The sequence below is a fragment of the Melopsittacus undulatus genome, chromosome Z (assembly GCF_012275295.1).
Source record: "Melopsittacus undulatus isolate bMelUnd1 chromosome Z, bMelUnd1.mat.Z, whole genome shotgun sequence".
NCBI lineage: Eukaryota > Metazoa > Chordata > Aves > Psittaciformes > Psittaculidae > Melopsittacus > Melopsittacus undulatus.
Genome location: NC_047557.1, coordinates 55,813,015 through 55,885,103, shown reverse-complemented (window position 1 = coordinate 55,885,103; position 72,089 = coordinate 55,813,015). Strand labels below are relative to the sequence as shown.

Genomic DNA, 72,089 nt, shown 5'->3' with positions numbered 1-72,089 from the left:
ATTTGTATCACTAAGGCTGGAGTGCCTTGCCTAGCTCTTTTTAAAAGTCAAGGGCTTGCAAAAGGATCTCAAATGAGAAGTAAGAGAGATTAAGTTGGACTGAAATGGAAAAATTACTGGGTCATATAACAAAGTTTAGCCAGTGTGTGCTCTTGACCATTGAACAAGAATGCATCCCACAGTGGCTGGATTCCTGGAAATTTCAGCATCACACTTCAGTGAGCAGTGAGAGCACAAGAGTCGATGTCACCCATGTCAGTAAACGCACATGCAAATTCCTTAAAGCGAGTGCTAGCAAGAAGAGAGGTGCTTAGATAGCAGGGTCACTGAGGAGAGGTTGATCTTGAGGTACTCCAGGCTCTGAAGGTCAAGTTAACTCTCTGAAAACTTGTTCTGATCTCATTGCTTAAGGTATTTACATCAAACACGTCTAACAACCTGCATCAAGTCTTGCTGACTTTTGGAGTATTCAGTCTCACATTTTAAAGCAGATATCTCCTTCCCTCTTATTTCAAGCTTACTTCTGCCCAAGTAAGATCTCCTTCGTTTGTGAGATGGGAGTAATCTTCTGAAGAGAGAGACAGAGGAGATGCAGAGGATAGTGTCTGCTACAGGGCATATGTGGGACAGCACAGCCACGGGTCAAGGGGCAGGAAGGCCCTTCCAGGTCAGATAGGCCTTTCCTCTCACGTTCACATGTGAAAGGATCTATGTTAATGAGAAAGAGAATTAGGAAAGGTGTGTGGCTAGTACAGCACAGAAAAAGAGCAAAGTATTTTGGGAGCACTTACTTTGCTCAGGCACATCCCAGATGTTAAGTGCAAGGAAGCCAACAGTTGAATTCACAGACAGTATCTATATATGGCACAGAAAAGACGTGTGGCATTTGCTGTATCAGTATCTCTTATACTGATATACTATTATAATATAGAGCATCTCATATTACATCACTGCTTAGGGGATATTCTACTCATGATCCTTTGGCACCAGGAATCTGAGCACAGTTCTTGGGTGGGTTTTTTTAAACACTGTTTCTTTTACCGTTCCAGAAGGATACACAGTGCCTCCAAATCTCTGTACATTAGATAGATATGGTGCTTTGTGAGGATGGGAAAGCTGGCTGTTGGACAGACTCCCATTCCATTAAAATGTGTGAATTAGAAAGGCAAGAAAAGTGTAGCAAGCTTTGGAACTAAAGAGGGTGTTCGTGCATCCACTGAACCTGCATTTGCTTTTCATTCAGGAAGAAACTGAAGAACTCAGTAATGTGCCCAGTGCAAATGGACACACAGGTTGCTTTCTTAAGAAGGGCATGATTCAAAATTAAGCCCTAATTTAATGGTGTGTTAGAAAGTTATTTTTTACCTCTAATACAAAAGCAGTTTTATTATGTGTATGTTTTGTATTTTTGAGTACACTGCTATTACTTACATTCTTATTTGGCTTACTCTGGAACTATTATATCAGAACTGATTCAGTTATTGTGCTTAAACGTGTTTTAAGATATGCTCTTGTACTATTTGTTACATTGCTGTAGAGAGACTATGAAATGGATTTTTGATGGCACTTCTCCACTGTATTAAAACTAATTATGCATTAGTTGTAACCTTATTTTCCCTTATTTATCTCCCCCTCTTTGTTTTTTGTCTGTGTAGTAGCATGGTTAAAATCTGACCAGAAGCTCCTTGAAGAACAGTCTGGTCACTTTGCAGTACCACAGAGTATGCAACACACTTAAGAGCAGAATTTAAATGAACTTTATTATAATAAAGACTCTAGAAGATTTTGCATGTAAGTAGCTGTATGAATTATAACATGGATTACATTGCACATTTGAAAATTGTGTTAATTGGAAATGGTAGCCTTGGGAATTACTTTCCTAGCACTCAGAAATGTGCATAAAAACTAGGAACAGTATATGTATGAAAGGCTGTTGGTGTTCATTGTTTTTCAGGAGATAATCTGTTGAGCAAAAGATTCAGTTCCTTAACTACAGGTAAAGTGGGAAAAGATTTAAAACATGGTTTAGTTCAGCATGATCAGATGTGGAACTTCCTATGTTTCAGATGCCACATTGAGACTCATGAGAGCAGAACATGGTTTTGTTCTGTTTCAGTCTTTGCACAAGAAGGTATACTGAGGTTTCTTTAAAACTTCCAAAAAACTCTAGGATAAATAATAAAAATGTCAGTAACACCTTGGACATGCATTATTTTAGTACCAGGTGGAATTTTTTTGTTTGGATGTTGAGCCAGGCTTTAGACTAGTATAGCTGAGCCCTGACTACAGTGGAGTTATGTACTCAATGGTGCACTGCTTCAGTTTAGAATCACCTTTTGGGACACTAATTAAAACAATTGCTGACATGCTGCTTACTCTTTTGCTTTCATTATACTTGGTCATGGACTACTCTATATTTAGTGCATAGTAGGATATATGAACATATAATAGCATCCTACCCACCCCTGAACTGAAGTGTGCTGGCATCTGTCCTTTAAAACAGAGGATAGCAACAGATATGGTAAAACATAGCAGAGTAATTTATTTTGCTTTTCCCAGAATTAGATACATGCTGCAAAAACATTCACACAATAATTTAACATTCCTTAACCAAATGACTTTGATTCTCACACATTTTTTTACACTGCCTTGATATTTTGTCTCCATATTAAGACAGAATACCTGTAGACAACAGATCCAGAAGAATAGCTGGGAGCTGTCACACTGGAGCCTTGATGCCAACACAGCCACAACCTGCCAGGGTCTTAGAGTGTACACTCATATCCATACACTGTGCCAAACCCTGCCTATAGGACACCAGTGTCCTGTCCTCTTACCCCTTACTAATAGGTTCCCCTAAAGATACCCAGGGAGATTGCATTCAGATCCTGTGTGGTGGTCCTGCTCTTTGTTCCCTGGAGATGGAGAGAAACACATCAGTCTATTCATCCTGAGTTCTTAGGCCACACAGTGTAAGTTGCCACGTGAATATCTAAACCAGATCGAGAAGCCTCAGTTTTTCTTCATGCCTTTTGGGAAAAAATGATTACTTCATGCCAAGTACAGCTTTATTGCCCAATGAGAGTTTGTTTACCAGTTCCATTCTCACGAGTAGATAACTGTGAAAAGACTCAGTGACGAATAAGTTCCTGTTGGAAATAATCTCAAGTTTCTTTTGAAGCCACACCTGTTCGTATGATATAAGCCTCTCAGGTGAGCCTCTTGCTCTCTCATGGCATTGAGAAACAGAGTATGTCACACCCCAATGAAAAGCAAGGTAAGGGTGTATTAAGCATACAAATACACATGCAAGAAAACTGATGCCTTTAGACTGCCAAGCAACATTGTCGATTTAGCCATATCTAATGTTTGCACTCACACCCCCAAAATATTTGTTGCCTGAGTAATATTTCTTTTTGCTTAAGAGGGAAAAAGAAAGAGCAAAAGTAAGATTTCCAGGAGAGTGTAAATAAAATGCTTTTGTTTCAACTGTGATGGAGTCAGCTGAAATGAAAATGGCTACTGGTTTCTACAGATGCCCAGGTCCTCAAGGGTGTGATACACAGAAACAGAATATAGTATTTCCATATTCAAACTTAGACAATTACATGCCTAAAAGGAACCCTTGACTGTAATAAAAAGCAGAGGAAGCCACTAAGAAATGGATGAGAAAATACAATTTGTAATAGCCCCTTTCAGAGGATGTAGTAATTTGTAGACACTTGATTCCTACTTATCAAAATTAACTGTCACACCTTACACTGACACCACAGGGTTGGAATACATGAGGCAACACAATGATGACTCATGGTGATGAGTGTGTGGAATGAATCTGTCCCCTGTATTTCAGGTAATCCACCCAGTTATGACTTATTAGTGAAGGATTGAACTTCTTGTCCTTAGGCAAAGGGCACAGCAGCTGTGCCTCCAAGACTCAGTGCCAGTGCTTCCACATCATTTCCAATCTCACCCAAGGGAAGACACATTTAAGAGCAGTTTTGTCTATCACATGGCTTTTTGGCACAGACAGGCAGAAGAATAAAATCAGGTACTAATGCTGTGGGTTTCACTTCCATACTCTTTACTGAGGTCTCAAACTTTAAAGAAAAAAGAGAAAGTAGGGGAAATTGCTCAGTCTATTGTTTTTTCACTTTCTTTACAGTAAATGAAGCAGACCATGCTCCTGAACATGGCAAGATTTTGGTGGATTTTTGGTGTTGCCACTATTTCTTCCTTGATGTCCAGGTTAACTATCACAAACATTGACACAACAGCAAACAGGTGCTTCTACTTCTGCTCCTGCCAAGACTCTGCTGGTACAAATGTAACCACGCTTGATGACTGACACTGATGGTTGCTAAGGCAGTTGATTCCAGAAGCAGGCAAGTATGTATCCCATTTCAGGAGCATAAATTTGGACACCATTCTTCCATACCAAATAACATTCATTCCTGTCCATACATCTCTATGCAATAGTCACTTTCTTGGTCAATGTCAAGAACCGAACTGGGAAAATACCTCCTGAGTAAAACCTGAAGTCACTACATGAAAAGACCATCATGCTAACAGCTCTAATAGTTTCACATCTTTTCTAGCTAGTAGTCCCCAGTATGCACCCAATTCACACCACACCTTAGAACCTAATATTTACAATAAAGAAACAAAACCATGTTATTCTTAGGAAAAGAATATATACATAGAATCTTGTAAATTCTATGTATAAATAGTGATATAAAAATCACTATTTAAAAAGTAGAAGTTTTCATAATTTTCTCAGGGTTGCTTCTGCTTTCATAATGCATCAGAGCTCAGCCTTCCCTGCCACCTGCTGTGTGCTTAATTATAAGAATATTCCATTGCAAAGAAATTCAGAAGAGCATTAAACTGTGGGACTTTTTGAATGAGTTTAAATGGTAACCGAAAGTTATTAATTTCCCCATCAGCTGTCCCCACATTCGTAAAGAGTAACCCATGTCAAGCAAGATATAACAACAGAACCAAGGGTGATATTTCATTTAAGAACCTCAAAATGCCATGGAAATGTTGAACATTTTTAGAAACAGAAACTCAGATAGCATTGGTTATCTAGAGAGAAACTGAAAACTCTGGTTTCAAACTGTGCCTGTCTAGACTCCATGTATATTAATCTTCTGAGCCACTTAAAAGATGCTTCACTTTGGCAATTAAATAACCACAGCAGAAATACAAAGAGCCGCAAAGACATCACAGGAAACCTGGCTGCTCAGATATGTTAGATGACCGTGTTAGTTACCTGCTGTTATTGCATCTGACTGGATGCTTGTCCCTGTGCAAAGCCAGGGCCTGTAACTACTACAGAAAATGGGCATAGCTCAGAACAGATAATCCCTGTGATTTGGGTGAGCATGGTGGGAACATCTGAACTGCTGATCTGAGACTCTCTGTGACAAGGACTCCCCACTGTTTCAGCCAGTCCTGGTTCACCACACTGTGAACTCTGCAGGAATGGCTACCAAGGTCACAAGCTATTATCATTGCCCAGTTCAGCATGTAATTGTGAAAACAGCTGTGCAACTTCAAGCCCATAATGAAAGAGGGTTGTATCCTCCTGGAAAAAGAAAACCACTTATTTTTGAAATATCAGGTCTGAACTACACTGTAAGCACATTTGGGGACAGCAGAGCTTCTTAGGTACACGGGCCTGTTACTTGCAACTCCTTTAACAGGAGACACAGAAATGCAGGTTCTGCTTTTGCAGGATGTGTACCTGTATTTGACATGGTTGATAAGAGGTGCTCCTGAGAAAGAGTAGGTAAAACCTGCTCAAGGTGGTGATGAAATATTATTTACACAGCACTCTTTATCACATTTCTGTGAGCAGAGCTCTGATTTTGAGCTTGGTTTCACAAAATGAGGAAACTGGGATGTCAGAAAGCAAAGTGGTAAGACAGAGAAACAGTAGTAAAAGCTAAGTAAGCCGCTCTGGAATGATTCATACTTGATTGATTGAAATACTGTGTTAATGACTATTTAGAAACAACTGTTTCTAAAATGCTTAAGTAATAGCCACTAAAATGTTTGTTTGCTTTTTTTTTAATCAGTCTGAAAAAGCCAGATGAGTTTTCCTCGAAGAATTTTAGCAGTGTATTTGTATCCTCATTACGCTGTTCTCAGCTTCTTTCAGCAGCACTCAGGAAGAGACAGGAAAAGTCAAGCTATCCCTTTCAATCGCTGCTATGAATACGTAACTCTCTGTGACAAGAATCAAACATACAGGTAAAACAGATGCTTCAGAGAGTTCTGACTACTCATACATAACCTTTCTTTCCATCTTTAGTCTGCACCTCCTCCTAGACTCTGGGAGATTGCATGCAAATACTCACACATATCAGCAAAGAGGGTGCAGATTGATTCCTGAATGCTTGGCAACTGTGCAGCCATTGGGAAAGACACAAATATAGCTTATACCTTTGCAAGTTCTTGGGAAAGAGACATTCCTTAGGGATGCCTCTGACAAAGCTAGTGGTGTATGCTGTAATTCTAGCCCCTGAGAAATTAGTAGGAAACCCTTTGAGATGTCTTGATGATTATATTCAATCACAAGAGTTATCTTGTAATCAATGTGTTAACTGTGGACTTCAGAAATTGCCACGCACTCCTGCTTCAAGGTGGGGCTGAACCTGATTTCTAGGCCAGATATCTTTCTAAAGCACGTATTTCCTCCACTCCCCAAATACTGGGGTGCTTTGATAAGTAAGGACCAAAACATCTTTATGATTTTGCTCACCTACCTGGCCAAGGCAGCTTTGCTTCCAGGCTCTCATGGCTGTATTAGTGAGAAGGGACTGGGGGCTTTCCAGCTGCTCCTGGATCTGCTGCCACTGAACTCAGGAACCACCTCCCACTCTAGCCACCATTTTTGTGCCCAGGAGTGCACAGTTGCTTTCTTAAGGACTAATTCCTTTGTCAGTATAATTATAGCTATCTGTATTCTTGGAGTATCAATTATTTGTTGATGGAAGCAACAAATATTAGTTTTAAATCTAGTGTAATATTTAGTCCTGAAACATCACTATTTAGGTCACTTGTGTGGATGTACTCTGTTCCACCTATCATAGAATCATAGAATGGTTTGGATTGGAAGGGACATTAAAGATCATTTGGTTCCAACCCCCCTGCCATGAGCAGGGACACCTTCCACTCGACCAGGTTGCTCAAAGCTCCGTCCAACCGGGCCTTGAACACTGCCAGGGATGCGGTATTCACAACTTCTCTGGGCAAACTGTGCCAGTACTTCACCACCGTTACAGTAAAGAATTTCATCCTAATATGGCTCCTGCTCTCATCTTAATAAAACTTTTTTTTTGGGGTCCTCTAGCCCAATGAATTCCTCTCAGAGGGTTTAGAATCATAGAATCATAGAATAGTTAGGGTTGGAAAGGACCTTAAGATCATCTAGTTCCAACCCCCCTTGCCATAGGCAGGGACACCTCACACTAAAACATGCCATGCAAGGCTTCGCCCAACCTGGCCTTGGACACTGCCAGGGATGGAGTATTCACAGCTTCCTTGGGCAACCCATTCCAGTGCCTCACCACCCTTGCAGAATTTCTTCCTTATATGCAATCTACACCTCCCCTGTTTAAGTTTTAACCCATTATCCCTTGTCCTGTCACTATAGTCCCTAATGAAGAGTCCCTCACCAGCATCCTTTCAGGCCCCCTTCAGATACTGGAAGGCTGCTATGAGGTCTCCACACAGTCTTCTCTTCTCCAGGCTCAACAGCCCCAACTTTCTCAGCCTGTCTTCATATGGCAGGTGCTCCAGTCCCCTGATCATCCTTGTGGCCCTCCTCTGGACTCGTTCTAACAGTTCCATGTCCTTTTTATGTTGAGGACACCAGAACTGCACACAATACTCCAAGTGAGCTCTCATGAGAGCAGAGTAGAGGGGCAGGATCACTTCCTTCGACCTGCTGGTCATGCTCCTCTTGATGCAGCCCAGGATACGGTTGGCTTTCTGGGCTGTGAGTGCACACTGAAGCTGGCTCATGTTCATTTTCTCATTGACCAACACCCCCAAGTCCTTCTCTGCAGGGCTGCTCTGAATTTCTTCTTTGCTCAACCTGTAGCTCTGCCTGGGACTGCTCCGACCCAGGTGTAGGACCTTGAACTCATCATGGTTAAACTTCATGAGGTTGGCATCAGCCCACCTCACAAGCATGTCAAGGTCCCTCTGAATGGCATTCCTTCCCTCCAGCGTTATCAACTGAACCACACAGCTTGATGTCATTGGCAAACTTGCTGAGGGTGCACTCAATCCCACTGTCCATGTCACTGACAAAGACGTTGAACAAGACCGGTCCAATACCAATCCCTGAGGGACACCACTCGTTACTGGTCTCCATATATTGAACCATTGACCAGAGCTCTTTGCATGCAGCCATCCAGCCAGTTCTTTATCCACTGAGTGGTCCACCTATCAAATTGATGTCTCTCCAATTTAGAGACAAGGATGTCATGTGGGACAGTGTCGAACACTTTGCACAAGTCCAGGTAGATGACATCAGCTGCTCTACGCCTGTCCATCAGTTCCGTCGCCCCATCACAGAAGGCCACCAAATTGGTCAGGCAGGATTTCCCCTTAGTGAATCCATGCTGGCTGTCACCAAGCACCTTGTTGTTTTTCATGTGCCCTAGCATGCCTTCCAGGAAAATCTGCTCCAAGATTTTGCCAGGCACAGAGGTGAGACTGACTGGTCTGTAATTCCCCGGGTCATCCATTTTCCCCTTCTTGAAAATGGGGGTTATATTTCCCTTTTTCCAGTCATCCGGAACTTCACCTGACTGCCATGATTTTTCAAATATGATGGCCAGTGGCTTTGCAACTTCATTTGCCAGCCCCTTCAGGACCTGTGGATGGATTTCGTCAGGTCCCATGGAATTGTGCATGTTCAGGTTTTTAAGAAGATCTCGAACCAGATCCTCTCCTACAGTGGGCCCGAGGTCTTCATTCTCAGTCCCTGCGACTTTAGCTTTAACTTTCCCTCCCTCAGGCCTTCAAATATATATACATATATATTATTCTGTCTCTCAGATATGATCCATGAAGAATTCACATAAAATCCACGGGAAAAACTTCAGATCTGAAAAATATCACATATATTGAGCTGTTTCAACCAGATGCTCTCACACCCAATCACCACCCCTTTTTTCTCAGATCACCGCACAAGAAGCGTCTTGGACATCCTCCTTAGCCTGTGGCTTAGCAGTAACTGAAATACTGTGGACAGATGGTTTTGTTTTCCAGGAGGTAAGGAGAGCATGACATTCTCCAGAAGGAACATGCAATTTGCTTATAGACGTTTTTATTTTTAAAGCAAAAGAAAACACTGGTGTGCAGATACAACAATGTTGTGTCATTTTGCATTTCAGCAAATAATTTCTCTGCACTTTAGAGCAATTATCCTTGTCCTGAAAATCTCACAATAAAAACAGGATATTCAAAATATAATGAAAATTCTAGCAAAAGGAAGACATAAAATGTGGAACCACTGCTGAAGGGGAGGGGGAGGAAGTACCTACTGGCAAAGGACATGCAGAAGACTGGAGGAGGATCAAGTTAGGGAACACTGAGCTGAACTGGATACACATGAAACCACTGGATCTGATAGGATGCACATAAGTGCTGAGGGAGCTGGCCAACATCATCATGAGGCCACTTTTGTCTTTGAAAGGTCAGGGAGAACAGGAAGGTTCCTGAGCACTATGAGAAAGAAAATGTCCCTCCTGTTTTCCAGAAGAGCAAGAAGCCAGAGCCAGGAAACCATAGACTAATAGCCTCACCTCAATCCCTGGGAAGGTAATGGATCAACTAATCCTGAAACAATTTCTAAGTATATGAAGAGCAAAGAGGCAATTGTGAGTAGTCAGCATGGATTTGCTCAGGGGAAACTACACTTAACCTACCTGATAACCTTTATGACCAAATGACTGGTCTGGTGATATCTGTATGTTGTGAATCTGAACTTTGGCAAGGTTTTCAACCCTGTCTCTCATAATGTCCTCATAGACAAACTGACAAGAAATGAACTAGATAAAGGTATGGTGAGGTAGACAGAAAGTTGGCAGAACACTTGGCTGCAAGCCTTGTGATCAGCAGCAAGAAGTCAAACTGGAGTCCAGTCACCATTCAGTGCATCAGGGGTCACTAGTGGGACCAGTGCTGTTTGACACCTCCATTAATGTCAAGGTGCACTCTCAGAAAATTTGCAAACCATACAAAATGGGGAGAAGAGGCTGATAACATTCTGATAACAATGGGTTGCCATTCAGGGGGAATTAATCAGGCTTGAGGAATGGACTGACAGGAACCACATGAAATTCAAGAAAATAAAACTCCAAGTTGTACATCTGAGGGAACAGTCCCAGACACCAGTACACACTGAGGGCCAACCATCTGGAAAGCAGCTTTGCAGAGAAGAATGCAGGGTGCTGGTGAACACAAAGCTGACTAATAAGCAGGAATGTGTCCTTTTTATAAAGAAGGCTAACAGCATCCTGGTTTGCATTGGTATGTGCGTTAAAACTACAGAAGTGGCATGGACATAATGGAGTGGGTCTAGCTAAGAGCCATAAAGATGACAGAGGGAATGGAACATCTGACATAAGAGAAGAGGCTGAGATAGCTGGGATTGTGCAGCCTGGAGTAAAGAAGGCTCAGGGAAATGTTACCTATGTGCACAACTGTATGGCTGGGGAAGGAGTGAAGATGGAGATAAATTCCAAAGGACAAACTGCTCTAGTTAAACCTGCTTGCACAGTAGCTTGGAGCAGGTGATCTCCAGAGGTCTCTTCCAAACTCAACTATTCTGTGACTCTGTGAAATTATTTATGCATATGCATATGCATAACTGCTTTCAGCAGCAAGGGTTAGGGTTAGGGTAAAGGAGATTTAAACAAGAGGAAGCTACAAGACATTTGTATAATAACAAACATGCTGAGCAGTAATACATACATTTCTTTGAATTAATTGGAAGAAAAGGAACAAAAAAGAAATTTTAATAAAAGGTTACTCATACATACCCAACATCCTGCTTGGCCTTGGAGGCAGACTTTTCAGAGTTGAAATTATTAAAACTTAAAACTTTGTTTTGAAGGTCTCAAAGACACACAATTCCTACCAGTGCATATTCCCTTTATAATAAGGTATTTACCAAGCAGTTTCAGAGTGCAGATGCAGGAATGGATCTAATCATTATGAATATGGAAAACTTACACTGTCTGTCCCCTTATTTATGTATTTTCATTAAGAAAATGCACATAGTCAAGAGAAAGCTAATTTGTTCTTGCCTTGTATTTGTCCAGAACCTCAGTGATATTCTGACCAGAGAAAGTAGTAGTAACAGGAACTGTGGGGTGTATGCTTGAAAATACTACTGCCAAAGGCACATGTAAGCTGAGAAATAGCATTTCAGTGGATTTTAAATATATTTTTAACTGTCAACAAATTGCTTTACAATCTGAAGATGGCAAAATAAATCACGGTTTTCTTTCTCCAAAGCTTATGTAAACAATGGTTTTTATCAGAAACTCTGATGGCTTAGGAGGAAACTGAAAAGTCTGTGTAGGGGTTAAAAGTTTCTACAGATATACTAGCAAAAGAAACTTTTGTGGTTTTGGTTTCCACGGTCTTCTTGGAAACAACACTAGTATTACTACAGGTTAATTTACTAATGTTCTTTAGCTAATGATCTAAATATACATATCCCTTTTATCCATTCAAAATTACATTAGGGTGTTCATATTAAATCCTTTTTTGCTGCCAGAACAACTCTCACAACTAGGCCATGTAGGACCCTTAGGAAGCAGATTTCTACTAAATGAATCTTTTTCAGTCTGCAACAAAGCTACACTCAAAACACTGCTAACTCAATACTTTTGAAAAATGATGAATGAACCAAGAACAGTAGCTCTGTAGCACATGGGAGGGTTGTTTGTTTTTAGTTTAAATGCAGTACACACTAGCATAAGTCCAAAAGATTTGATTAAAGCAGCAGGGTGTATCATGCCTCCGAGGCATGACTAGGCATCTTTCAGATTTGCACTGTATGAAGAACACTGCTCTCTGCCAACCACTGCACTTCACACTAACAGAGGGAAGACCAGAAGCATGTCCTCTACCACTACATTGTCACAGCTCCAGATGGCCCATTGTTTCAGGGAACCTTTATTATTTGCTCCCCCACTCAGCTTAATATACTTGCTTAAATGATCCATGTGGCAGGGTTTGACTAGAGAAGTTGCTCAGATCAAAGCCCTTATCCTACCTGACTTTCCTTCACCATGCTCCAAAAGAATCTCTTGCAAGTATATAGGAGCTTCCTCTTCTAAACCAGGCATTGTCTTTGGTGTTGAGTGTTGCAGACTTTTACCTTAAACCCCTCATGAAAGAGAAGTTCTTTCTCCCCATATAACAAAGCCAGGAGGATAGAATGCTGTCCCAGAGAGGACCGCAGGAAGATAGGTCCTTTGCTAAACCAAAGTTATTTACACTACTGTGGCATTTTCCTGTGTAATATTGTTTGACGACTGCTCATGGTTTGTTGAAGTACAGCAGCAAGTTAAATAACCTTTACTCATTTTATTTATGAAGAAGCCTCAGCAAAGTTTGTTTGCATGGAGCCGTTGACCCTAGCTATTGCAAAATATGCAGCATGTCAACATAATCTCCCAGGCAAACACTTTTTAGGACAAAAAAAGCTTTATTTCTTCAGTTCAATACTTCTTCAAAATCAGAAAAAGTTTAATAAACTGTGATTATTTGCTCAACTGACTACTAAGGACAGGCCCCAGTCTTCCTGTATACACTGTGCTGTTATATTTTAATGCAAGATGTTGTTTTCCATAGGGTGTTTCTACCTTGCAAGAGAGATGCTACCCAACAAGGGTTAAATCAGCTATAGCCTAACAATGCATACATATCAGTTAGTAATTCTCTGTCTAGACTAGTCTTGTGGCTGCCAAAATCGAGCATGACAAACAAATAATGGCTAAAAATATATATATAAAGATCCCTGAGAGACCTTAAGTCAATATAAATGCTATTGTTAAGACTGTAACTGCAGGAACAAGTAGAAGAATGAAACACTGACTGCTGCTTTCAGATACAAATGAGAAATGGACACAGTCTGTGATAGGGGAGTTTGAAAATTAAGGTAATTTGCTTTACTTTAAAACTTTGTTTTCATTAAGTTTTATTAAGAAAACACAGAAGCCAGTGTAAAGGTATGTTGCTGGCCACCATTATTTACATGGGAACTAACGTTAAGCAGGAACTAAGACTACACAGGCAGTGTGCTCTAGGATGAACTGATACCTCACCTGTTCTTACCAGACATATCACCAGCTTTTTGCTTTCCATTTTAAATTGTGCTTTATATTTTTATGTAGTCAATTTCCTACCTCATCATGTGAGATCCTACCTTTTATGACAGTAAGCTGCCTTTAAATATCTACCTCCTAACTTCTCTTACACAACTAGCACTACCCTGAAACCAAATTCTTATACAGTTTTAAAGCACTATGGTGACTTCATGAAACCATGACTGAATTCTTAAGCAGAACTTATGAGCACTCCTTCATCTGGGTTAATAGTGAAATTAATGATAGCTATGGGAGAAGAGAAAAATGTGTTGGAGAACACTGCAATGTTCACCATGTGCTACTGGCTCAGAGTCCTAAGGAAAAAGCATACCTTCTCTCATGCAGGTAACCACAATCTCTTATGTGTGGCTATGCTTCTTCCACACTAGAACTAACCAGCACCTGGCAAGCTCAGTTTGCAGGCTCAGGCACTCAGGTAATTATATCTTCCCACAGCATACTCAAGATTAATAAAAGTTAAATTTAAAAAGGTTAATGCAATGTATGTTTGCCTATTACACAATCAGCAGAAGAGATAAACTGACACTTCTGGCCCTGGATCCAAAACACTAGTGTGAACTGTGTAAGCTGAGCAGAGTGCTGGGAAGTTTCTTCACATGAATCCCATCAGAACAGGGGGGCAACATCACATTAGTAGGAATTCCTATAAACACTGTAACAAAAGAAAGGCAAGACTACATGGCTTGAACGATTACCAATGATTAGCAATACTTGTCCATTAGAGTGGGAGCTAACCCAAACTTAGCCAAGGCTGGTAGTCGCCGGGCTGCTTTGCCACTGCACAGGCTAGCTGACGGCTGCTGTCGTGTGACCGCTGGCATCACCCCAGTTCTCTGACGGCGGCTCTGACTCAGTGGGGTCAGCACCATCATCGACTTACAGCTGCACACCTATGCTGCAAATAGCAATCCTTTCCTGCGGCATTCACAATGACAGAGAAAACTTTCCGATTCAAAACAAATGAATAATAAGGGCTACACAGCCCTATCAGCCCATCTGTGCCAGACGAACTCCGCTGCCCGGAGAGCCGCTCCTGCAAATAAATGGCTGCAGTCCTCAGCTGCGGCGAAAAGGCTTTAGCAGGGCAGGGAGCGTTTCTAAAACCCAAGAGCAAAGTTTGAGCATAAGGAGCGAGGGCCCCTCCGCTCCCAGACCATTTCTAGGAGTCCCGCCTGCCGCTACCACGACCTCTCCCTACCACCAAACCGGTACTGCCATCCCGCCGGGGACGCCCGCAAGGTCACGCAGCCGCTGGCGGGGCGGAGCGAGCTGGCCCCCGCCCCACGCGGGAGCGGCCCTGTAACGGGTCTAACGGCCCGCCCCACCGCAGCCCCGTGACCCGCCGCCCCGCCCCGCCCCGCCTCCCCGGGGTAGCCGCGAGCGGGTGGGGCCTGCGCCTGACAGAAAGGCGGGGGCGGGCGGCAGGCCGGGAAGGGGGGGAGTTGGTGTGAGAGCGGCGGGCAGCGTGGGGGCTGGTGCGGCGGGACCACCCCAGACAGCACTGCCTCGAACGCCACCGCCCCGACCAACACCGCTTGCCCGCACCCGGCAGGCCGCCGAGCGACCCTCCCTCACTTCGCTCCCGCTCCGCTGCCAGCTGCCGTTTGGGCCGTCGCGCTGCTGGGATGGCGGTGCTGGCCCTGGCCCTGGAGGGACTCGCCATCTTCGGGCTCATCCTCTTCGTCGTGCTCTGGCTCATGCACTTCATGTCTATTATCTACACGTAAGCTCGGGCCGCGGCAGAGGAAGGGGGGCATAGGGCCGGCGTTGTTCCCTCACCCCCTTCCCCCCACCCGCCCGCTATCGCGCCAAGTGCGGCCCCGCCGCCGAAGACCGCGACAACGGGCCCTGTCCTCCCCCGTCACTGCCGCACCGTGCTCCCTGCGGGCCGACAGTACGTCTTCCCCGCACTCCGCCGCGGGTGTCAGGCTCGGGGAGCCTCTCGCCGCCCTGGCCCGGCGTGGGACTGGAGGGGCACACCTGCGGGCTGGCGTGTGCGGACCGACCGCCGCCTGCAGCTCGCGGCGCGTACGGGGGCCGGGGCGGCTGTGGTGAGGGCACGGCTGGGACCTTGCCATCGGTCTTTGGGTAAAACCCGTTCTTTGTCTGCTTCTGCCACCCGCTTTTGCACTGCGATCTTTGTTCCTTTGCCTTTAGCGCTGCTCGGGAAGGCTGAGGGTTTGCTGTTTTCTGGTACACCTGTAAAGTGAGGTTACTCTGCCGATGGTGGGAGAGTAATATGCACAGCAGTAATAAAATGTGTGCTTTTTTTTACTGTGCAGGGGAGCCACAGCAGAACAACAGAAGTAGCACAGTACTCTCTGCTGACCAGAGAGAATTTTAGCGAAGTACACTTTTTTTTTTCCTGAGAAATAATAGTTCTACGAGTAAAAAGTATATACAGTGCATTCAGTTCCTTCTTGGATAACTCCAAGGAAAAATGCTTCAAGAGTTTGTGTTTTGGTGACTGACAAACCAGGCAGATTCTCACTTGAGTGTGGCAGAGGAATTGGCTGGGGGTATGTGGAGAAAGGATGAAGAATTTGCCTCTCTTGTGGTAGAAGACCATTTACTCCCTTAAATAAAAGGCTACTGTTGCATCACCGCAAGGATTAGAAAATATCTGAATTTCTGTTTGCTTTGCTTGTGCTTATCTCTTCTCCTTTCTTGCTGTCCCACATACATTTGATAGGTATCTGTGATAAACCCCTGTCGTTGTTGAAGGCAGAGCTTCTCTTGAATTCATGGATGCTAGAGATTTGCTTCTGTTGCCTTTTGCCATAGATGCCTTGGTCTTCCTTTTTTTTTAAGTGAAATCACTTACAAACTCTAGTAACTTTTCTGTACTAGTTCTGGTGCCTTTAAATTCATAATTAACTTGAATAATTAACTTAATTCTTGACAATGAGGTTGTCTTGAGCACAAATGTCAGGATTTCAGTACTGAGGAGCTGCAAGGGTGCCTGGTGGGGAAAGAGACCATGGGCTGCTGTGCGCACAGATGATTCTGGGCTGCTTTGAAGCTGATGAAAACAGCCCATTGCATGCTAAAACCTCCACCTATCAAATGAGCATGTGTGGTGCTGCTGCTCATAAATCTTTAAGAAAGAGTGGCAGCTGTGAGGGGCAGGAGATGCAAGTGGAGATATGGGAGAAGACATGTGAGAATAGAAACAGGAGGAAAAAGGATGAGGTACACCAAGATAGGAGAGGAAAGAACAGAAGATAACCAGAGGAAGGAAATATTGCTGGACAGTCCATGTCTCAGGAGCTATACCTTCAAAGCGGCTGCCAGCTGTGGAAGCTGCACACAAGACCTATGACACTCCTGAATTGACTGTGGGCTGCAGGTAAGCCCTGACAGAGCAAATATAGATGCCCCTGTAGGGACTGTACTTGTGAGGAACTCATGCTGGGTTGGAGACATCCTGAGGAACTCCAGCCTGCACTGACCCTACCCTGAGGAGGCTGCAGCCTGTGGTAGACCCAAACTGGGACAGAGACCTTGGCAAAGGGAACGCAATCTGTAGGTAAGTCATTCCAGAGCAGGTACACGTACTACAGCAGAGCAAGAGTTAAGAAGCAACCAGCAGAGGGGGAAAATGAGTAAGAAGCAAGATGTGGCAGAATAACTGTAAAGCACTAACCTGCCTCCTGTTGAAGAACTTGGGAGGGATTGAATGTAGGGAGCAGTGAAAATAAGAACAGTTCAGATTGAAAGGTGGCTGGGGGAAAGCTACCTGATGCTGCGCCTGTTGTCTTTTTTTCTTAATAACCAAATCCACTATTAACTGATTGTTACTTGGCAATAATTTAAGTAGAATTGCTGGAGTTGAGACTGTTTTGCCTTTGGCAGTCATTGGTGGGGAATGCAGGCAGCAGTTAGCTGGACCTGGTGTGGCCTGGGGCCAGAATATTTGTTGAGGTGTGAAAAGTGGAAGGAGTTGTGGTTTTTTTTTTTGTTTTGTTTTTTTTTTTTTACTGGGAACTTTTGTTACAACTGTAAGTATTGTGTATGGGAAGTTAATGCAACAGTGTGTTCACATTTGGACTTGCCAGCTGTGAAGAGGATGGGTAAGAATTGAGATGATCTTGTCCCAGCCTGAGACCCCTGGAGAGAAGTGTGCTTCTTGAGTTACCATCTCAGCAGGTCCAGAGGCAGGAGCTGCCTTTCATTGTCAGACTAATGAGCTGGTGGTAACAGGGGTATTTGTTGTTCAGTGTGAAAAGGTGGCCGTTGAGTGAAGGTGAGCAGCTGGTAGTAGCACTGAAGTGACCGAATTTCAAGCTGTGCTGAGTTTCCAGGCTGTTGTGGAGGAGCTGCCCAGTTATAATGATTTGGCAGGTGCAAGCAGTCTGGAGGGGGACTTTTTACAGGGACATACAGTGACAGGACAAAGGGGAATGGCTTTAAACTGAAGGAGAGTAGACTTAGATATTAGGAAACAATTCTTCACTGTGAGGATGGTAAGGCACTGCAACAGGTTACCCAGAAAAGCTGTGGATGTCTCATCCCTGGATGTATTCAAGACCAAGTTGGACTGGGCTTTTAGCAGCCGGTCTAGTGGAAGGTGCCCCTGCCCGTGGCAGGGGGGGTTGGATCTTTAAGGTCCCTTCCAACCAAACCGTTCTATGATCTGTAGAAACAGGATAGCCGCTCCACATAGTGTGACCACACACCTGCCCTTTGCTTGTAGTGAAACTGAAGAAGTGCTGGACACTTACAGCAGCCATCCAGGGCAGTGTTCTTTCAGTGGCAGTGGTGGAGCTATGGGATATGGCTGATGGCTAGAGATCACTGATCTGGTGAGTTCGAAGACTACACCACTAGTAAAACCTGCCCTGTGTGGTTGTCTGATGGAATGGCATGGTCTTTTAAGCAAGATACCCCAGTGGAGGGAATTAGCAGGAGGTAATCAAGTGTTTGCTTTGACTGTTGGAGTGTGTTTGCAGAGAAGGAAGCCCAGATGGATGATGATTATTAATGCCATCGCCTGAAAATGGGGGTGGACACTGTTAGTGCTCCTTTTCCTATAGAAGCTATCCTATCCTCGACAGTGGGCATAGCATACTGCACGCTTTTCCTAGACTGCTGAGGTATAAGGGGGTCTTCACTTATAGAGAAACTCCTTTTATGTCAGTGAGACGATGTATTAGAGCAGAATTATGTACTACTTTTCCTGCACTGGAAAATATTTATACTGTTCCTGTTATAGGAAGTAGAGAAGAAACATTAAATTAGTTAGCCTTCCCATTTTCTCTTTATGGACAGTATTGTTGGTTTAACATTTTTAAAGTCATTGTGGTAGGGGCTGTTTCTCCTCAATCTGCACTGCGTCTTGTAGTGCTGAACTGGTGAGTTGGAAGGGCTGATTTGTGCCACTGAAGTACTTGGGTAATGATGAAACATGTCAGCAAAGCTGTTGTGGCCTAGGCAGTTATCCTTCTGTGGTTTTCTGTTAGTACTTTAGATGTTTGATTTAGCGAAATACTTAGAACATGTGTGAACTAAGTAGATAGATGACATTATGCAAAAATGTAAGCTTTTTTTTGCTTCAGGTGCTGTCAGCAGGTGTCAAGCTTAAGGATAGCATTTCAGCTATGTTGGTTTGTGCTGTAATTGCTTTAAAAGATGTAGATTTTTGGGTACCTAAAGAACTGTGTAAGGTTTCGGTTGAGGAAGGATGTCTTGTCTTCCATACTGCATTTGCAAAACTGGTTGGTTTCTTTTTTTTTTGCCACCTCTTTTCTCTGCCACTCTTTCTCACTTTGAATGGTTTTGATTTATAAATAAGTATAGTAGGATGGATTGATTTCATACTCCTTTAAAAGAAGCAGGTGGCCTGAAGTAATGAAAAGCAAATAGCCACACTGTTAAGTCAAAAGGTCAAACTTTACAAATTGTCTAATGTATGTGATTATGAAATGGGCCTTGGTTTGGTGCTCTCTCAGTAATACTGAGTCAGTGAAGCAAATGCAATAAACATGGGCCAAATAGCAGGTTTTTATAGCTAGTAATTGGATAAAGTGCTGTTTGCATGTATTAGCCTACATAATAGGCTGTGATATTTGACCTGTTTAGTTTGCTATCCTTTATACCCAACCTGGGACCTTAGCTAATACCCTTACTTGTTTGTATATAGGCTTTTATGTTGGAATTGAGCCACCAGCTGATCTGGTGGGAAGGGATCTGATAGTATGGGCTCTGAAAGCATCTGAATTACCTAGTTGTATGGATGAACAAAATGAACTTTCAGAACTAAACCCAAATGCATATCTGAAATGGAAGACCATGTGCATGTTATGCTAATAAGGAAAAAAGATTTATAGTATTGGCTAAAGTGTTGTTCAGTTAACTGAGGAGTAAATTTTAATATTTTAGCAGCCTGTTAGAATGGTTACCTGAAGATTCTTAGTAACTTCCATTCTAATGACATGCAGAAAGTGGAACAGAAGTCTTGTGAAGTCAGTGAAAAAGTACACTCCCCCAGCCTCCCCCAAAAGAACCCAAACTAAAAAACAAATCAACTAAACAGACAAAAAACCAACCAATAACTTCCAAACAAACAAACCCCCAAAACCAAAACAACACCTAAAGCTGTTTTCTTGGGATTTAAGGCACTCTAACACATCTTGTAATTCTGAATCACTGGCTAGCAAGATTTGTGATGATGGATATGCTAGTTTAGCTGTATTTCAAAATAGATGTTTCTAGTTCAGTAATTATGGGAGCTTTCTGAACATGGTGTTCCTCTTTCTAAAATACAGGTGGCAAACGAAGCCTTCAAAACCTAGATAATGTTCTATTTAAGCATAATCTGATCTTGATTATACCTCTCCAAAGAGGTAGTCTCTTTGGACTTGAGTCTAGAAATGAGTGAAAAGTTTTATGCTTTTTCTCTGAATAACTTTTTCTCATTTTGTTGTTGATCATTTCAACTTGAACACTAAGTAGAAGTGTGTTTTGTAAAGTTTTATTCTGGGATTGATGATATGTTTTAGAAAGACTTTTAAGGAAGAAAAATTCATTCTTTCCTGACTTGCACTCAGCATTGCCTCTGGCACAGAGTTCCTAGAAATGTTTGGTAAATCTCTTAAGCTGTTTATATGTTGTTGCTTTGTTTGTCTTATCCACAAAACTGAACTCGTCGAGTCCCTCCTCTTCTGGTTTTGAATTTTCATTGTTCTTGTAATGGTTGTCAGTGGCAATTTTAATTATAGCACTTGATGTAAATCACCTTTTTTTTTAAGGCATCCACAGTCAGTTGTTTATTGTCTTGGTTCCCAGGTCTAAGTGGGAAGAGCAGTGCATGTCATTTAATTGGTAAATATATTGCTGGTTTAGCTTTTTAAAGTAATTTAATTGACTATAAGTTACAGTAGTCAATGAAGAAATAACGAAATCTGCATTCGTGTGGCATTTGGATGTAACTGGGCCCGTTGTGCTTTGTCAGCTGACTGAAACCCAAGACTTTCAGAAATATATAAAACACCTGAATGTAACTGAAGTAATTAATAGCCTTAGTGTAATGTATATGCACACAAGGAGGAAATTCAGTTTGCACAGATGAATAGAACTCAACTTCTCTGAAATATTTTTTCAATATTGAAGAGCTTTCTAACCATACTTCCAAACTTAAACAAACCTCCCTCATAGCCAATGTATGTAAAGTAATTATGGTATTTTGGTTAATAATCTATTACAGTATAATAATTGTGACCTTTCGGTCTTAAGAAAATAACAGTTCTCTTTATCTTGGCCCTATTTGATTGTCTTGTGTGCCTATTTTCTTTTTGTTCCTCCCTTGCTGCTCAGTCCATTATTTTTGTCCAGGCTTACCCAGCTCTGCTCTCTGACCTCTCTGCTTGTCTTCTTTCATCTCCTTTTGACCTTTTTGCTTGTTGGTGAGACTATCTCTTCCTTTGGTCTGCCTTGTATTTTCCACTGTCAGTGTCTGGCCATAGACTGGCTAAAGCAGCTGTTAAGAGCAGTAGTAGTTATTCACTTTGCCATCATAGGATTGCATTTGCTTTGGTTTGTGGAAGTGCTTTGCAGGCAGTCTTGTCACAATAGGAGCCAAGACGGGGATGTAGTCTAGATCTAATTTAAAAAGTGATCTTTAGAAAACTTGCCTGTTACTATCAGGTGTTACTGGGCATGAGTGAAGTAACATTCTGATAGACTTTGATGGAGATAAAACAAGTACTGTTTTCTGAGATTAGAGATACTCTTCCCTCTTGCTGATAATCAAAGCCAAACAGAAAACTGAAGTGTGATTGTACTGAGCTTCTCCAGGAAGTGGATGGAGGATGTCTAGCACATGCAGAATGATGGGTCTGTTCTTCATTTTGTCTTCCTTCAGTAGCTGAATCTTTATTGAACTTGAACCACTTATATTGAAATTTTCTGTGCAGGTTGTCTGCATCAGGGTGAATTGATTTTCCAGTTATGTAGCCGATGGCAAGCTTGATGTAAGATGTTGGTAGCTTATACAAGATCTATAACATAAACAACAATCTATTGTTAATGTGGAACAGGAAGTGGAGGAAGCTTATGATCTGTATATCAATCTCTTTCTGCAAAAAATTCTTAGAGAGTTAAAAGTAAGCAAAAAAGAACTTAGATGTACCTTAAGGTACTTATTGAGAGTGTTGGGTCCATGCAGCTTGATGACTTGCACTTACTTTTACTCAGCAAGTGAATGACAGCATTGCAGCAGAGGTAAATCTGAAGGATAGCAATGCAAAGTTTTGAAGTCAAGTTATTAGGGAGGATCAGAGGAAAATGACAGGGTATGGGAATGCACACAGAGGTGAGAGCCAGTTTTCAGCAGTGTGAAAAGAATTGGAGTGCTTCAGGCTGCAAATACCTGTTTAGATTCTGTTCCAATCATTCCCTGCTCAAAGCTGGACCAGATTTCAGTAGCCTGCTCTGTGTACAATACATGGATAGGATAGTAAGAGCTTATGATAAAAGATGGAAACCGCTGGGCCCTGTAGTGTTTGACATCTTCATTAATGGCCTGGAGAATGGGATTTAAGCAAGTTTTCTGACAACATGAAATTGTGAGGAGTGGCTGATATGCCACTGATACGAGGTAGGTTTGCTGCCATTCTGAAGGACCTGCACAGGCTGGAGAAATGGTCCGACAGGAACCTCATGAAACCAACTCTGGCACACAGCAGCAGCACAGGCTGGGGGCTGACTGGCTAGAAAACAGCTTGGCAGAAAAGAACCTGTGTGAGTGCTGGTGAATGCCCATTTGACTGTGAACAGCTACGTGCGTGTGGTGGTAAAGAAGGCCAACAGCATCCTGCACTGCATTGCTGGCAGATCGAGGAAAGTGATCCTTTGCCCCTGTGTAGCTCCAGTAAGACTGGAGAGCAGTGCACAGTTTGAGGCTCCCCAGTATGAGAAATGTAGATACACTGGAGCAAGTCTGGTTTGGGCTACAGAGATGGTGGTGGGACTGCAGTATCTGACATACAAGAGGGTCTGAGAGCTGGGACTATTCATCCTGGGGGCACCCCATCAATTTGTGTAAATACCTGATTTCTTGGGGGGATTGGCAGGTGTAAGGAAGGTAGGGCAACACTCTCTCAGTGGTGCCCAGTGACAGGATAAGAGGCAACAAGCACAGATTCAAATGGAAGACTCTCTTTTTGAACAAAAGAAGACTTTCATGATTGAATGTTGGAATGGTCTTTCCAGAGGGATTGTGGAGGCTCCATCCTTGAAGACAAGAAAGGCTGACTGGATGTTGCTGGGATGACTGGATGGGTTCTAGTGAACCCCACTTTGAGCTCAAAGGTTGGAGTTGCTGATCTCCAGATGTGCCTTCCAACCTCTGTTCTGTGATTTTGTGAAAGATGACAGGCAGACTGCTGACTAGACTATTACGGAGCAATAGACTGAGAAGGAGATTGTGTGGAGGATGTGAGTTTTGTATGTTGGTTATTTTAAACAATTTGAAATTTATTGGACACTGTGTAGTTGCAAGACTTGCCTGTAGGTAATTTTTAGAGGAAGACAAATCTGGAGAAAGAAGGAGTTAATTTTTTAGTTATAAAAAGATTATGGTTGAATGAGAGTTTCTGTATTACAAGATTAGTAATTAGGGAGGGCAAAACGGTGCAGAACCAGAAATCTGAGGGTGATAATGTGGGAGAAACCCCATAATTTTGGAGGCAGTTAGGGAAGGCCATTTTTTTAAGTGTAATTCAGGAGGATAAGACACAAACTATAAACTTTGAGGTGACAGAGTAGTAGCAAAACTGAACATGAATGGTTCAGTCTATGGAACCAAAGCCTAGGTTAAAGACTGTCTAGTGAAATTTAGGGAGAGAAATTGTAACAGACTGGATGGTGGGAAGATGGTGCAATAGATGGGACAGGTGGGCTTTAAAACCAAGCCACATCTGTTTGTGTGGACAGGGAAGATAGAAGACTAAAATTTAGAGTGTAAGACAGAAATGAAATGGGTTGGGTGAGTGAAGCACGTGGAACTTTCGGTGGGCAAAAAAGCACCCAGCCTTGTATGTCAGCTGGAGTGGAAGAAGCTGAACAATGGGATGAGAAAGAATAAAATCTTTCTGCCAGCTTTTGTCAGGACATGAAGATTTCAAAGGTTAAAGAAGCTGAGGCTTTACATGAATCATGTTTCCATGAAGATGCAAATTTTTTTTTCTTTGTTAAGCTGGGTGGGTGAAGTGGTAGATAAGTGACTTTAATTTGTGAAATTTCTATCAGAACTGCTCTGTGGCATGCAAAGTATGTAACTAGTTTCACTGGTTTACTAGAGCACCCACCAGTATTTGTGTCCATCACTTCCTGGGAATTGCATAATGTCAGCTGTTGGTGTCAGAGCTCACTGGGATTTTTAAAATTTATTATAACTGAAATGAAGTTCTGTGGTTTTGACACAATACTGGTTTTGCATTTTACTGAAGACTAAGGTATGAAAGAAATTACTTTATTGTGAGATATTTTGCTGTAGAGCAAAAAAATAAAAACTTTTCTTTTTGCAAATTGCAAGGTGATCAGTCTTCCATTTTCTTAAGTATGTTACTTCTAAGAATAATTGATGATGACCTAGGCGAGACTATACCTTCTTGTAACTGGCCTGGGTGAATTCATACCTTGAGTTAAATTATTGAATTTTAGTATGTATAAAGGAAGCCTTACACTGTCCTTTGGACAGGTAAGGTAAAAATATGTATAAAAGTGTTGGCAAAGATAAAAAGTCAAGCATTGTACCAAGTGAAAAATTAGGATAGTCTTGGCAATGCTACTTCTGAATTTTGCTTTGGAATTGTATTTCTTAAAACAGATTTTGAACACTTGATAGGTGCTTCTACTGGACCAATCTTTTTTTCATTAAAACGGTAGGATAACTAATAATGTATCTTTGTTGTCAGTTTGTGCTAGTAGTTGGTTTGGTCTGCTTAGACCCAGTGAATTATTGTCTTTCTCTTCAGAAACACCTCTTTGTAACAAAAGACTTATTTGGTCCCTAGTTCTGTGTCCCTCTTCACCCCTTGGTAGGGCTTACTTCAGATTTGTCAACAGTACAGTGCATGAGAACAAACCTGTAAATGAAGTTAAACATTCATTTTTGTTATTTGCAAATGTCCTAGTTTTTATGTGCTTTGTCTTGAGGTCTTGATTCAATATGCCTGTGTAGTAATGATTTTCCAGGTGACTGCTCCTTTGGTTTCATAATGAGCAGTGCACTACTCTTTATTATGAAGTAGAAAAAATACTTCTCTAGTCATATGCAAACTTTGTTAGAATAATCAAGCTGCTGAAAATCGAATTTTAGTTAATGCACTAAACTGTTACTGAGGAGATACCCTAAGCACTTTCTCTGAAATACCACTTTAGCTTAAATCATAGAATAAGAGTGGTTAGGGTTGGAAGAGACCTTAAAGATCATCAAATTCCACTCCCCCGCAATGGGAAGGGACACCTTCTGCTAGGCCAGGTTTCTCCAAGCCCTTTCCAACCTGGCCTTGGACACTTCCATGGATGGGACATCCACAGTTCCTTTAGGGCAACCTTTGTCAGTGTCTCACCACCCTCACGGAAAAGAGCTTCTTCCTAATACCTGGTATAAATCTGTCCTCTTTCAGTTTAAAACCATTAAACTTTGTTGGGGGCCTCAGAGCTGAATGCAGTATGCAGGTGGGATCTCCTGAGAGTGAAGTAGAGGGGGAGAATTACCTTCCTTGACCTGCTGGCCTTGCCAGCCTTGCTAAAGTAAGATTCTGGGTTCAAAAGTGGTAGAAGACTTTCAGACAACCTAGATTTTTGAACTGTTGTTTGTTAATAATAACAGGAGGCGCAACTAGAAAATGAGAAATTCTTCCTTACTTCATTGTCAAGATCTCGATGGTGGGTTAGGGGAGAGGGAGAGCAGACATGAGATATTTCAAAATTAAGATACTGCACACTTCCTTTTAACCATTTTTAAGAGATTATACATATGTTCAAATTTGTATTTCCAAGGAGATTGTTTTAGGCAGATTTTGTAGTGGTGAAGGAGGTAAATGGGTTTTTTTGAACCAAGTATTGTGTGTTGTGGTTTCAGTTGTTTTTTTTTTTTCTCTTTTAGCAAAACTTACCAAGTTAGTTTTGTTTGTATCTGTTGGAAACACACACACAAAAGAGCCCTTCTGAAATGCTGTCACATGGTTTTGATTATAGAAGTGTTACTTTAACTGAACATTTTCTTTCAAAGGTTTTTTTTGTTTGTTTTCTGGTTGTTCTTTTTTAATATAATTCTGTCTTTAATTTCTGATGTTCCTTATAGGAAGTTTATCCAAGCTGTTAAAGGCATTTGCAACATGAGGGGAGTGATACCATCTCACTGACAACTCTGAGGTCCAGACAAGGCTTACAGCTTTTTTTTTCTGCCTCAGCTGGGAGTAATAGGCGTTGAGACTGTGTGTTCAAATTTGCGTGCTTGAGCAAGGTTTCTGCTTCAGTGGTATGCTGTTTTGTGCTCTGGAAACACTTGGTTTGTTAATAAAAAGTAGCCTGCCATCTACTGAAAATTAAGAAAAATATATTGGTGTGGTATCTGCTTTATGATAATTTAGATTCTCTTCAGTTGTTAACATAGTTCTTTTATTGGCAGTTAAATGTTTTGGAGGCTTTTAAAGAGAAGAAACTGAAAAAATGTTGATGAGTGTCAGGAGATCTCTGGCCCAAAGGGAACAGTAAGCAGCAACTTGGAATCTGTAGGAAGCACATTATCTAATGTTTAACAAATTATGTCATTTAAACTTGTGCCTTGTGAAATTAATAGGACTAAGCTATTTTGATCCTATGGATTTGCAAAGTGTCAGAAAAACAAATTGAATAGTCCTTCAGTACAAGTGTTCTAAAGCTTTGTGTTTTAAAAGATCCCATACTTAGCATTGTGGGCTTGGCATTGTATTAAAAGCCATCTGCAGTGGTTGGTTTATCTGGTCCAGAGTTACTGCTACCCTAGAGATGCTTTTGTGTTGGACACAGTTCTCTGAAGCTGCATAATGTTTGTTGCAAGGAGTCTGTTCAAAAAGCCTCAGTGGCTCTTGTTTTGATAGTCAAAAGGATAATCCAAATCCTCTCCTACTGCTACACCTTTCTAAATATTTCTGCTGTTCTGATCTGCCTTTAGCAAGCATGTGGCTACGTGGTGACTCAGATCAGCTAGCTGACTTTTTCTGTGGGATAGTTCTGTGTTTGATCAGCAGGCTGAGCAATTTATCTTATGGCGCTGACTACTTTATAGCCACCAGTAAGCTGAGGGTGTGGGAAAGCAGAAATGGGCATCAAATTGCTATTTTGATAGCAGCTTGCAGATAGACTGCAAGGAAAAACTGTGTTTATTTGAATGCTTAGTACAATCCAGTAATGGCTGTGTTTTGGGTAACTTGCAGTGTTTTTGTTGAGCATATTTCATTTAAGCCTGCTCAATTGTAAACTGTCTAGGATTTGGACAGTAACAGAATTCCCATTATTTCAGCTTTAACTAGAATCTATTATATGGGACCCTGTTTGTTTCTGTTTTGTCATGCAGGTTTGTCACAGGGAAGGGGAATAGGAGAGAAATTTCATAGGTTAAAAAAAAGGGAGTATTTTCTGGTTTTAAGTTAATTTCTCTTGTTTTGCTTTTTCCTCATGAAAGATGAGGGTTCTTTTTCTACTTAAAACTCCAAAACATGTTTGAAAAGTTTAACACACAACACCTTTTAGGAAAGGGCTGTATCAAATTATAGATTACGACTACTGAATGTGACTTTTGTGACAATTTTTGGAAAGTGCTGCTTAAATTCCTGCTGTCTTGAAGATTTTGAATTCAAAATGTTAACTAGCACTAGATAAGATGTCTCTGTTCTGCGTTGCATGATTTTATCTGTCTTTATTACTAGCCACTGATTGACCTACTACTTCCAAAACTGGAAGATCAAATTGATATTTGTTTTTTGAGAACATTCATCATTTGAAAAATAACAATGACCATAACCTAGGTTCTTTCTTGATCAAGTCCATCTCAAGACCTTTAATTTAACTTCTTTTTTTTTTAGAAAAGATTTTACTTTTACTTTTATGAAGGATTTTTTTTTAAATATAAGATTTTAATTTAAATCGTCCCTTTCCTCTCAGCTACCCATTGTGATTTCAGTGCGTTACATCCTGAGTTTTTCTGTGTTTTGGTGGTTTTTTTAGCTTACATTTGTTTAGTCTGCCTTCTGCTGTCAGCTGGCATGTGATGAAGCTGTAACCAATTGGAGCATGCTTTTCAGTATAAGCTTCTAGTATCCAGACAGTAGGATTGCTTAGTAGAGGAACATTTTTGTTTTAATTTTTTTGTAGGCATGCACAAACCTGTGCCTGTTTCTCTGTGGGCAGACAGCCATAAGAAGTCTGTATTGCAAAGTGAGCACCTCAATCTTACCTACCATTTCCTTCTTTGAGACTTACCTACTTCCCTTGATCATTTTATCAAGGCCAAGTAACATGTTGTTTTTTAATTACAGGTGCTGTCATACCACAAGTACATTAGGGCTTCCTCTTATGTTTTGTCCACTTGTCCCCTGCTGTGCATGTCTGCTCTTCCCTGGTTTTGGATCTGACACAGTTGTTAGGTTAGTGGGTGGGTGGATTGACTTGCTGTATGTCCTTATAGCTGTTAAAATGGATGTAAGCAAATGATAAGAGTGAAGAATGGGGAAAGCTGCCTGCCTGAAAACACTCTGGTTGGGTGGTGGGGTGGCCTGTTCTGGGCCAGCAGCCAAACAAGAGTGTCCTGAACTGGGACCAGCACATTTCTGTGGGGTGAAATTTTCCCTTCTTCCAAGAGGCTGAAGGGTGACATGCTTGAAGTATTACTTCAAGAGTCACTTGTGAATGTCGGCAGTGTTTTCTAATAGTAATTAATTCTAGTTAGCTGTTTCTTGCAGACAAATAAGGGTAGGGAGCAAGCTATAAGGGAATGAATGCTGTCAAGGAAAACTGTCATGCAGAGTTGGTTGTGGGAGAGTTTTTCCAGGGGCTTGACACTAATCCTTGTGTATGTTTCAAGAGGAGGGTGTTGTGCCCCTGATACCTTCTTTGTGCTGACACTGGTCCTCCTCCACTGTAGGGGAAAAAAAGGTTGAAAACAAGATCAAGGTGTTCAGTTTTTGCTTTAAGAACATTCTGTCCATTTCTAGGAGGTGTGTGGCCCTAAGTGATAGTGGTTTCTGTGTGATCCGTTTTGCAGTTTTCAAATCTGTCCGAACTCCAGGGTTCCCTACTTGGTGGGGTGGACTTGTACTGTACCTGCAAAGCCAAATGCTGTATTGAATTAATGACTCTGATATATAATATCTTATTGCATCTATCATAAAGTCATATAATTACTTAGGTTGGAAAAGACCTTTGATATTGAGTCCAACTGTTAGCTTAACATTGCCAAGTCCACTCTTAAGCCATATCCATAAGTGCCACATCTCCACATCTTTTAAATACCTCCAGGGGTAGTAACTCTACCATTTCCCTGAGCAGCCTGTTCTGATGCCTGATCACTGTCTCTGTGAAGAATAGTTTCCTAATATCCAGTTTAAACCTTCCCTAGTGCAGCTTGAGGCTGCTGCCTCTTGTCCTATCTTCCCTCTCTTACACCATGTGTAGGCTTTTTTCATTATTGCGTTCGATCACCGGCATAATCCTATGTGTCAGCATGGTTTATAATGTGATGCCTCGAAAAATTCTGCAGTTTTATCACTTGATGCTTATTCTTTATCACAGTCCTGCCTCAAGTCTGTCTTCACCCTTTCTCTCCTTACTTCTTTCCATTTATTGTGCCACTCTTCCTGTTCATCAAAGCTTTTGCCTCTGTACAAAGCTATGTGCATTGCTACTGACTGCTTTAAAAGCAGTACTTCTGGTTTCCCCCTCCCCCCCCCCACATGCATTATCTACCTTTTGTTTCCTCCTGGTCAAAGTTACATTCTTGAGACTCTCTCTTCTTATTGGTGTAATGTTTGTAATTTTTTGTAAAATGCTGTGTGAAAGTTTTTAAGTTAAGAATGGATACCATTAGATATATGTTGCAATAAAATATTCTTTCAGTCTGACTACTAGGCATGTTAGAAAACTACAGTATGAAGTATACACATTGATTTGCAAATTTTAAGCTTTAGCAAATACTTCCTCTCCAATTACTTAATCAAATTTTCATCAAGTAAATATATATATAATTGTATACTGGCATGTTAAGCCTTCAGAATTTAATTTCACATTAGTTCACACAGAAGTATAGGATTAAACATTCATGTTAGTGAGTTGTGACATTATCATCAATTTTTGTATATTTATGGGTGTTTGGAATTTTTCTCTGTATGTCTGTGTTTCTGACCTAGCCTGATGTCCACTTCCTAGATTTTTTTTTTTTTACACTATGGTTGATTGATCCTTGTTCTTTCCTTGGAGGTGTTGGTTAACAAATGGATCAGAAGGATCAACTCTTTCCTCTGTTCTTTCAGCTTGCTCTTTGTTTTGCTTAATTTAACCCAGGAAAAAGCATCTGGTTTTTTTTTTTTTTTAAGTAGATTACTTTTTCTGATTATCCATATGAGTTTTAATGCTATGGAGTAAGGCAGAAAAATTTTGTCTCCTGTGTAGCTTGAAAAAGTTGCACTCTTATTGTTTAAAATGCATAGTGCAAAAATGCATTAATCTGAAATGTCCTTCTGAAGAGTCAAATAAGATTAGTTTAACCTACATAAAATGCTAAGGCTTTTATAGGCAACTGTCAGATATAAAAATAGGTATTGCTTTTACAAACAAAAGTATTTTTGTGACAGTTTTAACTCACAAGCTGTCTTAGTTCTGACTGTATTTTTGGATGGAATTCTCTAGCGTATTTTTTTTATTTGGTGATATGTTATTTCTCCTTACAGACGCCTTCACCTCAATAAGAAAACCACAGACAAACAGCCATATAGCAAGCTTCCTGGTGTTTCACTTCTAAAGCCGTTGAAAGGTGTGGATCCTAACCTGATCAGCAACTTAGAAACCTTCTTTGAACTGGATTATCCAAAAGTATGTATACAACCTAGTGTCTTTTGGTTTTTCCTCCCATGCCTCCAAAAGTCATGAGTATCTTGGGCTGGAACTATGTAACTTGATTATGCCTTGGGTGGTTCTTCCTTCCACAACAAGTGCATTGTTGCACATTTTATGTGTTACAAACAAAACTTACTACATTTTAAAGAGCTGTTTATAAAGGAATATGACCAAGGCTTGGGGACAAAACATACTTCATGCTTTGTCAAGATTTATTTGATCATTATTTCCGTATTGTGTTTATAGCAGTATGAAACCCTTCAATTATGAAAGATTGTTTGAGAGGCCAGACACCCTTCCCAACTACTTCTCTGTAGCAGAGCCTCTAAAGAGAACACTTAAATGATAGCTTGAAACTTTCTAGTAGTTCTCACTGATGGCTCATCTAACAAAGCATTGGTCAGTGATGAGGTGGTGTACCTCACCAGTTTTTGGTAGGAAAGATAGTCTCCAAGTCACTTACTGGTACTGGGAAACAAATGGTTAATAAAAACGTGTATTTATTGTTGTACTCTGAGCTTTTAATATAAATGATAAGTAATATAAGTAAGTGTGTCAAGTGCTGTCATTGCTCCAAGGATCTTACAACTTAAAGGATAAATCTGCAATGCTTGTGGTATTGTTCGCAAATTGGTATATGCTCCTGTGAATGGAAAAAGGACTACATTTTGTACTGCATGTCTCCTGAATTCTAAAACTTGTAATTTAATAAAACCTTAATTCTTCTCAAGACTGTCAGTTGTAGAAGGTCAAAGGTGTGTGTAGGCTGTAACAGTAAGTTTCCTTTGTGTATTCTGAGAGCTTTAAACTTGCTCTGAAGTAGGAAGGGTAAAACAAACTCCACCATTAGTAACTTACAGAAAAAAATACACAACTTCTAGTAATGAAATTTAGAGCATTTTGAAAAGCATTGGGCATGAACATTTGATTCTTTTCAACTCAAAAGTGCAGTGAAGGTCAAGTGTGGCCCAAGGTAGGTTTAAAGCATGCTTGAGGCACACTGTGTATGTGAACATTGCAAAAAGTGCAAAGAAACTGCAACAGTATCTTAAGCTATTTTATGACTATGATGAGTCTCAAAATGTTAAGCAACTGAAATGTTTGACTATCAATACAATTTGAGAATTCAGAAAAACAGTTATGTTAGATTTTGCTTTGTAAGAAATAGTCTTAACCTTTACTCCTGATAACTTACATGTTTTGGTGGCAGTTGTAAAATATTACTGCTACTCATAAATCTGAATTTCAGGTAACAATAGAGAGAATCCTGGTTTTCCCAGAGAGAGTGAAAATGGAAGTGTGAATGCTGGGGCACAAGTTAATACAAGCAACATTCCCAAACTCTTTGAAAGCTCTTCTATACAATAACTACAAAATCACTTCATTTAAGAAACTAACATTACACCACAAAAATTAGTCCAACAATATTACCTGGTACTCAAAAGTTCATCTGTTTGGAGGAAAATTATTCTGAAAGAATAATCTTAAATTTGTTCAAGGGAAGCTAAGTTCAACCTGCAGTGATATGGATTCTCTCCTGTGATATCCCATGTGTGAAATAATCTTTTCTTCCATAGAAGCCAGTTACACAGCTTCTAATCTGCAGGACTTACCCATAATATTTTTATCAGTGAACACCTTTTACCTACTGTGCATATTGTAATTTTGGCAGAAATTTTTCTGTTGTGTTATGTCCATATGAACTTATTTTTGTAGATAAACATCTTTGTATTTCCTCTGCTTTAGTCATGCATTTTGTTGCTCTTTACTTTTCTACTGCAATACTGTGAAATATTCTGTTTCCAGATATTGGAATGTCAAAGTTGTTTTATTCTGGTAAATTTCTTTGGGAATACAGATTTAGAAGTGTCATTGCAACTGTGGACTGAAGATTATTAACATGCTAGCAAAAATAGCTTTTACATATTTAATAGGATGAGCAATAAAGAACCAATTTCTTCAGCTGGTAATTTCTGTGGTGGTTATGCTGTCAGGATTGTTCTCTTGTGGTTGGAAGAACCTGTCTGCTTAAGCAGATAGGTCTTTACCTTTTAAATGCAATTTTTCCATGCTAGTAAAATGATAGGGATCAAATACTGCTTGTTCTTTAGGCAAATTGGCTTTGAGTTTGCATTCTAAGAGGTAGAGATGTGTGTGTCTGATCGTTTGTAGTGCTAGGCCAAGTCTTAGCAACTCCCATGCAGTTGTTAATGATTTTAAGTTTCTACAATATTTTGAATGCAGTTAGTGGTTGGGGATTTGTGTTATCAATGCAGTTTTTTTCTTGCCAGAATGTATTTATTTAATGTCTTGTCTTATATTAAATACTTCTTAGTGAACAAGAACATCAGAAATTGTCATCATTGAGCCCACAGGCAGCTTTTGAAGGTTCAGATTACATTTTTACTGAAAATAAAATTGAAGTAAGGAAGAATAAGAAACATTTTGATCAGTATTTGGGACTCTTATTTATACCTGCTCTATCAAATGAGGTCCAAAAATATTGGTTTTAATTTGATTTTTTTTTTTAATCTTGGATTGTAAAAATAGCTTCTAAATATCTTGATAAGAAGTTTGCATTTTCTGAATTTTACTCTTTGGATTGGAGCTCTAAAAATTTGTAATAGTTCAGGAATTTTAAAAGGGAGAGAAGAAGGTTATATCAAGTCAGGAGTATTCAAGGAATTTGCTGTTAATGCAGAAACAGAAATATCTCCATCAAGGCTTGCAAAGCTGTGTCACAATGATGAGTTATCCTTAAAATGCTATTATCTCGCCCACTCTCTGTAGCTCATGTGTAACAAGCATGTAGATTGATTGCTGAAACAGCTAGTTATCCCTTACCTCTTGTTGACTTCTTTAACCATTATTCCATTAATGGAAAACAGATGTACATAGCATATTCCTGTTCTTGAGCTTACCTTTATTGTACAATTAAGTGTACTAATACTGTTCTTTGTGAGTTGTCTTCCAACTCCGTTCTGCATATACATCTACAAAGTATAGGGAAGGAAGGTGTAGTTCAGAGAGCTATGTGGTTAAGTGTATCATAATGTCATATGTTTACTATTTTGTATGCTGCAATTTCGTTGAATATGATTGATTCAAGGCTCATATGTGAACAAAAATTGAAGTGGAAATAAAGAATTTACCTTGTATACTAAGGTGTGCTTCATGCCTGATAGAAACCCTTCCAATAACAGGAAGACTGCTGCTCCTCAGTACAAGATTTGCTGGGATACAGCAAATTTGCTTTTTCCACTAGTACTTGGCTTAAATAAGTGTGAAAGTCTTATTTAGCTGTAAAACAACCTCTCTAATTCTAGTTTTAATTTCTGTAACACTGCTCTATACTTTTTCTTTTTGGTACACTGTTCAACTTTATTCCCTAGACTATATTGATATCAAATATATGTGCATAAACGTGTGTGTACATTTTTGTTTTTACTAGTATGAAGTACTACTCTGTGTACAAGATCATGATGATCCAGCTATTGATGTGTGCAAAAAGCTCCTTGGCAAATACCCAAATGTTGATGCTAGGCTGTTCATAGGTAAGCAGAGCAACTCAAAGGTGTGACTGTTACTTGTAAAATGTTTTTAGGTTTTCAACTCCATATGCAGTATTCTGAAATAAATAGTCATTTGGTTCAGCCCATGTTGGTTCTGTAGTTTAATCATCCTTTTGGAGTGAAGAAGTAAGTTTGTAGTCACAATTTCTGATATCGGGCCAAAAGCTCTGGGAGGAGTGACTTCTGCAACCCCTGTAACTTTTTCCTTCTATGGCTGAAATAGCAGTTTAAATCCTGTCTTTGCACTAAAATAAATGTACAGAAAGTGGCTTGGAGTTGAGGCTGAGTTTGCACTTGAGACCCTGCAACAGCCCTTTTTGATCAGCTTAGACTGTAGGGCTCTTTCTTCACTTTATATTTAAATTACAGGAGGCAAGGGATATTAGAGCTAGGTGGTAGTGTCAGTCTTTTTCTCTGACATGAAGCAAAATGGACCATGTCTGTCAGTTGGAAGCAGAAGACTTTTGTTTCACTTTTTTCTGCTCCTTTTTAATTTTTCTGCTAAAGTTACTGTGGAGTTTAATGGTCATAATCAATAGTCTTAAGAAATAAGAGGCAGAGAGTATTTCCAGAATGTACTAGTAAGATTTATAATTCTACTGCCCTTTTAATTACATTAACCTTGTTACCCTGCCATTTTGAGAAAGCATTTGAGTATTTTCTTTATTTTTTAGATCCCTGTATAATTGTAGGAAGATCTGAAATATAGAAGTGAAGGAATACTTAAAATTTAAATCTTTTTCATAAAAGTGTGCTTTAAGAATTTATTCACTGTTCTTCAGTTATTACATTTAAATATTCTGGGTATTGATTCCGAATTCTAAAAACCACCCATATATTATTTGTGTATGATGTTTGTATTTTTTAGGTGGCAAGAAAGTTGGCATCAATCCCAAGATTAACAACTTAATGCCTGGCTATGAAGTTGCCAAATATGATCTTGTATGGATCTGTGATAGCGGAATCAGAGGTAGGTGTGTCTTGTAATGTACTAACTGTTCTATTGCTGTTACTCGCTGTAGGCAAGCAGTTGTTGGAGATGATTTTGACTGAGAATATAAGCAGAAATGAAAAATGTCGAAAAAATAATGACAGAATGGCTTAATGAACTGTCCGTTTTTCATTTGTCACTTAGTAACGCCAGACACGCTGACCGATATGGCCAGTCAAATGACTGAAAAAGTAGGCTTGGTCCATGGGCTTCCATATGTTGCAGACAGACAGGGTTTTGCTGCTACCCTTGAACAGGTAAGTGCCATGTTGGTTTGGTTTTATCTTTATCTTATTTTATTTTATTTATTATTTGTTTCATTTATAATGACTAAAAGTTCTATAGTGCCTCTTACATATTTTGAGTGAAGAAATGTTTATTTTCACCCACTGTCACACTTCAGACTATCCAGAAGAACTTTTTAAATGCTCCAAAATTTTACTGTGCTGTTCTGAACATTCTTTCAGCATTTAAGTTTATAATACAAACAATAAACGTTACGGGATGAAAACTATGGATCTTATTTAAAAATTTATTAAAACTAAGGAACTCTTTCTAGGGCTTAGTCAGAAAGGGACTTGGCAGGGGGTTGGAACATGATGATCTTGAGGTCCTTTCCAGTCCAAACTGTTACATGATTCAATGTTTTAATTCTATTTTTATGTCTGAAAAGAAACAAAGAAATGGCCATGACAAGTCAGAGCAAAGTCCAGCTCACACAGTATCTTATTTCCAGCACTGGTTAAGTAGAGCTTTTAAGGGCAGTAGAACACAAGCATGACTTACATCCTGTTTTCCTGTAATACTGTCTCAACTTTGCAATTTTCATCTGAGCAGCTTCCTGAGCAAGAAGTAAACTTGTGTATTTGCTAATCCTCAATATATGGTATTGAGAATATTATAAGAACAGATTTCTTACGTGAACTTTTCTTTGAGTCCACATAGATAGTGAACACCTATAGCTGTCTACCAGGAAGTTCTGTAGATCTGCTTTCTGTTACAGGAACCACCTCCTTGTTCAGTCTGACCCTTGTTCTTCTGTAATGTTATTTCATGTCCTACATTGTTTTTGAAGGCAAAGTGAACAGTTGGTTTCTATCCACCATCTTCATATCATTAATTCTGTTCTGTTCTCCCCTCTGTTCTTTCTCAGTAGATTTTCTTGTAGAATAGAAGGGCTGAGTTTTCTTGTTTGTTTCTTATGTCTCAAGACATGTAATTTAATAACTGTTTTTCATTCTAAGCTGGCATGTATAAGGCATTTTATCCCCAAAGCTAGTTAATGTGTGTCAAAGGCAGAAATGTGAAGCATGAGAGTGCAGTGAAATTTGGTACTCCTTCATTGCATGAGAGGGCAGCTCATGTGATTTTTATTTTTTTTTATTGTTTTGTGATGTGGGGTCTGAATTTCCTTTTGCAAGAGAAGAGCAAGGAGATATAGCACAAATCTTTTTGTACTACTACATAAATACATACAAAGTTTTAAAAGCCGTACCTGTTTTTTGCAGGTTTATTTCGGAACTTCTCATCCAAGGTCATATATTTCAGCCAACTTAACTGGCTTTAAGTGTGTAACAGGAATGTCATGCTTGATGAGAAAGGATGTCTTGGACCAAGCTGGAGGACTCATAGCTTTTGCACAGTATATTGCTGAAGATTACTTTATGGCCAAAGCTATAGCTGACAGGTAAGATGACTCTGAATTAAGCTTATTATATTAAATGTATTTCAAGCCTTGTGGGTTTGTTTGTTTTTTGTTGTTGTTTTTTTTAAACACATGGTACATATTCTAAGTGTAGGTGTTCAGGTCAGCCTGACCTCTGTACACCAAAAATGCTTATGATGTGCTTTGTTCTGTAGTCTTTAGTCTTTTACAAATAATTAAGCCATATCATTGTCAATTCCTTTAGAAATAAGTTTTATAAAAAACTGTAAGCATTATTCAAATGGTATTTGCTCTTTTCCACTGAAAAGACTTGATGTTATACACTTAAGTTTTTCGTATGCCTGCTTTAATAATACGGCACATATGCCAGTGGAAATTTCCAAGATGAATAAAATTCTTGGTATGTGTTACCTAATTCTTTTTTTTTTTTTTTCATCTCTTCATGCTATTTGTAATAATAAATATATTTTTCAGGGGCTGGAAATTTGCAATGGCCACACAAGTTGCAATGCAAAACTCTGGTTCATATTCTATTTCTCAGTTTCAGTCCAGAATGATCAGGTAAAAATTTTACTCTTTACTTCCTCTCCTACCATGTCACCTGTTTCTCATTTGGATAACTGATAATGAGAAGGAATACATCTTCCAAGCTAATTTGATTTTATGTACAGAATGCTGAAGTTCCAACACATAGCTTAATGCATGCTTCTTGTTAATGTTGGGAGGGAAACACTGACTTTCCACACAAGTATGACTAAATATTGAAAGCTCCCTAAACTGCCCCCACCCCACAAAAAAACCCAAACCAACAACCACCTTAATACCTTTTAAAAACTATGTGCAGTATCTTTGAAAGGGAGAAATTTTGCAGGGTTTTATTTTTTGGAGGTGTAAATTAAATAACACTGTCAGAAAACACTGTGATGTCCTATCATTTGATGATGTGGGGGACAAAGACCCAAAGAATAATGCATAGTCAGAACTGATTTGTTGTCCTTTCTAGGTGGGCCAAACTGCGCATTAATATGTTGCCTGCCACAATAATCTGTGAACCGATCTCAGAATGCTTTGTTGCCAGTCTAGTTATTGGATGGGCAGCTCATCATGTATTTAGATGGGATATAATGGTTTTTTTCATGTGTCACTGCTTGGCATGGTTTATAGTTGACTACATTCAACTAAAAGGTGTTCAGGTATGTACCATGATTTTCTTCTGAGTTTCTAGTGCCATTTACGTCAGCAAAAAGCTAAACCTAATTCGCTTGACATCAAGGTCAAATCCTGTTACTTCTCAGTCTTCCGACTTAGTTATAGTAGCATGAATAGAAGTGTGGTTGGTTGTAATTCTGTTTTCTTATATGCATCTGCCTCTACTTATGCTCTGAAAATTTGCATATCTGTCCCCTTCATCTTCACATTTTCAGTCTGCTTTACCTAGGCATATCCTAAACTTTTTTAACAACACAAGTACAGCAGCTTTGTGGGATTCTGTGGGTTGTTGGTTTTTTTTTATTTAAGTTGCACTTTGTCTTGTATTTATTGAGGTGAATATGTACTTCTAACTACATTTTTCACTCTATTTATAGTGGACTTACAGGACAGCTGTAGCCTACATCTGAAAATAAAATCTTTCCATCACTAGAAGTAAGAGTTCTAGTTACTAGAAGTGAGGCCTAAAAAAACTTTTTAATATTGAAAGATGTCACAAATCAGAACAGTGTTTGTTCTTCTGATGTTGGAACTATTTAGACTACAGTCTGCTGTGACCATATTACATCTAAATCTGATTCATAATTGTGTATTCAAACTTAAATAGTCCTTATCATAGTGAAAAATATTCTGTTTGTAGTCTTGTACTCTTATAGTCTTAGCACATACTGGAAATAAGGAGGAAAAAAAAAAGGCCTTGTATTGGTTCTGTAGGACTCTGGAAGGTCAGTTCCAACAGTCACCTTTCTGATTATTCTTCTCATACTCACAGCATTTAAAAGAGTTTTGTGCTTACTGTCCCTCTTCTGAAGCCTTTCTGTTCTCCAGCTCTCCATGTAGCTCAAAAAAAAGAAGAGAGGCTATAAGTTTGTGGGTTTTTTCATCCTACTTTTCCTATGCAATAGGCCAAAGGCTTAGTTATTTGAATTTCAGTCCTCTGGGAATGTGCAGGAGTGTTCTGTCGAAATGCTTTTGGGAACTGTGCAAACCCCTAGTGTGTGCTTGAACACAGGTTTACAAAGCCTCAAAAAGGAAGTGGGGTTGTGCCTTTTGCTCTACATACAAGTCTTTTCAAACCTTCTGGATCATTCTGGCCCTCATGTAATATGGGCAACCAAATAATGAACAGTAAAATGTTGTTATTGGTATGTAAATCTATGCAATAAGCTTTAGAATATATTTACCTGTACCAATGTTTTAAACTACTTTAAAACTCCTTTTGAATAATCGGTATGTTTAAGTACTTGTTTTTTATATTTCTAGGGTGGTGCACTGTGTTTCTCAAAACTTGATTATGCAGTAGCTTGGTTCATCAGAGAATCCATGACAATTTATATTTTCCTATCTGCTTTGTGGGACCCCACTATTAGCTGGAGGACAGGACGCTACAGATTACGTTGTGGAGGCACTGCAGAAGAAATTCTTGATGTATAGCCACAGCTTTGTAACTTTGAATGTCAGAAAGAGAAGGGGGAAAGAAAAGTATTATAAATCATTTATATAAATACTTTTAAGAAAATTTACCTTCAGTAGTTTTGTTACTTGTATGTTTTGGTATCTGTTCTTTAATTTATTTTTGCATGGCACTTGCATCTGTGAAAATACATCTGTAGTCTTGGCCAAATGGTACCTTGCTCCTATGTACAAATAGAAATGGAGAGAATTGGTCCTGATGTCTTATTTCCTGTAGGAATGCTCTGCAGTAAACTCTTTTATTGTTTTCTTGGGTTTTGTTTTTTTTAATTTTGGTTTTTGGTTTGTTTGATTTTTTTGGGTTTTTTTTGGTTTTTTGTTTTTATTTTTAAAGTAAAGTATCCTCTTGGATATGAGCAGCTTCTTACTCCATGGTGTGCTAGCTTGGCAAATCCAGGGTTCACATAGCTATTTTCCAGCTGGGTTGTACAAAGCTGTATCTAGTAAAGTCACAGAAGTACAGCCAAATTCTTTTTTTAATCTCACTAAATTGAGCTAGTAACAGGACCTTGGGAAAGAAGCTCTTAAATGCTTTATGCCTACCTCTTGTAGTTGCTGCAGAACAAAATGAATGGAAAGGTAAAAATGCTTTGCAAAAACAAACTAAAGCTGGAGTCTTGTGTTTATATGTATACATAAAATACTTTAGTCATTGCAATGAACCAAAAGTGGACTGAGTTTGGTAAAATGAGGAATCGAAGGAATACTGGTCAGGTGTGTGTTGTGGGCATCTTTTGGCCAACTCTCATCTGGTTCTGTCTTGAACCTTGTTAAGTACTGTGCTGTAATTAGCCAAGCTGGTCCCCTTCAATATTTCCATCCTTTTTTAAGGGGTGTTTGTTTTTCCCTGTGAATGAATGCTTTGGTGGAGGTGTGTGTGTGTGTGTGTGTGTGTGAGGCATAGTATGGGGTAGAAGGGAAGAGAAACACATTTCACAAACATTTTACACATGAACTATTTTCTTATGCAATGTCTTAAGAATGTAATTTCACGATAGGTATTTAATATCTTTTTAAAGTGAAAATACATACATATACTAGTCTTAATTAAGTATTCAGATGAAATAGATATTGTGAATATGTTAAAAGGGCCGGGTGAGTTTGCTGTTACTGGTTAAAATGGTAATCTAATTTAAATATCAAACTAAGTCTACTCTTGGCTTTTTGCCTTCTACTGTTTGTCTAGCCTTTAAATTGGACTTTTGTATTCCATTGGTATGACTAAAAGGACTAGATTGTAATGCATGCTGTGTTTTTTTTTTCCCCCCTCTCTGCTCTCTGTAACTTGGTTTCCAACCTCATTGTAAGACTTCCTAATTTGTGGTGAACTGGACTTGTTTTCTTTGAAGACTGTTTAATAAAAAAAAACAAAAACAAAAAACAAAAACAAAAAACCACAAAGCAATGAAAACCACAGCAAAGCTAGAGAGGGATGTTGCATAAGCCTTTTGTTTTCATAATTGTATTTATGCCGCTTTACTCTTCATGTGAAAGCATATTGTCACCATAAATGTGAGCTGCTAATTACAAGGCTAATACCAACAAAGCAGCTTTAAAAGTTGGATGATAATGTGTAGCATATTAGCAATAATGACATGTATTTATAAAAATGGATATTTTTACCTTACTGAGCCAGTATCTTATCTGTCATGCTACACGACTGTAACATGTATATGTGTGACGTAAAACATACTCTGGGCAAAAATGCTTTATCCACCTTAATATCTCTTTTGCCTTATGATGCCATGGAACTCGTTTAATAGGCATTTCTGTATTAACAAAGGCTTTTGATGCATGCTTCATTCTTTTCATATGAATCAGGAAGAAGCACTTTTCCTGAGGAAAGTTGCACACTGAAAGCTAGTCTAGTTGTGACCCACAGAAACCAAAATATTTTGGTTTTATATTGTTTTTTCCATAATTGAATTTTGCTGGTAATGTGTTTTTGTGAGGTTTTTTGTGTTGTGGGTTTTTTTTTATTTGTTTCATGAAGTTTTATGCCATTCATTGCACTGCTAAAGTGAAGCTTAGCTTGCAACTTAGCTTTATGCTGATTTCTATGCAGGCAATGAACAGAACCAAAAAAAGGCTGAACAGACTTCATTTTAAACACATTTGGTGGGGATAACTGTTTAACAGGTGCTTTTGTATTAGTAGAGCCATCTTTGGTCATGAAACTAAAGCTTCACTTAAGCAAATAGTTTTGTTTTGGTATTGTTTGGTTGATTATGGGTGGAAACAAACACTGTCTAATGTTGTAGAAGATGCTGCAACAGAACTTCTAAAAGTTAAAAGTTGCTAATGTAAAGTTGTGTGGATCTAGAGATGTGCAGAATATGCCATGTTTATTTAAAATCATTGTCTTGTTTTTTTTTCTTTATTTAAAAATAAATTTGGAATACAATATGTTTGGAATACATGGATGTTTTTCTTTGTTCAATGATGCTGTAACATGACAGCTTTATTTATGGTACTTTTGGTAGATTTGAGTTCTAATCTTCAGAGCAACAAATGGATGTGCCTTTCTTCTGAAGCTTTTTACACCCAGACCATCTGGTTTGGGTTTTATATTTTGCTGAAATTAACTCATGTGTGCTTAAATCTCTTCCGGAACTATCCTTAATTTTTTAGAATAATTTGAGCATATAAATCCTTCACAGCAGAACAGATAGTTCTCTAACTAATCATCCTTGAATCAGATTTTAGGGTTTGGGTATCTTTGTCACAAAATACGTTGGAAATGTAGGGGTAGTGTTGATACTTTGCTTTGAGGTACTCGACCAAGAAAGCATGTGGTGCTTGCTCTGTCATTTGACTTGGCTTTTTCTGATCTGATGTGAAAATTCATTGAGATTTTCACATGAAACAAGTGAAAAACTCTGTGTATAACAGTTGTTGGGAAGCATGGCAGAAACCAACTGCCCTGGAATCACTTGAAAACTAGTTACAGAAACTTAAATGTATGTATTTTGTGCTCAATACATTTGTAGCCACACAGCACAAAACCTAAATCCCCTCACTGAGTCATTATTTCCCTGCTTACTGTTCAATGATGTCTTGATTTTATTCTGGGTTTTCAAATTAAATAGTTCTCACTTGAATTCCTTTCAATACCACTCTTCTGCCTTCTGGTACTGACTGCTGACTACCTGCATTTCCTCTGTTTTGTTTATCTCTTAACCACTCATTCATCTTGAGGCGTTCTTTTAATCCTCAAGCCTAATTTCTGTTTTAAGGTGGGTCTGAGCTTCAGCCATTCTTGGGTTGAACATTCTTGGTTCCCCAGCAGCTGTCACACTAATTCTGGCTCTTTAGGGTAAGGAAACCTAAAATTTTGTATGGCAATAGATAACAAATTTGGTTAGACACAGTGACTTCAGCTTAAATACTGCCTAGGCTTGTCTAAATAGCACTTGAAAGAGAGGATGGCAGCATGCTGAATAGCAGTAATTTCAACCTTAATCCAGTTTTTGGGTCTGAGCATGTATAAACTGTTCTAACTAATTGCCAGGTTATAATGTATGGGTGGGTCTACTACTTAGATGTTCAGAGTGAATGCACAAGTTCAAATAGAGGTGTTTTCTAGCTCTTCAAATAAACTAAATTCTGTCACAAAACTGCCCTGTAACAGTAAGAGCTACATATCTGGGCAGATGAGAAGTTCCCCCAGGAAAGTTATATCCATCTTCATGTTGACTTTGGGGAAGGCATGTATGGTTGGTACCTTAGTGTAGAACTGCACTGTACTTGGTGATCTGGGAAGTGCTTTTAACAAAGAACAAAACATTTCAAACAAAAAAACCCTACAGAACCAAACCCCACTGGCTTTGTGTATCATGTCAGACTGCTTTAAAGCTTGTTACCTTTCCTAGATTGCACAAACAAACTTCCATTGCTAGCTATGAGACAATTGATAATAAGTAATAATTCTTAGGGCTAACTTCCTCACATTCTACTCTCACTGCTTACTTGTCTGGTCCTCAGAGTTTGAACTTTTCAGTAGGGTAGTAAAGTTTAATGAAGTGCTTTGTGTCAGTTTAGCCACTAGCATGTTTGTGTTAAAGAGTATGACTGTTTCGTGTAGAAAGTTGATGTTGGCTATGTTGCAAATCTTTACTGAGAATGTTTTTGGCTTCTTTTTTGCTAGCAGTTTCTACTGACAGATGGCTGTATTTTCAAGTCATAAGTCCTACATTCAGATCACTGCCCAGTTCTCCCTTCAAATACATCTTGTCCAACTACAAGGCAACCAGCCAGTCTTGTAGATCCTAAGGATCTGTCTATGTTCACCTCATCCAGTGTGTTTCCTTTTCAAAAGCCCTTCTAGGTTAGTGTCTTGTAAATATTCCTCTAACCATGCTGAATCCCTGCAGTCTGTAAGTGGAAGGAAGTGTGTCTGATTGGCCTTTTGGGTGAAAGATGTTTATCTTCCTATTTTGCTCAGTTACTAATCAGTTACTAATCAGCTTATTCTTGTAAAATAAGAGACTTAAAAAACAACAACAATAATAAAAAAGTCCCAGAACACCCACAAAAAAAAATGCCACAGCTTTTGGAATGCTTTATTTCTTAAATTTTCATCTGATCAAGATTCAGCTGCTACTTATGTTTTGTTCATGCTTCTGGGGAAAATACGCTTCTGCTACTTGATCTTAACCAGCTGTAACTACTTATACCTAAATGTTGTCATGACCGTAAATGATTAGCTAAGAGATGCAAACGGCTCACAATGGAAGTTTGTGGATTGCTGCTGCTTGTGTCTCATTCCTCCACACATCCCCCCAGTGCTTTCTCCCTGTTACTGACAGAAAGGAAGGGCCTCCGCCAAACCCATGTGCCAGCTGGAATTAATGGCCATTTTATATGCGGCCAACTTGTGAGTGAATGGGAGAGGTCAGGCTCGTTTGCCTGTGCAGGAAGACAGTAAGCTCACTGGGAGCATGAAACAAGAGCTGTCAAAAGAAATTCTTCACTGGGCTTTGACATGAAATGAGTTATTGTTCCTGACTTGGGCATTGCATCCTCTGGGCCTGTGTTAAACTTAGATCTGCGCACAGGGTTGAATCTAAAGCTCTGTTAGTCTCCCCCCTGCTCTTACTGTATGATGAGTAGCTTTTCCTCTTTCAAGGCTTGCCTCTTGCCTGGAAGAGCGTATTTTTACACATTCAACAGTCACATATTCCTGGTGGTAATGGCTTCTTCCTTGATACCGAAATCACACTGGGGGAACTGATACCAATTCTCACACTGGAGAAGGTGTGAGACAACAGAAGACTTGTACAGTGTACATGTAAAACGCAGTAATGCATTCAAAAGTGACGCCCTAAACCTGTGGAAATGTGAAAGTATGCAAATACTATGAAGACCTTGGAGTATTCTGTCAATATATATAATTAAATTTATTTTTCTAATTTCACATAAATGAATTTATATGTAAAAATTTACATGTGCATACATTTTTCCATATGAAATTCTATATATCATTATATATGTACTAATACCAAAATAAAGCCTTGCAAGAAGCCCTGAATTTAACAAGATTGTTCTTTTGTGGAAGGTGAACCAAACAGGTAGAATAATGTTTTTCTAATATAAAAAGCTATCATCTCAAAGTTAAATAAATCATGAGCCGCTGGGGCTGGTATCCAGTTTCATTTCATCTCTCAGTAAATAGAGGAAAGCTCAAAAAACCCTGTGTTTTCATTTTCTGGACTCAGGAGCTTGAACAATGTTTTATTTGTCTACCATTTTCAGTCACCTCAGTAACTCCTCACTGAGGGAGAATTCAGAGACTCTTTTGCTTTAGCTGGCAGTCCCCCAAAATCCAAGCAACACAAGGCACAGATTTTTGTCCCTTGCCTCCTTTCTGCTCTGCTTCACTGGATTCTGCTCTTCCCTCTTGGAACAACTGTTTTGACTCTGGCTGTTTTATAAAAGGAGTTTTCCTGTTGGATGGAAACATGCAGAAAGGAGAAAGAACAGAAAGAGGGAGAGAACTGCAGTAAATGCAGTGTTAAATTTGTCTGTGACTAAGGGCAGATCTGGGTGCTTTTGCAACATGTTGGGTAGTATGGAAGAATAAGAGGTAAAACATTTTTAAGGATTCTTGCTCAGAGAGAGGCTGAGACTGCTAAGATGTTCAAGGGTAGCTCTCTAGAATAAGCCATTTCCCTTGAATTATATTTGGGGGTCTGCACAAGATCTGGTTTAGGGTTACTTCATGCAGCTGGCAGAGGAGCAAAGCAAGACAGCATGGCCTGCTGCCCACCCTATAGCTGAGTAACAAGGCGTCACAATTTGCAGCTGTTGTGTACTGGTTACAGACCACTTGGAGACCTTATCATTTTGGCTCCTCATTCCTAGAGCATTCAGTTGTGTGAGAATTCCTGCAAATAACCTGTAGGATGAGGATGGCTTGTCACTGCTGGGCTGTTGGCTGAGCAGGGTGGGAGTTCCAGCTGCAGCAGACAGATCTGGACCTCCCCCAAGTCTGGGAGTGTCTGCAGCCATCAGAAAAATAAAGATCTGAGATGACAGTGTTTACTCTTGAAGTTGCTGCTGCTGGGTTTCCCTGTGTTGGAGGGTCCTTGTCAGTGCTGTGGGACCTGGGGAATCTGTTTGTCTAAACAGACCATATCAGGGAGAGAGAATGGAGCTGACAGATGCTGGGAGGAGCATTGTCCTGTGAGTGCAACCTGTCTAATTCTGGTCTAGGAACCCTCTTATGTTCCAAGCTCTGTATTAGAAGAGTACAGACTTAAAATGGTGTATTTCAAGCATCTTCCTGCAATTATGTTGACAGTTAAGAAGAGTTGTGTAGCACATGGTCAGTGATGGCTGCATGTGAATATAAAGCTTATCTTGTTTGTATCAAGACTGACACAAGCAGTGATCTCATCATAATGGGTCAGCAATCTGCTGACTCTGCTGGGAGTGAGCAGTCCTATTCGACATTCAGTGGTACTTTCATGAAGACAGTCTTTGCGCAGTCAGAATACAACTGCGTAATATTTTTGTGCTCTGCCTATCAGATTGCTTTTGTACACAGCATGAAGAGATTATTTCATTTCACTTAAAACCATAGCTGAAATGACCACAAGAATTGAAATTTGGCTTTTCCGTCCCTCTGTTCTATGATTAACAGAGAAACTGGCCCATTTCTACTTCAGGTACTCTGTTGCTGTAGAACAGTGGGCCTGTTCTTTATTGACATATTAAGTAATAAAACCAAGTCCATAAAGCAGGGAAGACTGCAATTGTGCATAGGGCCTGCCTCAAGCCTAGTTTTGCAGAGCTCAGCTGCAGAGTTATATACAGAAGCCACACATTCGTAGAGCTGTTCAAGATGAAATTGCTACAGGTATCCCAAGGAAAATTGCCCTTTAGACAGCTATCATGCATGGTGATAGTTGTTTTACAGAGCAACAGGGCTACTTTGCTGGCCACAGAATTATGCTATCTTGCACTGCATGAATAGCATTTCTTGCTGTTGCTTTAAGTCTAAACATCCTAAGAAAAGGAATCCTAAAGGAAAGTATCTTACAGACTAAAAGACTTCCCCTGCCTTAAAAAAACATTGTGAAATTAGTCAGTATATTACTCCCCAAATTACATTATTGTTTTTACTCCCTCTTGGCTTGGAATTGTTTTGAGCTCCTCACTCAGCAGGAAGTTGATAGTGTTGTCATCAATAAGATGGATGCATTTTTCTTCCTTATTCTGGGCTCATGGAGGTCACAAGCATCTGAAGGGTCTGAAGCTCTACCACTTCATCACTCTGCACCAAGCTTTGCTGCTGCATGTCTCACCAGGTTTCCACTGCAGCCACTTCTGATATCTGCTGCACTTGTGACAGCTCTTTTGCTCCCATTGCATCACTGCAATCAGTGGATTACTGTGCTTCACCTAAGCAAAGGAAAATTGCTCCTTCTTCCCTGCTGTTAGCAATGGATGAAAATCAGAGGGCACTAAAGGGCACACTCAAGTCCTATTTGGTGAATGTTATTTCCATGTACCACAGTGTGCAACAGTGTAAGTCTGACATAGCTGAAGGTTGGCAGTCCGTTGCTGGAACAGGTTCCTGACAAGGTGGCAATAGGAAAAATAAAAAAGGTAAACCTTTGCTTAGCATTTATTCAGAGACAAATGAATGGTTTGGAGAGTTTCACTGCAGTATTCCTGTGAAAGACAGTCCTTGCTACCTATCTCCCTTGCGATATTTCAGGTTGCTGAACTTCATACTTAGCTGAAACATTTGGTTTGGGGTGGGGTGGGAGGTGGGAGGAGAAAGGTACCTCACTACCCACTGAGTTTGATCAGATTGACTAAACCACAGCTATCCTTTTTCCTCTGTTTGTCCAATTGATGGATTCTTAAACTTTTTTGCCTGAATGGCTTGTTGAAATTTTCTGTGACAGGCTTACTTTGCTCAGTTACTTTCTGCACATCCTTTAGAAGTATTCTATTCTAAGAGTCCATGGGAAATGAATCAGAAGACAATAATCTAAGTACAATTTGTGTGATAAAGATATTTCTACTCCGCACCAGAGAGGGTCTGTGCTGCCTTAAGGATCCACTTGGTAAAATTGAGAATTGGCTTCTTCGGTAGAATATAGATAATCACTGCTGCTGAAAACAGCACCAAATAGCCCACTGTAAGCAGCATGGCAGGACAAGATGTTCTTTCTCCCTTGTGCATCCTAAAGTAGATGTATGTGCTGCTGTCAGGGGGCTACAGTGCAATTCTGCCCAGTGAGAACTAGGCATAAGTCTTGGACTCACAGAGCAACTGGGATTGGACCTCTGATTCCATCAGATTTTAAAAACAAAACAAAACCCCCAGAAGAAGACCAAGTCTGGACTTCACACACTCAGTTTCATGCTACTGTGCACTGTCTGAAAGCCTGACTGGACTTGAGCTTTTAGAAACTTTTAACTTCTGTTGATAAGAACTGGAACTGAAAGTATTCTAACCATCACTTGGCCATCCTAATAATGCTCTCCTGAGTACACCTAGGCTTCAGTAAAGAATACATTAGTTTCAGGAGTGTAATGCAGGTCGTCAGGACTGCCAGATCTTCATGTCTGCATTATGTGTTAATAAACAAATAGATGCATTTGGCCATGGAGGAGCATTCAAGCCTCTCTGTAAGCACTGAGGTTATGAATCAGAAATTATTTTACTTCAGTATAAATAGGGAAAGAAGCATTCTGTTTCTCTGAACCAAAAGCAAATTATCTCCTTCTCAATCTGAAACAGAAATAATACAAATGGATTCCTGATTGTAATCATTGGCTGTGAGTGCTAGCTCCATCACTCATTCCTGAAATAACTGGGTGTAAAAAGAAAATAAATGGGTTTTGTATATCTCTGATGTGTGGATCTGGACACAGATTTTGAGTGCATTAATTGCCTTTTGGATAAGAGTCATCTTCTCTGGGTGAGGTAATCAACAAACTGTCCTTCACACCAAGCATTCTCTTTGTTCCAGTGGCTCCTGCCTCTCTGCTAGGCCTCCCTCTTCCCCTGCCCATTCTTCCCACTGCCACCGTCTTACCTCTGTGTTTTACTCTCTCCCCTTTTGATTCCCATTTCTTTTCTCCCAGCCAAGTACAGATAGTAGTAGGCTGCTGCTTCCTGCACAACAGCATGTCTATGGGAATGAGTTATGTACCCTCTGCCTGGTGCAGGGACTGACATTGCTTTCTCCTTTTGCTCTTCTCCTCTGTTTCCAGTGGCAAGTGCTAAAGAAAAGTAACCAAGACAAGCATTTGTCTCCCTGAACTACTTTTTCATATTTTGGATCTACTTTATGCTTAAAATATGATTTCACAGTGTCAGTTTAATGAAAATACTTCAGTTTGGGCCAATTACAACTGATGTGGTGTTTGGTAATTACAAACAGCATGAGCTGACGGTCTCCTGGCCTGGCTTTCAGAAGATGGTCCTTGCATGTGTCCAGCATGGTCTGAGAGTTATTGATTTGTCTGCAGAAACATTCTAGAAGTGCTCAGAAATGCAACAGGGCTTCAGATCACTCACTGCTGCCACCTGCTACTGAGAGCTCGGCCCTGGCTGGAGAGATACATGCTGGTTTCTGCCAGGAGCTGCCTACTGTTGTGATGGGTTTATTCTTCAGCTCTGTAGTGGGGCTTCCAGCAGAATCTCCCCACCATCCCGCAGCTCAGGTACTGTAACTATCGGGGAGAGGGAAGGAAATGAGAGTTGAAAACTGATTCTGGTTTCCTTAGAGTACCTCAAACAGCTCCCATGCCTTTATTTGGACACATCACTGAGCACTGATTTCCACCTCCTTTATCTTCACTCCACTCTTCCTTTTTCCATTCTCCTTGATCTTTGCAGATGTGTTTCTTCTTCCACAGGCACAGGATCAGTTCAGAAATTATTTGTTCCCTGTAAAAGACATGGCACCAAAGGAGAGGGGGATCTTTATTTATTTTGTGCTTGTGCTACCCATGTTATGGAGATCACCATGCTAGTTCAGATAGGTGGGGCTTATGGTGGCTGGCAAGCTCCCAGTTTCCCTTCACTGATACAGAAGCTTCAGCTTCCCACTTGCTCTATGAATACTGGTCCTAATCTCCTTCTTCAAGACTTCCCTTTGCCTTGTTTCACAGCATCTCCCCTGCCCCATGGTCTATGTGAGGTGCTGAGGTACACCCTTATCTGCTTACCTTGTTCCAGAGGGTCTGATATGTCCTCAGGGCATGGAGTTAGCAGGCCAGTTAATCCTTGCACAGTCCCATTCTAGTATGACTTGACTCCCATAGCCTGGTGGGCAGGCAGTGGCATGGCCAGTATCTGAGATCATGCAGCATGGATATATTGCATGAACATGTCATTTCCAGCAATGTGGCCCCTTTCAGGATCAAGTCTGTATTGGCAGCCCATATACCTGTGTTTTATCAAGGTATAAGAGAGCATTTGGAAAAGTGAGTATCAATCCCTTTCATACACTCCATTTGTCAAACCAGTAGCCCATCCTCTCAGTGAAGAAGTTTGCTATGTATAGACAATGTTGCATGACTGTCCAGGGACCTGAGCTTTAGGACTCAGACCTGAGCTAAGGACCCACTCCTTAATGAGTGTTCATACAGAATGGCTGAGGTTGGAAGGCTCCTTTGGGGGTTGCATGGCCCAGCACCCTCTGCTCAAGCAGGGCCACCTAGAACCCATTACTGAGGACCATGCCCAGATGTTTTTGAATGTTTCCAAGTATGGAGATACCACTGGGCAACCTGTGACAGTGCTCAGTCACTCTCCCAGTGAAAAGGTGTTTCCTGATGTTCAGGCTGGTCCTGTCATCAGGCACTGCTGGAAAGGGCCAGGCTCCATCCTCTGCATTCTCCTGCAGGTATTTGTACACAATAAGATCCCCTCAGTCTATTTTTCTCCAGGATGAATAGTCTCTGCTCTCAGCCTTTCCTTAAGGATGAGATGCTCCAGGCCCTGCATCATCTTGCTGGACTGTCTCCAATACATCCATGTCTCTCTTGTGCTGGAAGCCCAGAAAGGAAAGGTAAAGAAACCTGCATAGGAAACTAGCAAAAGCATGAATCCTCTGAGAGAGCAGCGTGAGATTTTGATTTCAACCTGACTCTCTGGTGAGCTCATTTCAACCTTGCATGCTTGGAGAGTTTTTAGTTTCAGTGCACTTTCACCATGCCATTTGCCAGTAATTTCAGGTTGTGGTTTCTTTGCCACTCTACACTGAGCTGGTGAGTTTTCAGCCTGCTAGGCTAGCAGAAAATAAATTAGTGGAAGAAACCTATTGCTAAAGGTTTTCACTTGCTCAACATAGGTCACTGCCTCTGTCAGAAAACCTGGAACCTTTGGAAAGGGAAAACAAATTGAAAAACACTACTGTAAGGTTGGTATGGTTGTTCTAAATCAATGTAACACTGCCAGATCCAAGAGTCAGCACTCAACTCTGTGCTCACAGCTGGGGCAGACCTGTGCCTTGGTCTTTTTTCCTTAGTGATGGGAATAAGACTGAAGAAGAGATGTAAAAATGTATGGTGTGTTTGGTTGTCTGACATCCTGAAACACATCTGAAATGTAGAAGGTTTGGAGGATGGAAGAAGTTGTGGCTTATTATGTGAAAGTAGCTTGACACACAGAAGGGAACCCTATTTGTGGACCTGGCCTTTGAGTGTTTGGCATAGAGCAAACCCAACGATCCACAAAAGAGTGTCTGAAGCAAAACACAGGCATTTTCTTCCATCTGCACAGTCTGCAGGTGCTGCTTTAATGCAGCCCATTGCTTTTGAGAAGCTCCTGTAAAATACTGCAGCTGAAGCAAACATTATTTTTACAAGTAGCTGATGCAGCTGCATTGATACAGCTACCAGCCTGGATGCAGGTATATGCCACTTGTGAAGGTTATCATAGCTATATGGCTTATACAGAAGGGACACCCTGTGCAGGTCTAGCCAGCTTTGTACTTTAAGGGATTGGTTTCAATTCATTTTATTGCAGCCAGTTATTCCTTTCAAAGTGTCACCTGTCCTCCAGAACAGGGATGACAGGAGCAATAAGGCTGGCTGTCACTGCAGCAGCTGACCTAACTTACTGAGATGCACACTAAATATCCTCCTGTCAAAAACTAAATCCCATGCTTTCAGGCTTGGACATGGTCTGATCAAGGTAGTTCTAACGTACTTGATAGTGGTTAATAAGCTGAATGCTCTGAATTCTGTGTAAACCAAGGTTTCAGCTCATTCTGATTCTGTGGGTTTAAGGAAGCTTTGTGTCTGTTTCAGAATGCCAGTTTGGGAGCTTTGCACTGATTTAATTATGTGATTTTTAAATCACACCTATGTTTTAATTTGCAGTGACTGGGAATAAAAGAAGCACTTGGACATTTTGTGATGAGAAGACAAAGAGTAAACTGAAAATGTCATGTCTGATATCTGGAAACATAGAACACACAGGGCTGTAGACAGTGCAATCTCCTTGGTATAAAAAAACCTCAGGAAAATCTCTCTTTTGCAGCTGATGTTGCAGTTTGCAGTTCTGTCTCTGGGCACAGTGTTTAACATGTGCTTCACAAAATTCATGGGGTGGCAGCTAATTTGCTTATTTTGTGACCACAGATGCCATTTTCTTCATTTCAGTAAAGTGCCCGCCCTCAGTACCTTGCATTTTGCCTTTAAAGGGTCAGGAATGTATTTGCAGGCTGCTGTAACAATGGTTCAAATGACTGTCCTTTGTCTGACTCAAGAACAATTGTTTTGTCTAAGCAGAATTTACACATTTTCATTATGTTCCTTTACAACTGGTCACATTTGTGCTGGACCAGCTTTCACCAGAAAAAAATAAAGAGGCTGACAATGAAAGCGGCTCAGGCTGCATGCTGAATTGCATGTTGATTTTCTAAACGCACTTGCTGGAGGCTGATGGGCTGCCTTGTCTGCTTTAGAGTGGCAATGCTCTAGTACCATTTACATCAGGGTAATCCATGATAGCTGTTTCAAACTTCAGGATAAAAACAACGTCATTCAGCACTTGACACATCACATTAAACACCCTGAAATATTAATAATCTTAGGTCTTAGACCTTCGCCAGCACGGAGAGGCATACATGCATACCTATATGTATGTATATTCTCACATAGATGTGTATTTGAGTTCAGTGAGCAAAGTAATTCCCTGAATTCCTCCTTTGGATCTGAGGATGCTTTACTTGAGTCTTGGCCAGAGAAAGGCAAAAGCATTCAACCTTCTCTTCAGTTTCATGATGGGAGAGAAAATGAGCACGAAGAACAGGAAAATGAGCGCTTTCTTAGAAGAGAGTAAAGGGAGATCTGATTTTTGTTTCATTTACTCCAGTTTATTCTGACACTTTCATATGATTCTATAGTATGGGTTTAGCCTGTTGTATTTAACACCAATGATTTAGCCCACTGATATGCTGCATGGCTGTGAGCTTATAGGTCAATGTTTTGTTTACCTTTATTTTTTTTCTATGCTTGCGAGTTTCAAGGTATGTATCCTGTAGTTGCAAGGAAACACGTGACAACTTGGTCTGATACTACTCAGGGAATTAGCACTGGAGAGTAAGCTGAAGGGAATTGCAAAGTGGATCTAAAAGAGAAAGGTAGAGGCAAGCAGGTATGTAATGGGGGAAAATGGAAAAAGCTTGAAAATAGATGGACTGGGGTGGAAGGTTCAATGGTAAAGATAAAGCAACCAAAAACTGTGATGTGATGGTTGTCAGTGTAGCTGAACTTCATTGGCTGAGTAGCCAGGGAATTTGAGGGAAGGAGAGAGGGGTTTTGTACAAGAAGAACTTATCTGAGGGATAACTCCACTCTAGATGCATTGGCTTGGTGACCTTAAGACTCAAACAGGGTGTTGTACTCATTATGTTCTTGGGGCTGGAAAGATGATAAGAATGTTGTATCACGTTGGCACAGGCTGCAGCTTCCCTTATTATCACAGCTAGCTTGCAGAATTATTCAGATTCATGCATTTTGCAGTTTCATTAAGCTTCGTCTTCAACTTTAAGGTCATGTGCCCTGATGTGATTGAGCAGTGACAGCAGTTGCCCTGAAGCAGTTTTTATTCCCAGAGCTGCCTTCTCAAACCTTTGACATGACCCAAGTAGTGATGGTAAGCAGAGGCTTTTGCAGCATGGTGGGTGCTCATATCATTGCAAGCTCTCCTTCTGTGATGGCCAGGACTTTTGTCTCCCCTGTGCTATGATCTCACTGGCATTCCTACACTCCCTTACTCTCTCCTTGCTCTGTTTTTACTATGGAACCCTCCAAAATAGCACCTGTAGGTGCTCATTTTTCCTGCTGCTCATCTGAGGACCTAGCTTCAGACAGTCACTGGCTTGGTGACCATAAGACTCAAACTAGGTGTTGTATTCATGACAGACATCTTGTATTTTCTGTTGAAAGCCATTTCTGTTTCAACAAGACACTTTCAACATTAGTCAGTCAGTTTATTTTTTTCCTGTGAGTGATAATAACATTGACTCATATTGCTGTTGTGTGTGCAGTTCCCTTCTGTACAGCTGGTGAAGGCTAATGTTGTTCACACAAAGCTGCAAGGCTTAGGACTTTACCCTATCTGGTTAGGTGTTGCTACAGTTCAGAAGAGAATTGCAGGGGTTTTAGCTGACAATCAACGGAAACTTCCACCAAGTAATCTGTCTCTTTCCGTAATTAGTCACCACTTAATTCACAGACTTTTGAACCCTCATCATGGTCCTGTACTGATTTTTCTGCAATGACTGATAAGTTACTGTCAATAAATAGAAATCTGGATGTGCTGGTCAGGCTTACTGGGGAAATTAAGCCCCTGGCTTTCTGGGCAGGGGATACTTCAGCATGTTGCAGTGGGTGCAGGAGGCAAGTGTGTGACAAAACAGAAGAAGGAGGAGCTGAGGCAAGCACAGAGTGAGCTTCTGGGCTAATTCCATTGTTGGAGAGGAGTTGCCCAGATGGAGCTGCTTTACCAGTTTTAACAGCATGTGTAAAAGAGGTGGGACTCTCAGGGATGAAGCCATGGGGTTTGGCTTTGCAATTTGCCTTACCCCACCTGTTTCTTTCAGGAACTTCTGCCTGTGGCATGTTGGCAGCCTTAAAAGGCTAACCTTGCTGCATGTCACAGCTCTGACTGCATCCTCCAGAGGACAGCTACCCACATACAAGCATCAGTGAGAACACTCATGCATGGAGACTGGTGATGGACATGCAGCTGTCAGTGTGAACTGCAGGATCCCTCCCCACGTGGTTGTGACTTTGCTGTCATTGATGAAGCAATTGATCAACCCTGCCATCACATCTTTATAAATATCCCTTTCAGCACCTGCCCTGCAGCACTTGCCATCTTCCCTGGTCAGGATGAACGATCAACACCTTATGTGTGACCTTTAACAACTGTGCTCTGCAACTGTTTTTCAGGCAAGGTATTGTAAGCTACAGGTACATTTTTTCTTCTCCGTTTACTGGGAGCTGAGATAGCTTTCATCCTCTCACACCTTGCCAGCTGCAAGAGCACTTTCTCCTGCTCCCATGGCCCACTTGCATGGAGGCTGCCAGGAGCATGGAAAAGTAAGGTGATGCTTCCATGAAGAGGCTTCTACAGCCACAAGAACGATCCCTGCCCCTACAGAAACAGGTACCTGTATTTATTATTTACCTAACACTGGCCTTGGAAATGAAATGGTCCCAGCAGCCCAGGTGGCATAGTGTTTCTTTGGGTGTTTCTCTGACCCAGCAAGCAGGGATTATGGTCTGCACACAGAGGAACAGAAGTGTCCAGTTACAGCTAACAGGCAAAACCATTGGAGCACACCTGAAGCAATGCAGGTGTGATAAATACTGCATGAACGTATTTGCTCTCTGCCCATGACCCTCTCATTCTCAGAAGGGAGTGCCTTTTAGTTGAGGGCAAAATGCAAAGCAAAAAAATTCATGTGTATCTGAAGCAAATAAGGGTCAAATGAATCCAAACTCCATAAAGCTGAAGAAATGTCTTCTGAGGTGAAGTGATACAAAAATAGCTGATATCTATAAAACTCTCAGGGATAAATCATTGATGGAAATTATAAGAGACCATTATCAGCCTGAACAAGGCAGAATTTTACCTCATTATGACATCAAACAAGCACAAAGGGAAATTATTGCCATATCAGAACAACAACATCCTCAGAACATTTTCTGCACCTGGAAAAACATAGTCCCTCTTTTGGACTAGCCTGAGTCTTGTTCCAAACCCACATTTACTGAGTGTTTTTGCATAGCTCTTCTACATCTTAACCTCCAACCAGGGCAGTCCCTGAGACGAGCTTGCCCCATCTGCTGGCTGCTATTACAAAATCTCAAATACTAGATGGGAGCCATTGGGAAAATGCATCCATGGCTGCAGGTGTAGTAGCTCTGGACCAGACCTATAAAAGAGACAAAGACTCAGATTGCTGCAATGGCTGTGTATGATGTAAAGCTTTTTTTGTGAGGATACTCTGACTGCTGGGATCTCCTACAGGTTTTGTTTGTGCAGTTTCCCTGTGCAAGAACACCTGTTTTTCTAGGATGCCCTGTGACTTCATGGAAACTCTAGCTGGATAGACCTTACTGTATTAGCAGCATGCATAACCTTGCATTACTCTGGAGAAACAGTTGTTTTCTTTTCTGCCTCTCTAGCCCCTTGTGCCTGTTGCTTTATTTTTCCCACCTCTGGACAAACAGAAGCATACTTTATTCTGCTGTTCTTCTCTTCTACTATTGTATTTCCATTCCATCTTTTTAGCCTGATGTATTTGGAGGTAGAGTGCACCTACTACTTCATGTCTATATCACTGGTGGAATACTTCAGAGCATTTGGTTCTTAATTTAATGTTATTTTACTTAACAACATAATACTTTTATTAATGAAAGAACAGCCATACCAGGAGCCTAAATGGCATGAGCCTGGACCCTGCACAAGTCACGAACAGATGATGAAGCCCTCTTGCTGTTCTTGAGATTGAACACAAGAATGAAAGATGTTAACTGCCAGCATTCATATGAAATTGCTGAGCATAAGCCAAGCTGCTGTGAATGTCAGAGAACACACTCTGCTTGTGATAAGAACAGCATTGTGTAATATCCTTTTATTACAGGCCAAGCTAATAACAGACTATCTTGCATTTCCATCAACTAAGTGCTTGCACACAGACTTCTACTGCACTGCAGCATGATTCTATCTGACCTTCAGTCTAAACAACTGCTCTCTAGAGACAGAGAGCAGCATTTACAGAACCTCTACCTGATTTTGCTTGGACTTAGAGCAGGAAGTATCAAACATACTGTGCTCTCCTGGCAATACTGCAATTACTTACAAGCAGTTTAATGGACTTTGAAATCTGGAGTATTCCTAGTACAACATTAGAAATGGTTTCAGATCAGCTTCTCTTTCATTTTGCCTAGCAGACAGGAGAACCAGTCAACAGAGTATTTTACAGCATTAATTCTCTGCTCTTTAATTTCTTATATTTGCTTTAGTGGCCTAACATTTCACCATGCCAGGGTGTGTGAGGGTCTGGGAGAAGATATCAGCCTGAAGAAATGTGGATAAAAATCTCTTTTTCATTTCCAACACTGTCTTCTTTCACAGCCAGACATCTCTGTCTTCCATGGAGGAAGGCTTCTCAGCCCAAACTGCCTCTGACCTAACGATCAAAGAAACTGCTGGTGTAACAAACACAAGCACTTGCCCAGGGAAGTAAGGTGTGGGTTATTTATTTAATCTCTGGAGCAATCTGACTCTCTTTTTTCTTTCCTCTCTGAGAAAAGTCCAAAGGTAAATTAAGACAAACCTGGTTATTCCTTATTTTTAATCAGGGAGTTACTGCAATTGTCAGTCCCCTTTGCTTCTGACACATTGAATGCTGTGAATGAATTTTGGAGCATACAAGCCTGGTTTATATGCCTATCTCCACCATTTTTACAGCATAAGAAGGTGGCAAATTGTGCATGTATATGATGAATATCTAGAAAAAGATGTATGTGCTGACAAAATGTATTCAAGTATCCTTAATGCAAATAAGAATTGGGCTCATGGCATTCCGGAGTTATTCACAGCTCATGATGCTTGCCAGCAGAAATGATGATAAATCTCAGCAATTCTGAAACTCATCAGTTATTCCCCTTCTCACTCTGGGTACTTCTTTGCACAAGGAGCTCTTTGGAGCTAAGGAAAAGGGACCACTGGGTACATAAGTATGAGGTATTCCTACTGTTTCCTTTTTCAGCATACAGAAAAAATTTGAGGACTTCTGAAGTGGGGGGGGGGGGAGGGGGGAGGTTGTCTCTTTTTTTTGTGTGTTTGTGGGGTTATTTTTTTTTTAATTAACAAAAAAACTTCCTTCTAAATGGTAAGTCGGTGGAAATGAACAGTGGAAATAAAACAGGAGGGAAGACAGATCCCTAGGTCTGTTTGTCACTAAAGCATGCACTTCAGCTCAGCTGCTGAAGTATCTATCTGCCTGCAGCTCAGTGAAGGAGGAGCACCCCAGGCTGGTGGCATTCAGGGAAGTGATGCAGGAGGATACAGCCCTGACAGAAGCAAGAAAGGTATTGCCACCCATTTTCAGTCCTCAGTGTGTCTGGTGGCCAGGAAGGACTCTGCTTTGATTCAAGCACTGTCTTATCAAGGGAAGACTGACAGCTTGAAGGTATTTCCAGAAACAGCAGCAAAAATTAGTCCTTTTTGATCTCCTGAGGTAGTCCTGGTATTGTGCATGTCTCCAGCTGGGTCCTGCTGTATCAAATAGAAGGGGGAGGCTGGAGGTCAACAGTCTCTTTTAGCACCAAGAAATCAGGACTGTTACAGGAGGCACAGCTCACCAATCTGCAACAGCCAACAGTAATGCAGAGATCCCAAGTTGCCTTCATTGCAGCTCTTGTGCCAGACCACTAGTGCTCAGCAGATTTCCTTTGGTTATTGGACTGCAGGAGGCTAAGCAGCAGGAAACATCCACACCAAATTTTGGCTGCATGATGCATTAGTTCTTTCCTCCCTGACCCCAGATGTCAGCAACCATTTTTACTGTGTCAGGGTTTTGAGCCCTGTGCACAAACAGGTTTTCCCAACTGACCTGCTTTAATAGTCTTAATATCTATTGGAAAACGTTGAAACTCATATAGTGGATTTTTATATTTTTTGAGATTTTGGTGAGGTTTTCTTGGTTAGAATTTTCCTTATATGGGTTTGCGTTTATGCACTGAAGGTTTCAGAGAAATGTGGTGCAGGACAAAAGCATCTGGAAGTGGTTTTAAGTAGTAAGGCAGGAATTTCCTGGTGTTACAGCATTCTCACTGGCTCTAGACATACTGCTGTGGGTTATCTGCAGCTTCTCCCTTACCATCCTGTTGTTGGTGTTCTGGGGCCAGGCAGGGCTCTGTGAGCCAGAAGTGCAGTGGCTTTTTGGTGGTGTGCCTTCAGGAGCGCAAGTCAGAGCAACCATGGGACTGCTCCAGCCTGTGCTTCGTGTGGCCCTTATGGTCTGCAAAAGGATGAAAGATGCAGAAACAGTTATGTCAGGCTAGTAGCTACAGCCCTCATGATTCAGATCAGCTCAGAGGCAGCAGCTGAAATCACAGTAGCTCTGCTGAAGTAGGAAGATCATATGATGGTGGAGAGGAAAAAAAAGAGATCCTTTGTAGGAAAAAGGGGTAATTTTGTAGATGGCATAAGAAAGAGTAATTGCACTGACACTCTTGTCCAAGCAAGGGAGTTTTCCTGGTTGTCTCTGCCACATCTTTGCCTATATTTCCTCTGGCACTGGCTGAACAAACATGGCTCTTTTGTCCCTTTCATAAAGTGAGCTTAAGTGATTTTCCAGCAAAGCCACTAGCAGTAGTATGGTGTGCTTACCATGTAGTCCATTTTTCCCAAGTCATCTTCCTTATTGGCAGATGTTTTGAAGCAGTTTTCTATAGCGATGATATACCACAACAAAGGTGTCTCTTTCCAAGTAATCCTGAAAAATCAGCACCCTGGCAGGTAGATAGCATCATGTCAGAGTAGAGAAATAACCACTATGCTGGGATGGCAAGAGGAAAGTGCTGCCATTTCGTCACTAACATGGACATTTCTGTCTTAGTAAGAAAACACTGACCTGTCCCCTTACTACTGTGAAGTCCAGCCTCCAAACATGTGCTCAGCTGATAATAGGGTTGGGAAGAATTTGGGCTCAGGGCTCATTCATTCTCTGTATATTAATGGAGAGTGGTAAACAGATCAGCTCTGAAAACCAAGGCAGAGGTTTGGTCCTGGCTCCCATTAGTCAGGTCCCAAGTGTTGCCCATCTTTCCCAAGAGAGATCCTGGGGGGTTTGAATGAGTGGGTAGGCCTTGCTCTGATACAGCTAATCCTAGAACAGGAGGTACACTGCTCCCCACACCCCTGTGCATCCTCTAACACCACTGCACTGTTGCTAACACCAGGGCCTCAAGGTGTGCTGAAGCAGGCAGTTCTCATTTTGCTGGAGATTTCTTGAGCTGGAAGGGCCCATCCCAACCTGGCTTCTGATCTTCCCCTTTGTGGATGCTTCTTCTGTTAATCCTTTGAGGATATTTTTCACTTCCTTTGTGCCTGCAGTGGCAGTGAGGGAGACCAAGAGAAGTTTCTCTGTTCAGATCTTGGTTTTTTTTTTTCACCTATCAGGAAGGAGAGCAAGGCAGAGGAAGGAAAAAGCTTAATAATCTTTGTCATGCTTAAAACCTGAGAACTATAGCATTGTATCATCCTCCTTCTCTTATGTCAGTAGTAAGCTGAGTTTTAAATTCAGGCATGGGGTGTTTACTGACAGCTTACTGCAAATATGGTTATTTAGAGAATCCTTATATGGTGTGTTCAGAAAACAATATGTTTCAAAGCTATTTTTTTTTTAAGTACACAAACACACAAGCACAGGCCGTGTCAAAAGGACAGTTGAAGTCTAAGAGAAACATCAGGGTCTTCAATAAACAGCTTGGGGTCTGCCCCATAAATCTTCCTTGGCATTTCAGAGAAACACCATCTTTTAGCTGCTTCTCTGAAGCACTGGGATTTTGCAGAGCTGCTTCCTGAATGGACACAATAGATATGAAGATATTTAAAATTCATCTTAAAGAAGCAGTTAAAGTAAAAACAGATGCCCAGATGCTGAAATAGCAAGACTTGCCGTCATGGCACAACAGCGTGCAGCACTTGTGTGGCTGGCAGTTTCACAGTGTAAGCTATGTTGAACTTGAGACTCATGACATTTGTCCTCACATGTTCACTGGTTCTGACAAAGAGGGACATGGGAGCTCAGTTGCCCTTCTTCCCCCTCTGCCACCTGTAGTGGTTTCTGGAGTGGGCTGAAATATGATGAATTCATATGTATGAAAAATTGTGCCCCTCCATGCTCATATTTATCAGTAACTTTAAGAGAAAAGGTATCAAAATGGGCACAAGTGTCTTCCCCTGGCAAACTGTTTTCAGCAGTGATTTCAGTGAATGTGTGTTCAGAATTGTGGAAAAGAAATTCAAATCAGAACAGCTGATGCAGAGTAGGTGAGCACTTTCCTGCCAGACAAGTTCTGCTGTTGGCCGCATGGCCCAGGGTAACATGTTTGAGATGCATGGGCAGATCTCTGTAGGGAAGGCTCTATCATGCACCAGGGCAGAACTGACCCTGAGGATGTAATCCCAAGAGGATGGAAACATTCAGTGGAAGAGAGGAAGGATGAACCTTTGCCAGGGACAAAACCACTTGACATGGACATTGTGATGGGTCCAGGATAAAAATGGAGGTGCACAGCAAAACTGACAGTAAGCGGTTGCATATGTGCAAGAGTGTATGCATGGCTCTGCACCTGGTCCTCCCCTGATGCTCCACACCAAGAGCACAGACCTGGGACCCAGCACCCTATGTTTGCAGTGCCCAGCTGGGTGCACAAGTGACATTCACCATTTCCAGATGCCAGTATCCTAAGGCATGTGTGTCCCTTCCTATGCTGTTTGCATCCACTTACCAAAGGGAGGCATGGGCCTTATCTACCAGATTGTTGCTGAAGAATTGTTTCAACCACTATCCATCAGCCAGCTAGATTGTTTGGGGGTCACCAAGCTGTCCATGCCTTTGCTGAAAAGCATCCAAGGATGGGGAGAAAAAAAAATGCATTAATAGTCAGTAATCAATTCTATTTATATAAAATGACAAATGTTATGAAATGGAACTATTTGACTTTCAAACACAGGAGGAGGCTTGCGTAAATCATGCTGACGTGGTATGTAAACAGTGCACCAGGCAGCATGAGGAAATTAGCTGCGTTCTCCTGTGCAGAGATCTGAAGGGGTTGAACCTGCAGGGAGCTTATCGGACAGCTTTTGCCAGCACTGGGCAGCAGGGCAGCAGTTTCACCCGTGCAAAGGGGCAGCACCACATCCCCACAAGGGTTATGAGTGTGCCTGCCAGTTAAGCATCTGAGCTGCAGGGAGGACTGTGGCTGGAGCTGTGAACAGCAGACACTGGAAGGGCAACATCTGGGGGTTTGGAGTTGAGGAGCAATGAGTGCTGTATGAGCTGGGCAAAGTAACAGTGGAACCAAACAGCTCTGGTGCATCTACAGGGATTCTAAATCACCCTGCTAGCTTAGTCTTAGGAGAACAGACCCTGTTCCTTGGCTGTGCTGGTGGCTGTGCTGCATCGGTAGCCCTTCTTGGTTATTTATTTTTATTGTGATTCACAGGCAGGTAAATGGTTCCCTGTGAGTTGTGGGCATGACTCAAAGGAAACATAGATGCTGACAAACAGATTGAGAGGTTTATAACCTTAGCAACAGTGACATTTTGCACAGTTATGCGGTCAGGGTCTAGCTTGCATCAGGTTTCTGATCTCACCAGAAACCATTTGGGGTAATGAACGTCCTCTCATTCTTTGAAGCACAAGAGTTGTATCACAACCAGTCTAAGTATTTAGACTATTCCAAGTTATGCCCTGGACTGGCAAGTAAACCTTTCTGCCTGTAATATTTCTGATCTTCCTACCTATATGTTTTTCCTCAGTATTGTTATGTGTACCGTTTTATCTTCCTGTTTATAAGGCACACACTACAAAACAGATTTTAGGCCAAAGAGTTTATTAGTCCAGGAGATGTGAATTACTGTGTTAACACAAAAAACCTGATCTTTCTAAAATGGCTTACTGTTTTTTCAAGGGCTCTTTTCTTGATTAAGCCCCAACTACATTATTATGATGAGATTTTTCTAATTCTAAGGGACAGAAAAATAAATAAGAAAGGTACTATGAGGGGAGCGAGAGGAAACAGCTTACGACACATTTCCTGCCTTCTCCTTTTGTACTTATTTGCTTTCCTTGTCTCCCACACAAACCTCCCTTCACAAACATGAGTCCTAGGATAAGCACAAAAGGTCTTTTTTTTCATTATGTTGTGTTTGAAAAATGGGTTGGGAGGGAAAGATCAGGCTTTTTCTTCAGAAACACAAACACAAAGTACCTGATTTACCCTGGTGAAGGAGGGAGGCTGAAAGAGAAAAAAAGGCTTGGGAGAACTTGGGAAATAAAATTTCAGGATTCACTTAAGCTGTTCCACATATGGATTTATGTGTTTTTTGGAGCTCCCTTCTGTAACTGCTCTTCTGCCTGTGCCTCCTCCATGATGGACAAGGCAGCAGTGTGCACTGGCTGGCATTGCTAACCTGGGAAGGAGGAGTTTGGAGGGGTGGCAGGAGCAACCCAGCTCCCCAGGGTCCCCTTGTGCCAGTACCGGCATGTAGCAGCTCCATGGCATCCCTGCTCTGACCCTCAGTGGTGCTCCTGGGACCAAGGCACTGGAGTGAATGGTGGTGGAAGTGGGACACAGCACCTAAAGGTACACATGTCTCCCTGTCTTCAGTGAGGTGGGATCCCTTCCCTACCACATAGCATGGAGTAGCCCACAGATTTTTATTTTCCCTGTGAGAATACGAGTACAGGCTCTGCAGCACGAAGCAGTGCTAGTAAGGCTGCAGAGACCAACACTGTACTGTCAACATGTCAAGTGTTTGGTGGCTACCAGTACAGAACAGGAGTACCTGGTGAGCAAGCTTGACACAGGCAAAACTAGGCCAGCCTGGCCCTGGGGCCCCTGGTGCTGCCAGGAAAGGTAAGTCACAGCACAGCCACAGACAGCTGCTTTGGGGCAGAGCCTGTTTTGGGGCAGAGCCTCTCCAGAGCCTGTTTGACTCAGGCGTTTGTCCAGCATGACTGCTTTCCCTCACACAGGCAGCAATGGTACACTTCTTCATTGCTCTTTCTTGACTGGAAAAGATCCATAGGGAGCCTAGAGCACAAATACCACTGGAAACCTCCTCCCACCTCCATCCCATGCCTTGGAGAGCATGGACGCACATGGCTGGGGCACATGCCTGCACTGATTGCAGCCCCTGGATATGGTTGCTCTCCTGCTGCCCGGCACACACCCTTGGTGCCCATGCTGACTTACAGCAAAGCAGAAGCCCTCCTCTGCCTCCTTTGCACCCATTTTCCTCACTGAGCACATCCTTTTGCAATCCCCACAAGCCACCGGGGCATGGGCCTGAAATGCAGGAGTCAGTCCGGGACCAAGGTCTATCAAGGGCAATGACTACATTTGGTTAGACCTGCTGTCAATTTCAGGTAGATCCCACCTCCAGGAAAAATGCGCCGTGTGCTTCCACAGAGCCTGTTTTGCCTAGGTGGTAGACCATTTTGTATGTAAAGGGAATCACTAAAGCTGTTCACAGCTTTAGCAACAGCTGAACGAATCCAGTTCCTGCAAACAGTAGAGATCAATTCCCACCATCAGTGCTGAACAACAACAAAAAGGTTAGCCTTTCCCTGCTGGCTGAAGCATTTTAATCAACTGGAATTCAGCAGGTCTCACTTCTGCTTTTGTCTGCCCCATGCAAATCCAGGGGAACTCCAGATCCTGCCCTTACTTAGTTTGCCTATATAAGCAGGTTACCTTTAAATGGCTTCTGAAATACCTTATGCCAAATTTGACCTGAGCAAAGCAGAGCATGGACTAGGACTTTATGTGGTCCTCATAGACAGTCTTGTTGATTTATTTTGCATGCTTTTTCATGCTTACAGTAGCTAATGCATGTTACATCTGTGTATTATTGCTCATTGCAGCTGCTGGTCCCACAGAGGAAAGTTCCCACTTCAGCTGCAGAACTAACCTATCACAAAAATGGACAGCACAGTCATCCCCAAACTGCCTACACAGCTGTGGCTGAGACCTCCTTAGGTGGCACAGTCATTTCTGTGCAGGGAGAGAGGTTAGCAATGGTCTCAGTTCAGCAAAAGAAACTGCTCCACCAAGCCAGCTGCCATTACCATGAGCTGTCTTTCATTTAAATGTGTCAGTGAACAAGGTTTTCATTGTCTTGGGACTTTCACTCTCAGTTACTTCACTAGATTGGCCAATAACATTGCCTTTTGGGGAGCTGGAAGCAAACATTTGCCACAGGGACACCCTGGCCTGGGACACTGAGTGCCAGCACGGCTTGCTGCTGTTTTCTGATCACTGACCTGCTTCTCTCTTTTCTCCCCAATGCCTTTGCTCACTTGGCTGCTTCCTCTGATTGCTGTGTAACTACATTCCTGGGTCTCCAAATCTTTCTGCACAGAGAGCGCAATGTGGAGGTGTCCTTCTCCCCACTATGACCGAGGGATGTGGGTATATCTGACCCAGGGGCTTGCAGCTAGAGCAGGGTCCTGCCTTCAGCAGAGATAAGTGGCTAGCAGCCAGGGTTTCACTTGCAGTGTTTTTCTTCTCAGTTCCCCTGAAAAGCTTCTGCTTTTAGCCTCATAAGGAAAGCTCATCATTTTGAAACTTGGGTTGAAGGATAATGACAGTGACCTGCCAAATACAGCAAGCATTTGTGGAAGTATCAGGAATGCAACCAGTGGGTTCAATTAATCTTACTAACTGGCAACCCTGAATACTATAAACAAGCAGAGTACGCTCCTGCCCTCTGACATTATGGCTGCAGTTGATTTTCTTTTCCTTATAATACCTCAAGGTTTCAGGTTTTGAAGCCTACAAAGTTTATGGGAGCTGCATCACTGTGCTGTTAACTCAGTCATCCCCTTGAATTTAATCTGGTATTAAAACCACTTTTAATTAAATCCATATGTGCTTGGGGGAAAAGGTCATGGGTTTTTTTTTCCAGCATATCTGCAGCTGGCTGATTGCTGACAAATAGCAATGGAGGAAGGCAAAAGCAAAGTGCTTCAAGAGCATACGCCTAGTGCTCCCACAGGGCTATACTGCAAGGCTGTGGTTCATAGCCATGTGATGATGGGATTGGAGGGGAATGAGCAGCCCAGAAGAACTTGGAATGATCCTGTCAGCTCCAGGTCAATGCCTCTCTTTCAGCCCAGAGCAAGCCAGGATTTGCCACTGCGGTCGTCTCTACTGGGCCAGGAAACCCATTACTGGATGTGGCTACAGCCACAGGTAGCTGCAACAAGGCAGTGATGGCAGGTGACCCAAGGAGGCATCAAGCCTGATTTGCCTGGGGAGAACAGCACCAGTACCGCCAGTGTTGCAGTGGCACTTGAACTAGTCAGCTCTGTGTCAGCCCTCCTGCTGAAATCCGTGAGGTGAACAAGTGCAATCTATTCAGTCCATAGGGTTCTGCAGGCTCATGTGACCTGCCTTAGAGAGGGGCTTCTTTTCTTTTGGCTGGCTTTCAGATGCACATTGTATTTCCCATGTTTCCAGTAGCACTAGCAGGAGACAGAGGATCAGAGTGTAGACAGGTCTGGAAGCCCGCCCATATCATCCATCTGCTCCTAAAATTTCCAGTGTGGAGAAAGCAAGTAAAACAGTAACAACCAACCTCAGCATTCTGATGGCCGGTGACTGCTGCTCAGGGAGCACAGGCCTGGCGTGGACCCAGTTTCTGCCACCTTTTTGCTGTGTCAGTATTGTAAACATGGCATGAAACTTAGCTGGTGACATCTGAGGGCAGACAGGGCTGTGGAAAACCCAGCTCCACTCAGACAGCATAAATGAGAGCTGTTGTTCGCAGGCCTCTGGTGCACCCCACAGAGCAGGGAATTCCCTCCTGCGCACAAGGGCTGTGTGCAGTCCAGCTCTGGTTTAGCCCAGGCTACACAGAACGTGTTTGTGTGCCACTGGGTCACAGCCCTTCTGGGAACAAAAGTCTGTCAGGACCACACTGCAGTTTATGTCTGTTTGTGTTCAGGACCACACTGACAGACAAATGCCTGTTTATGTTGAGACAGCTGGGAGAGGAGGAACACTGTAGCTGTGTTGTGAGGATCTTCCAGCCTGAATTGCCCTGTGACCCTGTGATCTGCCTCTTCCAATGAAATCTGTGCACGCAAAGGCCACACTGCATTCATTTTGTGCACTGGTATGTGCAGTGTACCGACCAGAGAGGTAGCAGTGCAAGGACTGAAACATTAAAGGGGTCTTAAGAAAGCTGCATTCAGGCTTGGCTTTCTCACCTGTTTTCTTCAAGTTGTCCCAAAACCACAGGACACATCTTTGGTTTACACAGAAAGCACAAGCATTTTACCTCCAAGTGGATGGAGAGGACTTCACAGCTTCACAAAAACCTTTTTCCCCACCTGTGGACATTGTAACTAGCATCCTGCTCTGAACATGGGCGGGCACCGCAAGTTACCCACAGGACTTTAACTGGGATTTGCTGTGACATCAAGAGATTGAAATTGCTTCCTGCACTCCAAGGTTTGCCTGGATTACCTGCGCACCATGGCCCAAGTGTCCTGCGGAAACCATGACCATCCATCTGACTGAGATAAGAGGCTGTCTTGCCGTGCTTTTGGGAAGTAAAAGACAAAGCACGAGCACAGGGCTTGTGTGGCTCCATTTCTGCCTGATGTGTTCACACACACTAAGAAAAAGCTGGGTTTTCTGCATCTCCATCCGCCCGCAGGTATTACCAGCTCAGCTTTACACCAGTCTGAGGCAGTGTTGCAGACAGCAGCTGAAGGAAACCTGCACTGGTTTTAGTGGAAAATGCAGCCAGGCTGTGCAGGCATTCCCTGTCTGGACAGATGGCTTCCAGCTCCACCAGCCCACTATGGGAGAAGTGCTCATCTCTGAGGTCAGTAAGAGCCACAGCATTCAAGAAGTAGACAGACACTGCTCTGACTGAACTCAGTGAGGGTTCTGTTGTGCTCTGTGACCACATTATTCATCAGATGTAAAACAGATAAATAAGCCAGCAAAGTCTGTATGAGACATACGCATGGCCAGGATGATGTCCAAGCTGTGTATCCACTCACACCATGCCTCCACTCTGGGTTTTTTAGTTGAAGGAAGGATTATGACAGCAGCCATGGCATAGCTGCAGTGTTCAGCAGTTTCATGTTTCCATTTGATCACATTACCATACAGTTCATTCCAGCCTGGCCAGAGCATGGGACAGGTTACATCTTACTGCAGAGCCTGCATAACTTTCACCACAGGGCTGCCACTGCGCCAAGGAAACACAAGCTCGGATGTCCATGGGCCAAAATCAGAGGACAGCAATTGAAAATACAGAAACACATGGAAGGAGCACAAAACCACAGAATAGTTATGCAACTCCTGGAGACCAGAAATCACAGCAAGGTGATCTGTAAGACCCTCTGCCTGAACAGTGTTTCATTTTAGTTGAAAGAAATAAAGCAAATTAAAAAAAAAAAAAAAAACACAAAGAAGGTAGGGACTAAGTCTCTGTAAAAAGCAGAGAATGCACTTTATTTCCCCATTTTTAGTCTGTTAATCTTCCCTCAGAAATGGCTGCAGTTAGCAGCTCCCTGAGATGGTGTTGTGCACAGACAGTAAACCCCAAGCAATTCTTTAGCTATGACATTACAAAACACAAAGTTTATTTGCAGAAGAAAAAACATGATGGAAGCTGAATGTGGGTGTGCATTTGTACATTGCTTTTGCACAAAAACAATGACTTAATATGTGCACCCTGACACAAAGATGAATAGTTTTGTGCTTGTACGTTGTTTCCTTTTCTGAGTATCCTGTCACTCTTGAGACCATTTTCAATTCTGCATGCTGTGACTGTGTCTTGGGCCAGGCTTTTCCAAAAGGAAATAATTTTCTAAATTGCATTAAAGAAACACTTTGGCAATGTAAGGAATTAACTCCATTCAGGTTCTGATATAAGTGCTTTCTATTCTTGAGACATATTAGAAAGACCTTCACAGCTGGAGCAACGATTTAACACAAATTTCCAGATAGCGGTAGGGAGGTGTGTGGATGTGACTAACAATCAGAATGAAGCTGGACCAATTTAGATCTCTTAGGCTGTATTAACAGCAGGCAAAGTCAGCATTTATTCTAACTTTCCTCTCTGGAAGCCAGGACATCTCAACAAGCTCTATCTCAAGGCAAAACTGGGTATCTTTTTCTGCTGAATATTTGAAGTCTGTGTCTTCAGGCTAGATAGCTCAGCAAGTATTTACTAGCTTCTTTATGCAGATTAGGAAAAAGTCCAGCCCTGTGAGAAACATCATCATATCTTCATCATCATCAATGATAATATTAAAATAATATTTAATTACAGTTGTGAGTTAAGCAAAACAGGATTTTATTAAAACATAAATGGTCCTCAACTTGTACATATGATTTTTGAATATGAAATGCACTGATCTGAATACATACAATTCCTTTTTGATGCATTAGCTCCGTGTCCTAAGGTTATTTCTAGTTTTGTTGGTGTTCACTTTATGCAGAGCCTGTTTTCTTCAGGTCCAGAGAAGACTTGGTGCTGCTGTTCCTAGTGCCCACATTTACAACAACATGCAAATGAAAAGCGGTTTCACCATCAGCTGCCAACCTAAATATAAAGAAGTGTAGGCAGACAGACATGGGGCTTGTGAGCACAGGTGGGTGCTAGGTGCTAAGACCAGGACAAGCAGCGGTTTTCTGGAGCACAACTGGAAGAAGCAGTCCAGCACCCACCTCCAGACTGCTCTCCTTTGCTCACCCACCTGCTCCTCACCAGAGCAGGTTTCTGCCCAACCGGATGTAGTCACATCTTCCATCTCTTGTTTCTTGCCCTAGTTTGGCTGTTGCCCCCTTGGAGACCCACCATGAAATGTATGCCAGAATTGGGTTTATGTACAGTCTTCAAAGAAGGAATGCCCAAGCAAGGACACTGCATAATCTAGCATGGGATGCAATAAAGGCAGTGTAACACTTTCTTTTAAGAGCATGCAATGTATGGTGACAATGTGTCATTTACACTGGTCTGACCTTGAGAGCAGTTCTGACTTTGATGGCATTGCTCTTGAAGTATGCTAACATGCTGACAACTAGAATTAAGCTGCAGCACTGCTTGTAGTTAGCGTGGATGAGGACTGCCTCTGAACTGATAAATAAAAAGGGCTTCAGAAATTCTCACTCTTCCCGGCCCTCTGTTCCACCAAGTGCTTTTTTGTTTCCCTAAACTGCAGAGGTTTTCTTCTGCGTGCAGCAAGATGCCCTCTGTTGGCACCATCCCTCTGAGCAAGTCCTCACCCAGGGTGAGGGATCGCTTTGAGGGATCACTTTCAGCCTGTTGTCAAAAGAGAGCAGCAGATTTATGAAGTGTTGGTCAGAGCTTCCTAGGGTATCTGGCCTTAGAAAGCAGGAATTCCTTCAGCTGAATTTAAGTTTCTGTTTTGTGGTGGTGTTTGTCCCCTGTGGGATTAAAGACTTGGGAAAATAGCTTTTTTTGCTGTCTTCCCTGATCACATGTTTGGCACAGTAACACACTGAGTCAAAGCTGGACTCCAGAGACCATGCATACACCCACTTCTACACGCATCTCCATCTTCCTTATTGCCTTCTTTTATTACAAGGGGAGTTCAGCAGTCCCCTATTGTTTGCAGAGTACACATGTTAAGGCTTGTCCTCAAAAGACAAATGCAGGTGTACCCACTCTGGGCAGGCAGACAGGGTTTATAAAGGCTGAAGACAGCCTCCCTGTGCATGGGGAAAGCTCTTCCATGCCCAGGGTTACTCAGCCATGCCCATACATGCAGGGACTGGCACCATCCCCCACAGGTGCTGAAGGCAGAGCCTGGCTGCACTGCATAGAGAAGGAAACAGCTCCTTCAGTGCATCCCCATGTTGGGCAAGCCTCTTCGGTCTTTTTTTTTGTCCAAGTATGTGATTAGAGACGAGGCTTCATGCCGATGCCTTCCTTTCGCATGTTCAGCTAGGACCCACGCAAATCACTGGAATATATAGCTGAAAAGGACTTGTAGTAAAAACGCCTGTCAGCATTAAGTAGATATATGACACCCCTAGACTGCTTTCGAGAGAAGCAGGTCTAAACACACCTAAAAGCTGCTAGGAAAAGAGACTTCTTGATAGCTTGGGCAGCTCCAGGCAATATTTTTCTGCCCTGTCCTTGCAGAAGGCATTTCTCCACTTGCAGGAATTGAGGCTGATTCCTTGTCTGAGTTCTAATGGGCTCTGGGAAGAATGGACTTGTGTCCTCATAGGTAAGTGAAAATGAAGTGAAGGTGGTGCTCATTTCTCTCCTTGGTAAATGGGGACTTCTTTCTGACTTCCCTCAGTTACCTGTATATTTCTAAAGCCTCTATTACAGTGTTTTTTGCTTCCAGCTAGCTTTTTCT

At 41.4% G+C, this 72,089-nt stretch overlaps 1 protein-coding gene across 1 annotated transcript; it reads left to right on the top strand.

Moving 5' to 3' along the window:
* The first annotated feature begins 14,911 nt into the window (after nucleotides 1–14,911).
* UGCG (UDP-glucose ceramide glucosyltransferase) lies at nucleotides 14,912–42,348 on the top strand. The gene is made up of 9 exons (XM_034073248.1): nucleotides 14,912–15,147; nucleotides 30,857–30,998; nucleotides 34,474–34,576; nucleotides 35,463–35,564; nucleotides 35,730–35,842; nucleotides 37,094–37,272; nucleotides 37,726–37,812; nucleotides 38,255–38,444; nucleotides 39,724–42,348. Exons 1-9 carry the CDS (start codon nucleotides 15,050–15,052, stop codon nucleotides 39,892–39,894), a joined length of 1,185 nt encoding a protein of 394 aa, XP_033929139.1. The 5' UTR covers nucleotides 14,912–15,049; the 3' UTR covers nucleotides 39,895–42,348.
* Nucleotides 42,349–72,089: the final 29,741 nt, after the last annotated feature.

Coding starts and splice junctions, on each gene's coding strand:
- UGCG (XM_034073248.1), top strand. CDS start 15,050: ATGGCGGTGCTGGCCCTGGCCCTGGAGGGACTCGCCATCTTCGGGCTC. Junction 37,273..37,725: donor GCCAAAGCTATAGCTGACAG/GTAAGATGACTC, acceptor TATATTTTTCAG/GGGCTGGAAATTTGCAATGG. Junction 37,813..38,254: donor TTTCAGTCCAGAATGATCAG/GTAAAAATTTTA, acceptor TGTCCTTTCTAG/GTGGGCCAAACTGCGCATTA.